This window comes from Oxyura jamaicensis, chromosome 11 (genome assembly GCF_011077185.1).
Source record: "Oxyura jamaicensis isolate SHBP4307 breed ruddy duck chromosome 11, BPBGC_Ojam_1.0, whole genome shotgun sequence".
Lineage (NCBI taxonomy): Eukaryota > Metazoa > Chordata > Aves > Anseriformes > Anatidae > Oxyura > Oxyura jamaicensis.
In genome coordinates, this window is record NC_048903.1 from 2,131,186 (window position 1) to 2,199,683 (window position 68,498).

The following is a 68,498-nucleotide window of genomic DNA, read 5'->3' on the forward strand; positions in this document are numbered from 1 at the left end:
TCCGTGGAGGGGGGGGTTGTTGTTTTGGTTTTTATTATTTTTTTTTCCCTTCTATTTAATGCTAAAAAGGGAGCTCACGGTCCTGGCCTGCAGCTCATAGGCACCCGCATCCCTGCTGCACCGCCATCACCTGCCCAGCACCTTTCTCCTGGGACCCTTCACGGGTGTGCTTTTGGCTGTGGTGTCCTCACGCAGTGCTGCCCGTCCTCCTCCTGTATTAACATACTGGCTTTACGGGAGCAGAGTCTCAGTTTCCTAGGGAAAATGGCTTTTTTTTTATGAGCAGGTTATGAGGTGGGTGACCACGCAGAACACGAACGCTGGTGAGAGCTGCTCCATTTCCCAGAGGGGGCAGCTGGGGCCAAAGGGGGTCCTTTGGGGCCGGGGGGGGGGGGGGCGGGGGGGGGAAGGATGGCCATGGGGTTGGTGCCAGGGGCAGTCGTTTTCCCCTGGTGTGGCGTGGGGAAGGGCTCATCCCCATCACCAGGGGGAAGGGGCAGAGCCCCACACCCGAGGACCCTCAGGCAGTCACCTGCAGGGCCATAAAAGTCTGCAGCCAGGGTGGGCTTCTGCCTCTAGCTGTGCCTGTACCCAAAGTGAGGGCCTTTGGGGTCTGTTGAAGGTACCTGTGATGCTTCTGCAGAGCAAAAGGGATTGTGCACCTGATTTCTGATGGAGGAGCTGCTCGAGCATCGTTCCCTGCAGAAAGGGAAGGCACGGCGCAAAGCAGGTGAACACGAAGCAGCGGGGTGGCATGGCTTCTGGGGGGTTCCTCCTGCCGTGCCGGGGATCTGGGTATCAGTGCAGCAGGGAGGTGTTAAAGCAGGAGGAGCATCTCCTGGAATAAAGAAGCTGGGGCTCCCAGCAGTCACCCCGCACCAAAACGGGTGACCAGCAAGGTGGGAGACCATGGAACAGACACCTCCATGCTGCTGAACCCCCCTAGGGTTGCAGATGCCCCCCTGGGACGGGCAGGAGGAATCGGGGCAGCTGGCTCGGGGCGCACAGCACCCAGCAGAGCTCCCGCGGGGCAGAGGAGGAAGCAGGAGCCCATTTGCATGGCCTCGCCCTGCCCCAACCAAACCCGCAGCGCGCCTCGTGCCTGCTCCCTAATTTATGGCAGGGAGGGGACGGTGAGGGGGAGTTGGGGAGGGGGAAGCAACCGTGGCCATTATGCATGCAAATACAGCGCTTTCTGGTTCTCCCGTGTTTCCCTCCGCGCGCCCCCGTGTATATTCCCACCGCCGATGAGCTGGTCCTTATCCCCGCTGGTTGCTGTCACACAGGTGCTAGGGGGCCGGGTGAGGAGTAGGGCAGCTCGGGCTGTCCCACCCCTGTGCCAGGTGTCCCCATCCCCGTGCCTACCCCCTTTTCCCCAGGGCCACGTTTGGGATGGAGAACACAGCCGACACTTCACCTCTCCCCAGTCCCATAGACCCGGGTGGGTTTTCCCTCTGCTATTTTCTATTTGTCCCCGGGAGGAGCTGCCCTCCTGGTGTCCCCCCCAAGTGAGGGAGCCCCGCTGTGAAATCGGGGTGCACCCAAGCCCCCCATCGCGTGGCACCGCCGGGCCGGGACCTCAGCTTCCATCTCGCCCTGTTGGAGGGGTGAGATTTGCCCGTCCCTGCACATCAGGAGCAAACCTGCCGAGCAGCCTGGCTGCGGGCACAGCTTGTCCAGGATGCGGCCATGGGAGAGCAGCATCCGACCGCCCGTGTCTCCTGCAGCCAGGCTCCGTAATGAGCCCGTCCTTTGTGCGCCGAGCGGGAAGGGAAGCAGCAGCCCTCTGGGCTGACCCCAGACAATTGTTTTCAGCAAAGAGGGCTGTGGAGGCAATTAATGGTGTTTAAGCGAAAGAAATAAAACAGCAATGCTGTATCTAGAAACTCTTCTGAGGCCCAGAGCCTTGACAGAAAGATCTATTGCTTTAGCATTGCTGTCAGAATAAATGACCCTCCTGAGAGAAGTATTTTTGAGGCTCTTTCTGCCCCACTGGACATAATTTAAGAAATGCATTACCACTAGAAATCACTAATTTTAGCCAGCAGATGAGTTGCAAAGGGTCATATTTTTCCTCGTGCGTTCCAAGGACAGTGGATATGTTATTAGAGAGCCGTAACGCAAACAGTAGCTCCTGATTAGAAGCGACCATCAGCAGCGCTGCTCCAATTAGGCCCAGGCATCACATTCCCCTGCACGCACAGGGAGTTTGCAAACCTCCTCCTGCTCTGCCGGGAGCCGAGGGACGGGCTGGGAAGAGGCTGTCTGTCCGTCCGTCTGTCCGTCCGGGGCTGCTGTGAAGTTTCTTGGCAAGAGCTAGGTCCTCGAGTCAAGCTGCCAGCGAGCCCCAGCCCTGCTGGCACGGGGCCGCCTCCGCTCGGAGGGCATTTTTGGGCTCATGACCCCGCCGGGAAGCTGCCCCGTGCCAGTTCCCGATGATGAGGACGCTCACCCCCCCCAGGGGACCGAACCGAGACCACCGCATTCATTTGACGGAGACCACCAAGCAGCCATCTGAGATCAATTAGCTTGTCGTTACTCGTCCCCAGCAGATCTGAACTGGTGACCTGCGAGTGAAAGTCCATGTGTCCGTCCCCCAGCGCCGTCCAACTCTCTAACGAGAGGAGCTTCCTCCGCCAACAAAGCCAAAGCCGTCGTGCTCTGGCTGCCCATCGCTGCTCCCATCAGCTCAGACCCAAAGGCAGGATTTTGCCTGGTTTTCCATAGAGGTGGGAGCCTCTGGGACAGCGGCCTGGTGACCAGAGGAGGATGGCCCCTGTTAGTGGTAATTTATAACAAAACCAGGTCTTGAAATGCCGTTTTTGTTTTTCATTTGGATACCAGCACCTGGTTGTTTTGTTATTGTAAACGGTTATTCATAGCCGGTTAGTAGTGGAAATTATGGCTTTATTTACTGAGGGCAATAAATATGTAATCCTGAGGCGGTATTTATTGGGCCATGTGTATTGAGAGTTCATTATTTATATGAGGGTATTTAACACGGAAGAAGATACAGCCTTTTTTAATTAAAGGAGTGTGAACTTAACTGAAGCCTTTGCTGCCTGGTAGGGCTGTAATTACTGCAGATGATTCAATTCTTTGCTTAAATCTCAAAGATCCACAACCTCCTTCCCCATGTAAATCTGTGTTCTTGCATATCTGCTCTCCGGCAGCATACGGGGAACAAAGGCAAAGAGCATTAACCCCAACCCTGAATTACTGCGGGACGAGCCGGCGGGCTCAGCTCTGCCTGCGAGAGCTGCTCCCAACCCGCAGAGCTCCTGAAACGTCTCTGGCCTTAAATCCTCTCATCCACGGGTGGCTGCAGGGCCACTGTCAGCAGCACAGCTCGGATTTTGCCTTACGGTTCCCTGTTTCAGCGTGGTTTGGGGCCAATGTTGGCCTCTCAGCGGCTATTTTAATTACTTCGCAAATGGCAGTGGACAGTGTCAGAAGGAGCTGGTTCGGTGTTAGTTGTGTATGGTAGAAAGCCAGAGAGTCCTGGCTCTTAAGAACGTGCCTCAACCTAAACTGTGCTGATATAAAGAGAGGTTTTTGGGAAATTGCCACAGCTTGGGAAATAGTTGGTCTTTATTTTTTATTTTTTTTAGCTGTTTGAAAATCCTGGAGTTAATCAGAACTGTGCTCTTTCTGATTAAAACTCTTTGAATGCTTTCTTTGCTGTACTTTTAAATTCCCAGTGAATCAATGTCTCCATGGAATCGTCCAATTGACGTAAATTTGCTCCACCTAAAATAAATTGCCAGTTTGAGGAAGCGATAGGAAATTGTTAATTCATCATTGCCCAGCTTCCCCCGGTATACATTTCTCCTAATCAAAATGCAACCTGATGCTCAGTCCAAGGAAAGCATGTCAGAGTCCATCACACGCCACAGGCTTCCAAAACTTTTCTAAATCTGATAGCAAGAGAGCGCCATACGTCTTCGCCGTTAATAAGTGCGGTGGGAAGATGAATGCAAGGCTCAGCTTTCCCCGCAGTCGCAGCAACCTGTAACTGATGTCCTTTCCACGAGATTCATGAGCTGATGGAGCAGTGTGGAGGGACGTTTCCATGCACTGGGCTACAGTCTCAGGTTTCAGTGTTTAAATGAGGGAAAAAAATAATAAAAAAATCAAGTCTTTCAGCCCTGATTCAGAACAAATTTGAAGCACAAGCTCGCATCTCATTCATGTGCGGAATAAAAGTCTTCCTGAACTGGGGGCCGTGCTGGTGATCAGCGGTCATTGGAAACATTGGCAATTTAAACAGAGCATCTGCTCTTGATCTGTCCTTGCTGTCCTTACAAGCTGTGACAAAGCCGTGCTTGACAAGCCCTCCCCTGGGGGCTAGGGCAGGACATTTGTGAGAAAATCCCACGAGGGTAATGAAAGCTTGGCCGAAGGATCAGGCTGCAGTTTGTTCTGCTGCTGTTGAAGTACCCCCGAGTTACATGCAAAGTGTGTGCACCTTCTGCAAGAAGGGAAACGTGGCCCTCGGGCTCCCGAGCCCCCAGCACCTGGAGCAGCGTCTGGCCCGGTGACTGCGCTGTCCGTGTCCCTGGTGTTGTCCCTGGGGACCTGTGCCTGCCCCCAGGCGCTGGGCACTACCTCTAAGTGGGCATGCCGCAGGGGGTGCTTGCCCTGGCAGAGGCTTCGTGCACCTAAAATGAGAATTAGAGAATCCAAAAGACAATTAAGGAATTTAAATAGTTTGAGTACGTTAGTGGAAAAATGTGAGAAAGCAGCGGAGGGGCGATGCTCTCTGGGAGGGTCCAAGACTTTGTGAAAGACAGGGGTGAAACAAGGAGAGGTCAGAGCTGGGGCTGCACGGAGAGGAGCTCGCTGCCCGGCGGTTTCACGGACCCGCAGTGTTCTCCAGCCTCTGTTCTCAGGATGTTGGGTGGGTTTGTTGTTTTTTTAAATCATCTTTTGTGTTTTCTGAAGTCCCTGAGCAGAAAGTAGGATGAACATTTAAAAAAAGAGCGAGCATTTTGTCTGAGGAGACAAAGTGCTGAATTTGAGCCTCCTTTTCACCTTCCAGCACGGTCATGTGTTCCTCGGCTACATGTGTTTTCTTACAGAGAGAAGCGTAATCAGCTTTGCATCCTGCATCGCCACGAGCACTTCCTCTTCAGTTCAAAGGCGGCGCAGAGGATTTGAATCGAGAGACCCGACTTCATGTCCATATTCATGCACACCTCTGCTTTGCTTGTGCTTTAAGTGCAGCTCCTTCTGCCTAATAACCGGGGCTTGGCGAGCCTGTTTTCTCACTTTTGGGTGGTGGCAGCTTTGCTTTCCTTGGAGAAAAGTTCTTGTTTGTCGTTAAATACCGGTGTTTGGGCAACAAAGCGGAGGAGGCTGCAGTTTTCACACCAAGAGTCGAGCAGCCTACCTCTGCACTCGGGACTGCAGCGATCCACCCCTCGGTTTTGCCTACATAAGCATAAAAAAGGTGGATTGCAGGTGGCTTCAGAGAGAAAAAAAAAAAAAAAAAAAAAAGAAAGAAAGAAAGAAACACAACGTGCAGAGCTGACTTTCAAAGCACTTTGCATGCTGTTTGCATCAAACCGTGCACAGGCAGCAGGAGTGAGCAGCAAGCGCAGCCACCATGTGCTGCTCCTGGGGTTTTTGGGAGATGTTTGCTGGCTTCGATGCCAGGATTGCTAAATGCACTGCAAGTGACAAACGCTGGGAGACGGACCCGCGGGAGGCCACCGCTGGGACTTTCTGTTCTCTGGGTGGGGACAGCAGTGGCGTGTGGCTTTGACACCAAGCTCTGCTTACCTAAAGAGCAGGCTGACTCAACCAGCTTTAATTTCATTGAGCTCAAAAGTCATTGCTGAGCGTTTTGGGGTCAGTAGCTAATTGAATTTCAGATGCTGAGGGATTTTTGCAGTGAGTAGAAAGTGGGGGCTTTTCCCAGCTTCGTGGTTTTGGGGGAAATTCGGTTCTGGGAGACGCTTTCTGATATCTGCAGCTTCTTCTATGGGGGAAAAAAAATCTCCAGCCATGCACAGGGGAGAAAACCTGCTGAAATTCAGCCTTTTGCTGCCAAGATGTACAGTGCAGTGGGTAAGGACACACCTCGAAACAGAGAGTAGGACCTTAGGGCTCTGCTCTGAAGTGCTTTATTGGCAGCTCTTACCAGTAAGTCCGGAGAGCTTGACTCGCTCTCTTCTTCTAGGAACAATTTCCCTGGCCATTGCCTCACAGCTGAGTGGTGCCCAGGCTGTGGCTTTCAGCAGAGAAAGAGAGCTGCAAATAGCAGTTAGGTAAGCTTGTTTTCCCCTTTGTAAGATTCTGCAAGCTTACTGTGGAGGTGATGAAGGACTGCGCGGCCCGGGGGCAGATCTGTCAGGAAGGTAATCCCCGACTGCTGCTGTGGGTTGCCCTTGTTCAGTCTGGCTGAGAGAGGAGCCAAAGAAGCAGATCCCCTGAATCCCTGCCTGGCTTTTGCTGTAGGCAGAAGGCTGAACCGAGCGGCCACGCTTCACCTCCTTGACCCTAAAGCCGTAGCGCACAAGACGCACGTGGTTTTCATCCTGGGAAATGAAGGTTGCTGCAGCTTCCTACCAGATAAAGACAAAATAAAGGGCGCAACTCAGAAATGGCAGCAGACTCCTTACCCGAGCAGAAAGAGCCATTAAGATACCAGGGTGGAAAAGGAGCGTGTTGCCAAACTGAGTGAGAGCAGATGTGATAGAGGCCAGGATCCAGCGCTCTGGGAAATCAATCTGCAGAGAGCTCAAGGAGACCGGATCCTGAACGAATTGTGGCTGTTTCCCATCTAGAGGGAAACAAAAGAAAAACAGGTGAACAGTTTGGTGCTACTGAGAAAATTATGGTAAATAGGAAGGATGTGAAACCAAGCCTGAAAGAGAGCAGGGTGGGAGAAACACAACGCCTCTGGATCTCAAAAGATCTGTGAAGCTCAAAACTGATATTCATAGATTTGTTGGCACAAGATAACATCAAGGAAGCTGCTGTTAAGAGCAAAAGAGAAGTGGTGAGGAACCAAGCCGTTCCCAGGGCCACAAGCTGCCCACCAGACTTCCTTGGCTGGGCAGCAGTAGGACGTTCGCGGTTCAATCTTCTGACACTCTCAAGAGGCTTCCTCCCTTTCCCAAAGGATTTCACTGCGGGCTTCTGCAATGAAAATGTGACTTGGAGAGAGAAGGAACAGGAACTGCAAACGAACAGGAATTCCTGTTTTATGAAGCTGTTAGACATCCAGTGAAGACCAGCCAGGTTGGAAGTGCAGGGAAGGAGTTGAAAAGTAGATGATGAAAATGGGGAGGAAGAACTGTGACCAGATTTTTTCCTCCAAAAGATGGAGTTAGAGCAGACTGCTAGATAAAAGGGATGTCTGTAACCTTGCATCTGACAGACAACAGAGTGGAAATCCCCTGGCTGGAGAAAAGAAGAAAGAGAGGATGAGGTAGCTGTAAGGAGAGCCTAGGACACTGGGCTCAGATAAACCCTAGAGCAGAAGCAGCAGCCAAAAAAAAGGAACCCCATCAATCAGTGGCTGTGAAAATGTGTGTGTGAACTTTTCTGAAATTCCCAGGGAGAAGAATGATTCGGGTTGAGAAGCGATGAATGCAGAACTCTCAGTACTGGTGTCGTCAGCCCTACTCGAGCTGGGTTTTTGGATAAGCATGGGCCAAGGCGTGTAGCCCCCGTGCGCCTCCACTTCATCACGTCTTTTGGGTGGGGGTAGAAATATCACCACAGTTAAAGCAGGGAGCAATGGATCACTTCAACAGTTACAAAATCCTTCTTCAGAGGGAAATGCATTGTTCATTGCTAGCGTGCTTAGATGATTGTGTGTAGAGAGTTTGGCCATGTCACCTTGTTCACTTCTTGGCTCCTTGCCGCGGCAGGGATGGTTGCGCTCCATCTGCTTCTAACCACCTCCCGCGATGGAAGCCAATTTCTCCCAGGGTATCCATCCCAGGCCTCAAGTACCTTTACAGCTAAAGGTACTAGGGAGGTACCTCCTCCCTAATCTCGATCCTGCTGCTGTGACTTGAAGCCTTATCTGCTGTGGAGCGGTGGTTTCTGCAGGGACAAGCGGTGTCTGCGCTTTTCTGAGTGGGCACGCATGGATCAGGAGTGTCGGGTGGTTTTCATTGTCAGAAGCAGTCTGACTGCTTACAGCCTTGCCAAAGCTATTTAGGCTAAAGCTTTTCCACGCCAGGCAGTTCCCTCAAGCTGTTTTCCACCCCCCTTTTTTTTTTTTTTTTTTTTTCCCCCCTCTTTGCTTTTTTTTTTTTTTTTTTAAATGCAGCCAAAAATCTCAGCTGTTTCTGAGAGCGAGGTTATGGCTGAATGGGAGAACCTTGGTGGTGGGGCTATTTTTAGAAGCCTTGAGAGCTCTGGAAGAGGGATCTGGAAAGTGGGAGCGGGGCTGGGACTCAGAGATCTGCCGGCCAGGTACAGCGACAGCTCTCCGTGGCAGACACGGGTCAGAGACTGTCGGGTTTGTACCGAGATGCTTCCCGTGAGAGGTGCCAGGAGCCGTTCTCCTTGTCCTGAAAGGACTTTCTGTCCTAAAAGCCTCACCCTGCCACAGCTCAGCTTGATGCTGGCTTCATAGCGAAGCAAGGTGTGGGAGCTTACTATGCCTGTGTGCTTTTTTCCCCCCTCTCCATCCTCCTACACCGCAAATCGCTGAGTCTGCAGGTCAAATTCAAGCAAATTTGAGAGTGGGAGGGAAAGAGGGTTTCAGAGAAATTCCTGTGAAAAGCTTAAACCTAGGTGCCGTGGGAGAATGGAGGTGCAAATCCTAAGGAAAGCAGCCTGCCTTTGTTTTCACGCTCCCCAGAGCAGCTTGTCTTTGTGTAGGATAACATTGTCATTTGCTAACGCTCCTGTGACGGGATCCAACTTTGTATTTGAGCTCTATTTTTCCTTCTTTGGCTTTCATTTTTTTTTTCTCCCCCAACAGCTAAGACTGCTCACAATCCAGGATCTCCGATGAAACCAGATCTGCCTTCGATACACATTAATCATGTCTGGATTATGGGGTTTGAGCAGCCACTGGAATTTCTTTCTAGTGAAACTGTGGAAGTGACCTTTGCTTCTCCCCATGCCGTGGGTCAGTCTCGAGCTTTGCTGGATGTCTCCAAACGCTGCAGCTGCTGTCGGAGGCCACAGAGGTGACCAAGAGGTGAAGAACAACCTCTCGCTGCTCTGCTGCCTCGTTTCCTTCACTGCTGGCTCAGAGATGTCTCGCTGGTCTCCTTCCTGGGCAGGGGGAGCAGAGCACAAATATGCGGCAGAGAAATTACAGTGCTAAAGACTCAGAGGGGAAAATCCACATCTAATAGGAAAATCCTAGGGTAGAGAGTGCCGAGGAATCTGTCTTGGGCCGTGAAGAAGGCAGAGGGGTAGCTGTAAATACAGCCTTCAACCTGGGACATGCAATCAAATCTGCACAGGGAAATTCTTGGGCCCTTACGAAGCCGAAGGGAAGTTTGCGAGGCTTCGCTCGGGCTCAGGGCGCGCCCGCTTGGATCGAGCCAGGGGAACCGGGGCCATCCTCATTTCTAGGCAGTAAAAACAAATAGCTGGGGCAGTGGAGGAGAAGCCTGAAAACAAAGTTACTATCAACACCCTTGACTCTTTGAAATCCCTTCCAAATTCTCAAAGGATAAGATCAATGCGAACAAAAACAATAACAGCGCTGTATTAAAAGAAGGTGAAAAGGCAGCTCCCTCAGCAGCACACACCCAAGAAATGGGTTTTGCTTTGCTTTTTCTGAGCTGGCAGGAGGCAGGCGGGGTTAGGTAGAGCCCCAGAGCAGCAGCCAGGTATTTAAATTCTTTTTTTAACTTTCTTTGCAGACTCCATAATGAAAGCAGCGGTCTGCGTCCCCCTGTGCCAGAGTGCTCCAAACCTGCCTGCGATGGAATGTGCTGATAAAGAGGAAAATTTCCTTGCGGACTTGGTCTGAGACGCAAATTTAAATATTGCTAATTTTCAGTATCAGCCTCAGCAAGAGAAATCACCGCCCTGGGATCCATCTGTAAATGGTGGCAGCTCTTCCTGCCCTGGAAAGTCTGCTTAGACAACGTACTGCGTGGCTTCAAATCCCGGTCTCTGTGAAGCACTGATTTCTCCAAAATCATGGAGACAGCCTGTGATCCACTTCTTACAATACGATGTGGCTGCCTGTCGTGTCAGGTGTAATGGAAACACGTTTTTGTGAGGTAATTAGTGTGCAATAAGTCAGCAGAGCTCAGCTCAGTTCTGAAATGCCACTTCCCCCTTGCAAATGAAATTCATTCTTTAATAAAAAGATTTGTCTAGTAACCTGGTGGTTTGAAGGCTGGTGTTTTTGCTGCCTTTTATGAGGCAAATTTATAGCTGGTCACACTTTGAAAGGCAGAGAAAGCAAGAAGACTGAATGACAGTGGAAAACTTTAACGCAGCTACGTTTAGGGTAACTTCCTGAAAAGAGAGTAGGGGGTTTAAACTAAACTCTCATTAAGATTAATGTAAATTGTGCCGATAAACTTCTCTGGAGTGGTGTCAGACAACACACACAGAACTTTGAAAGAGGAGGTTTTTTTGTGCATTGTTTCTCACTAACAAAACATTTTCAGCTTCAGCGCTTCTGTGGCAAATCTCTCCTACCATGCAGTTTACCAGGATCTGTATTTCAGCAGGGCAAGGTCTTAAATCTTAGATTAGAGCTGGGAGTTCATTTCTGCTTTGACCATAGAAAAAAAAAATATAAAGAAAAAGGCTTTGTGAATGCAATGGCTTTCCACCACTGGATCTGTGAAAGCAGAGATGTTCAGCACAAAGCTTACAAGAGTACCCTCGCTGGAATCCGAAGAGTCACTTGGACATTATCTGTGCTGAGACTGAATCACCTCTAACAGTTGCACTGTTTATAAACCAAATGTATTGCAGATTATAACTCTGAGCTCACTCAGTGATAAACATTCACATGAGAAGCAAGAATGGGACTTTGAGTCAGTCCCTATTTAGCTTTCTCCCCCACCATCTCCATTTCAGCCCTGAAATAGCTATCCCTACAAGGGTTTGTCATCCACGCCTTGAGTTTGCACAAGCCCGGTGCTGCTCAGGCAGGAGGAGGAAGGGATGGCTGCAGGACCAGGTGCTCGTGCTGTCCTGCACACAAGCTGTTCTTCCATCAGCCACAAGCTTGGCGTCAAGCAGTTTTTAACAGCTCCGTGCAGGCTAGCAGAAAAACAACAACAAAAAAACCCTGAAGATAGAAAGAGAAGACAAGCAAATGTAATTAACCCAGGGAGATGGATTTAGCTTTAGCTTATCAGACAGAGATTTGGCTGGTGGAGGCTTCTAGAGCACACACGTTTTCTTTTTTCTTCTTCTTCTTCTTTTTTTTTTTTTTTTTTTTTACTGTTTTTTAGACTCACTACTTGTGACCACGTAGTGTCACTGGGACTTCCATGTGGAAGAAAACCTCAGATGTCCTGTGTGTGCAACTTTTCATCCCCTCCGTGCTGCCAGACTGCTGCAGCTGGGTCGTGCTGGCCCCAAGGAACTGAAACTGTCTGCACCGTCCATTCTCATGCTGCTTTCTGGAAGCACTCAAGATCTAAATATCTGCAGGGACTTCGCGGACAGTGACAAGATTACAGATATTGTCCAACATCTATGTCTTGGGCTTAAATGTTCTTTAAAATGCCTGCAAGGCTGCTGAAGTTGTGAGTGGATTAAGAAATCCAATGTGATGAGACACTGTTGCGGATAGAAGCACAGTAGATAATACACGGGACAAGCCATGCCTGAGCAACACACGACTGAGTGCCGTCAGTACGGTGTGCACGGCGATAGCAGCATCTTCAGAAGTAATTTCACGAAGGCAGTTTTTAAACACTTCCTTTTATGTATGTGGGCTTGGGTGAGTCATGCCTTGAGCTCAGTTAAACTTTCTCCTCGTTGCTCAACATCGCAGATAATGACAGTGTCTGGCTATTTACATAGAGATTTCGGTATCTTCATCTGGGGATGTCGAGTTGTTTGGTAGGAGGGGAATGGAGGAATAAGAGGTGAAGAGAGATGCCCATAGTCACTTAGCAGGCTGTAAGCAGAGTGGGACAAGGCAATCAGTCCTGCCCTCTGCTCACCAGACCATGGAGACGCAGACTTCGCATAATACTTTTCACATTGTGATGCAATTGGTAAAATGGAAAAAGGGTTTTAACCTGAAAGCTGCATAGCTCCTCTGCCAAAACACACATAGATTGCACAGGATCCTAGAAAAGTATGTCTGCTTCACTCATCATCACTATTCCTATTAACCAGTACAGAAGTCAAGTAGCCTTCCGGGATAATCTGTTTTAGTTCTCCAACTGATTGTGTAGTTCAGCCCCCATTGCCTCATCGGAGGATTAATTGGTTCTGATGTTCTCAAATTTCATTTCATGTTGGTTTCCAGAAAAATGCTCGTATTCCCCTGATTAATTGAAAAATTTAAACAGATTTTCAATTCATTATGACGTTGTGTTTTCCTAAGACGGTGCCAAGCTCGAAAAAATCAGAGGCTGCCTTTGCTGCATCAGACGCATGTACCTGGTGTGACGCTGTATTTCTGCCGTCACACACATCTCCCACCTTTTTGTGGTTAGTTGTTGGTATGAGAATGTCAGAGAAGTGTATTCAGGTGGATGTCACAGGCTGTGCATCCCATGCTAGATACGAGACATGTATCAAAGGGTGTTTCTTTGTGAAGCACACCATTCAACTCTCTCTGCTCAAAAGCAGAAATTGTGGAACAGCTCAGGTTGGAAGGGACCCTAAAGGTTATCTATCCCCAGAAATAGGCCAGGCTGCAGGATCAGGCCCTCGAAAGCATCCAGACTGCTAGGCCAAGAAAAGTGGCCAAGATGGTGGGGTTTTTTACTGACTTTCCGTTCAGGCTTGCCTATGAAGTCTTAGGTCCCTTGTTGCACTGTGGTCACGTCCCAGGTGGAAGCAGAGGTGTCAGCCCAGCTGCTCCTGCACTGGGGTCGTGGTGAGTAGGGTGCTTCAGAGAGGGAAGGGTCTCCTGCACCCTGGCCGAGTACTCCAAATGCTTGGGAGCGACAAGGGCTCATGAGGAGTCACGTTCCTGCAAGGGAAAGGCCCGTTCAATTACTTCAAGTAGCACCTGCAGGCATCTTTTAGGAAAAAGGTTCCAGGTTTGGTATCTGGATTGGACAGATGCATCCCTCCTGGAGCCTGGTTTAGAGAAAAGAGAGATCAGGTGCTGCTTCCCCGCTCATACCTGCCGTGCTTAGCATTTTTGAACCGGTAGGCTTCCCACTCAGAATGCAACATTAGGTTTTGTTTAGCTGTTGTGGTATGGCTCTTGTCTCTCTCTCTGGGCTATGTAAGATGTTTAGGTATTAACTTTGTACTTAGCCAAGTCCTGAAAAGCTGTATATCGTTGCATTTACCTACATACATTTCCATGTACCGTGCTTCCACAGACACGAATTGACTTTAGATCGTGGCCCTCAGCACTGCCTATATGCCTCATTAGGGTTAGTCTGGGAGACATGAGATAAGATAGATCCATATGCTGATTTATGCAGGCTAGGCATGAAAGGCTGCTCTGTAGATGAATTAGAAACCTTCAGGATGGTTTCTGCTTGTCTCTGTGGTTCCAAGAACTGATCAGCAATACCCCAGGTTGCTGGTGGGAAGACTTCAGTGAGGATATCCCAGTTGGGAACATTGGCTGTAGTTGAAGAGAAACAAAAATCAGTCTGGAGCAAAGAGAGCTATCGATTCATCTGCTCTTTTTCTCCCTGTCTCCCCCTGAATTTTGTGTAACACATAAGCATAGACCTTGCGCAAGGGGATTACATTTCACACTTAATGCGCATAATTATATCTTGCAAACAGTTTATTAATGGATATATAATCATAGAGTAGCTTGTATATACATAACACTGGTGTTTGATGATGATGCAGCTGCCATAGATCAATGGATACACAGGAGTCTTGCTTATTAGTGTCTCACATGCACAAAGTCTAGAGAGTAATTCAACATCGGTACCACACAGTTGTTCATCAAATACTGCTACGTAGGGGAAACCAGAAAGTTTAAAGACATGGTAGAGAAGGGTTGTAGTAAGATCAGTACATACGAGACCTGCCACTTGAAGAAAATTCCCTTTCTCAGAAACGTCCCCTCTGTAATACCTTTAAGAGGTATTCTTCCCTAACTATCCATGCACTGCAAACACTTCAGGTCTTATTTTGAAAAGGGACATCTTCTGAGAAATCGCTCTGAAAGTAGCATGTCTACGAGTCTGACCATTTCTATTTTCTGAAGGTGACTCACCCTGAGGCCCAACGAGCAGGCTAAGTTCTCAGCTTGTGTATCAACAGCACAAGGATCTACAGGCCAAGGTAAGACTACTAACACTTGAGCAGCCTGAGCTGCGCTGAAAGGGTTTGCAGCAATGTTGTTGAGACCAATAACGCACAAGGTAATGCACAAGGAAGGAGATTCTAGCTTGTTTTGGCGCATAGACGATACAGCACTAAAAAGTAAAAGCAAAAAACAGCGCGGTGAGCTGCAGAATGCCCATGAGTTTGTATCCCATCTCCAACGCGATAACCTCAGCTTTCCCTCCCGTGTCCCCCAGCTACCACCTGCGAAGCTGCTTCTGTTCTGCATGGATGTTGTATGTCTGGCCAGGCGCCAGCAGCTGTGGCCAAGCAGGGTAAATAACTATCGAAATTCTGCTGGAGCCTTTCGTGCAGTGAAGGCATTCATCTGTGTGCCTCTCCTGTATCTGTCTGGGAATTAAAAAATAAATAAATTAGGAACTTTTCTACCTTTAAGACCTGAGTTGCCTTAGTAATTGCTTGGGGCTGCATGGGGTAGTGAGGGGAAGAGCTGGGCAATTTTGTAAGCTTCCCGTGAAGCTTTTTTTTTTTTTTTTTTTTTTTTTTTTTCCAGTTATATCTCTTATTATGTAAAGGAATCAGATCTCTTCACCAAGGAGGAATTCTTCAGAGTTCATTTTTTCAAGTCATCTTAGCCTAGAGAAACTGGATAAATTCAGAAGAATAATATGAGGCTGTGTGACTGTTTTCTATCTCACCTCTCACCCCTTCCTGCTAGTCTATTTCTGCACCAGACCAAGGGAGGCAACAGACAGAGGCAGTGACTGCTCTGGTACAGACTTTCCAATAATATTGACTCACTTTATTTAAAACAAAACCTTTGCAGGGGACAGATGAAAACTCCAGGATGACAAATGCCAAACAAAAGGCTGTGGGGAGGAAAGCAAATTTATGTTGTTTCCAAACAAAGTCTTGAAAAATGTGGACCAAGAAAAAAAGAAAAGGGAAAAAGAAAATACCGTACAACTTGTTAAGTGATCACGATTCCTGTTTCTTATTTTAGGGTTTTACAAACATTCATCTTGCTTTTGACCTTCATAACTTTTTTTTTTTTTTTTAATGTTGTTTGGAAAAAGGCATGTTCAGTTGGTGTTGGGGGGGCAGGAGCTGTGCAATGTACTAGCGAGTAATGAAAGATTACTAGAGGTTAAGGAAGCAGATTTCTACCTTATGAACTTGGCAGCTCTCCTGCAGGTCTACGCATTTGGTATTGATCTTGCTGTAAGATGAATAGATATGGATTTTTTTTAAAAAAAAAATATTTTGGGGGGACCTCTAAATATGCCTGACATTCATGAGAATTTTGCTTAAGGGTTGGTATTAATCTATATTAATCAAGACAATACATAACATTTCTATGTTTTCGGTCTCTGTGCAGCTTCTTTTCAGATTAGGTTATTATTGAAGAAATGTTTTTAAACAGTTCTTTTAGTGCTTTTAACTTCTGAATGTACATTGCATATCTGCATTACAGTAACAAAGTGAAAATGGGAAGATACAGCTTTAACACATCTGGAGTTATTGCTTAAATCTGCAGGTTCCACTGATCACAAATGTATTAAACTTCCTGAAGAATATTTTCTACATTTAGAAAAAAAAAACTTCATTTTTTAAAATGAAGTCTGTATACAAATAGTTAAGGAATACAGACGCTTCCCTCATTTTTTGTTAATTTGCTAGTACTTGATTCACATCATGCCTTCTGGCTAACCTTAGTATTGCCCTCTTTCAATTTGCATGAGTACGTGTAAAGTTAAGCTTGTAATGCTGAGAGATTAGAAAACCTCATTTCTTTATCAAAAGATCTAATATGCGCTAATATTTTTATGCTGGCAATAGGCACTGTACTATCCAATTGTTCTTTGGCGTGTGCACCTACCCTTACGACACTGCTAAAAAGCAAGGAAGGATTGTAGGAAAAAAGTGATCATTAGGATATGGATGGAATAAGAAGGTTTAGGGACAGGTGATGCACGTCCGGCCAGGCTCCCTGATTGAATCAGGTCCTGCAGAACGCCTGTTTGAGAGGAAGACGAGTTAAGTTGCAGTCTCATTGCTGTGTTTTTGACATGTATGTGAGGTGAAATGCTGAGCTTTTTGCTCTAGGTCGATGCCAGGATTTCAAAGGCACTGAGCATCCCTGCTGCGGGCTGTCGAGCAGTGGGCACCTCCTCTCTTCCCCAGGCAGGCCCCTCGCCCATGTCCATGCCCTGCTCAGGCAGCGCTCGTTCCTGTAGCTCTTGCACAGGCAAGGGGGCTGATGCAGCCCCTGCAATTCTGTGTTTTGTAAATCAGCAGGGAAGCAGGAAGGGGTTTGTTTCCTTTGGCAGTGGTGCGGTACAGCCTTGGGGCCACCTTTTTGGCCAAGCCAGGTGCCAACGGGCCCTTGCGCTGGCTGTTGGGCTCTCAGCGGCCATGAGGGGGGCCCCCTCATGGGGTGAGGTTGAGGGGTACCCCCTCCACACTCACACCCTCGGGGCTGTGACACGGCCACCTCTCCCTTCTCCTGACCCAAATGGGACAGCAGGCCCAGGGCACAGCCCTGCTTGGCACTCCCTGGCTTGTATCAGGAACAGCGCAGCCAGCAGGACCAGGGAGGTGATCGTCCCCCTGTGCTCTGGTGAGGCCACACCTCGAGTGCTGTGCTCAGCTTTGGGCCTCTCACTACAAGAAGGACGTCGAGGCCCTGGAGCATGTCCAGAGAAGGGCTATGAAGCTGGTGAGGGGCCTGGAGCACAAGTCCTATGGGAAGCAGCCGAGGGCACCGGGGGTGTTTGGTCTGGAGGAGGCTCAGGGCAGAGCTCGTTGCTCTCCGCACCTACCTGAAGGGAAGCTGTGGGGAGCTGGGGTCGGCCTCTGCTCACAGGTAACCAGGGACAGGACCGGAGGGAATGGCCTCACGTTGCGCCAGGGGAGGTTCGGGTTGGCAATGAGGAGACATTTCTGCTCAGAAAGAGCAGTCAGGCGTTGGGATGGGTTGCCCAGGGAGGTGGTGGAGTCACCGTCCCCGGGGGTGCTCAAGGTTGGACGCGGTGCTTGGGGACAGGGCTCAGTGGGTGATGGTGGTCGTTGGACCAGGTGATCCTGGAGGGCTTTTCCAACCCTCATGATCCCAGGATTCCTGGTGTCCCTGAGGGGACAGCACCCACCATGGGGTTGAGGGGGACTTAGGAGGGCTGAGGGGGCTGAAGGGCACTGAGGGTGCCATCCCGCCCTCCCTCAGCAGCTCTGATGCTGCTCCCCTCGAAGCAGGAAGCCGGAAACCATGTCAAGGAGCCGCGTTAGCGAAAAGAAGGGGAGCGAGGCGGCTCCCCTCACCCTCGGGGTGTGTGTGTGTGTGGGGGGGGGCGACACCCCCCCCTCCCTGCGCGCGTCCCCTTTCCCGCCTCAGCGGCGGCGCGCGAGCCCCCGAGGCGCAGCAGCAGCACCAGCAGCAGGAGCGGCACCAGCAGCAGGAGCGGCACCAGCAGCAGGAGCAGCACCAGCAGCAGCCGGAGCAGCAGCGCAAGCGCAGTGGCGGCGGCGGAGTTGTGAATGGCGCGGCTGTGCCCGGCCGGAGTTGGCGGGGCGGGGAGGAAGTCGGAGGGGAGGGGGCGGGGGCGGGCGGCGGCTGTGCGCGCGCGGCGGGGGGAGGAGGAGGAGGAGGAGGAGAAGAAGGGGGGGGGGGGCGCCGGCTGGGGGCTAACAAAGGGCGAGGCGTAGCGCCGGGGCTGGGACAGGGAGGTGGAGGAGGAGGGACGGAGGGAGGAGGAGAAGGTGGTGGTGGAGGAGGAGGAGGAGGAGGAGGAGGGAGGAAGGGCAGCCGGCGGCCCCACCACCATGCCGCGGGTCGTCCCCGACCAGCGGAGCAAGTTCGAGAACGAGGAGTTCTTCAGGAAGCTGAGCCGCGAGTGCGAGGTGAGGCAGAGGAGCGAGGAAGGCTGCGGGGGAGGCTGGCCTCACCGAGGGGAAACTTTCCTCATGGGGACCGGGGGAGGGGGGGGGGGAGGTAGCGCAGTCTGTGCGCCGCGCTGCCCCTTATCTTACCGCCGGTGCCCCCCCCTGATTGAGCGCCCTGTGCCCCGCAGATTAAATACACCGGCTTCAGGGACCGGCCCCACGAGGAGAGGCAGGCCCGCTTCCAAAACGCCTGCCGGGACGGCCGCTCCGAGATCGTAAGTGGGGCCGGGGGGTCCCGGGGGGCGTTTGGGGGCGTCCCTGAGGTGCTGTGGGGAGTCCCCGGGGTGGGCTTGGGGTCCCCTCGGGGCGCTGTGGGGGTCCCCCGGGCTGGGACCGCGGCGGTGCCTCCCCGAAAAGTTTCGGGAGAGCTCCGAGGAGGAGGAGGAGAGGAGGAAGGCGCCGAAGCAATTAAGCCCAAAGGCTCCTTGCTGGGTGTGGCGGCGGGGACGGGGCTCTGGCTGCTCCTCGGCCGGCCCTTTGCCCGAAAGTTGTGCTTTGGTTGCTTTTTTCCCCCCCCTTTTCTCCTCTAAATAACAAACGCTGCGGCGCGGGCTTCGCAGCAGAGCGAGGATTCCCCTCAGGGGACGCAGGCGAGGAGCCCGTGGAGCCTTCACTTTCAGATTTTAATTCTTATTCTCTGAGGAAACGGTAATTTTCGGAGCTGAAATCGTCCATAGGCGCTGGCCAAAAGTCTCCGAATGAGCTGCGTGATGTGTCCGTGAGCTCAAGCAAACGCTCTTCAAAATCAGGCTCTGGAAGTGGCAACTTGAGCCGCGTTTTCCCTCATTCATTAGGGTTAGTGCGGGCTCTGCTCAATTAAAGCGTGAGACGGAGTGCGGCTCGCAGCAGTCGAGAAGTGACTGGCTATTTCCTGGTTTGCTTTCTGCTCTATGTTCCTTCTGTAAGATCGGCGTGGGGTAGCGTCTCTGTGAGGCTGTTAACTCTTAACTGCTCTCAAAATGCAGAAGTAACCTCTTTTTTCGTTTAAAAAATAGCAAGAAAAGAAGGTAAAAGTTCCCTTCCCGCAGAAGTTACCGCTACTTTCACCTAGTTTGGTTTTATGGCCATTCTGTCATTTGCCTCAGCGTGGGTTGTAGGATCGATTAGGTTGGACAAGACCTCAGTGCTCACCTAGGTATCACTAGTCAGCTCACAATGAAGTCCTTTATGCACAATGTACCAAAATATAATTGAATACTAATTACCATAACCGATCCTGTTTATTTGCATTTCTGTGTAGAAGGATATCCTTACCTTTTACTAAGTAACTTCATTTTACCTAGATCTTACCATCTGTGGGTTCAGAACCTGTAATACTATTTTCTGAGAGGCCTCCCGTTGTCGGTCTCCTTTATTTTAGTACGTTTTTACATTCATTTTTCATTGTTTGCTCCCTCTAAAAAGTCACCAGGGAAACAATGCGTAGGTAAGGAAAACAAAAGTCTGCAAGCATTTGAAGTTCCTGAACAGGTGAAAGTGCAGGGTATACCTGATTCCTTCCCTTAGAAAACAAACAAACAAAGGACATTTAGCTTGTAACTAGCTTTGTGAAGCCACATACGCAGTTATTTCTACAAATGGGAAATCGCTGTAGGTTCACCTTTGTACTTCTAAGCCTGCTGTCTTTCCCTGCCAGAACTTCATCCCTTGGAAGCCACCAGCAATGTCTGTTCTACATATTTTTTCATCTACTTAATTATAAAACAGCCTCTACATTTCTTGATCTGAAACATCTGGTTTTGTTCTGTGAACAGGGCACAAGCAGTCGGGTTTATTTGGAAACGTAGTGTGTGTAATGACTGATGTTAAAAAGAGCTATCAGTTGTACTTTTTTTTTCTGGTCTTGAATGTTTTTCCAGACATCAAGGATTTATTCTTTTATCTCCAAAGGGAGCCTTTGCAAATGACCTTACATATTTTTAAGCAGACAAAAAAAAACGGGGGGGCAGAGAACAGCTTAAGGATTTAACGTAGAACTGGCAATAGGTTGCTGGTTACTTCGATTACATAGCTCTTGATTGAGCAAGGAAAATAATGACCAGTATTAATGGAAGAAGTAACTGTGGAATACCAAGTTTGCTGTTTCACTGGTGTTAAATTGCTTTGAAACTTGAAAATAACTTTCCATTTGCAAGTTGTTTTCGGAGGCTTCTTAGGTGTGCTTAGTTGGAAGGCACTTGCTTGTGTTTACGTTGTCTAGATGTAGGTCAGATCACCCTGGTGCTACCTGATAAGCTTTATAGCATTTCAGGCAGAGCTTTAAAAGGCTCTGTATAGCAAACTACAATTTCGCTAATTTCAAGTTTATTATCAAAGTAGTAATGTGATGATGATAATTGCTATTTTATTCCTTACCTTAAGGAAAATTTTGGGTCCAGGGTAGTTCTCTGTGGTTACTAGTGAGACTGTTCGTCAATTTTTAAGTATTGACCAATGATTTTCACACATGGTATTTTAATCGGGTGGTTTTATCTTTACAAAGGGAGAAAGCAGGCTTCAGAAATCAAGAGAGTAAGTTTTCCACGCAGCTTTCAAAGAGCTGGTGGTCTAAATGTTGCCTGCATGACTCCATGAGGATGTGGGAATTTGTCTACTTTCATTTTCTTTTCTCTTTTTTTTTTTTTTGCTAATATTATTCCTATGCTTTTTCACGGTCCTCCAGCACAAGCTTAGATGCAGGGGGTGGGAAGGATCGGGTGCTTCTCTGCCTCACTCAGTTTCCCAGAAAGCAAGGGAAGTTCTGGCTCGGTTATCTCGGGACCCACGGGTGCTGGAGGGCTGCAGAGGTTGCGCTCCTGGGCACCTGGCATGAATTGAGGAGTGCAAAAGACGTATTTGCTAAAGATGCTGGGAGATGGGAAGGTAGTTTGTATGTAGGTAGCGTAGTAACTTAGAGTAGCAAAGGGGGTAAGAGGAGCAAGCTGGATGCTAATCATCTGCAGCCCCTGGCAGTTTTGGTGCTTCTTGTGCAAGTGTATTCTTGATGAAGCTTCTGTTACCTTGATTGAAATGTCTCAGGGTATCATACTGCAAAGAAATGTTCACACACCACTACGGTATCCCTTCAGTACGAGCAAGACTGATTCTTCTATTTTAATGATGTCAAGAATGGATTTAGCAGGAGATTAAAAAATATAAAAATAAAAAAATAGCCTGGGATGGAACTTGCTTGCAGAGTATTGGTCTCCCTTGGTTGGGGGGAGGAAAGTCAAGACAAAGCACTTCTACTTTCAAAATGGGAGGTATTAATCCTGTGACAGTTTTGCAGTACATGACCGGAACTATCTTAAATAACATGTAGAGCTATTGTGTCATAGGCAGCAGCACGGTTATATTTATACCGTGGAGCTGCTCTATTCTGGCTTGCTTGAAAGGAATCTGCTTGTCAGGAATATCCAACTATTCAGGTAGTATCTGTGTAGCTTAGCTTTTAAGGAAAAAAAAATATTCTGGATTAATGACCATTTAAATCTAAGTGATCATGGTAATCAATACAGTGTGATTTGATTGCAACAAAACATGTCTGACCCTGAGATTTTGAGCAGAGTGTTCCAGTATTCGCATGCTTGCAGGACACACTGTAGTGTATCAGAGAAGGGAGACACTGTGAATCAGATTGGGGAGAAAAAAAAAACAAAAAACAAAAAACACAGATTTTTGCTTCCACAACTAGAAGTTGGCACGCTGTTAGCTGCTTGGAGCTGATAAGATGTACAAATAAATACAGAGTTCCTAAAGAAAACTGAATCTTATTTTCATTTGAAGCAATCGGAAATATTTACTTGAGAGCAGTGCATGCTCTTTCCAATACGGTTAAGTTAGTCCCTCTAATGACTTTACAAAGGGCTGCAGCTGAGAGGAATTCCTGTTCCAACGTGCTCTCCCTGATGCAGCGCCCTGGATCTCACCGCTTTCTTAATGTGACAGCAGGACTTTGTCTTGGGAAGTTTAACAGAGCTGTATTGACGCTTGCCTTCAGACACCGCAATAGGAATATCTGCTTTTCAGGTCAGATAACTGTTCGTTGAGGTGCAAGTGTATTCTGAGAAGAAACGACTCCTTTCCTTGCAAAAAAAAAAAAAAAGTTGCCCCTGGTAACAGGTCTCTGGAGTTCATCTTCCTCCAGAACGACTTCTTTTTAGGGATATGCAAGCTCTTTAAAAAGCATGGGCAATTTTTAATGTTTTAGATACTAAGTTGGTGTAGGGTATCCAGACAGAACTGAAATGACAGATTCTAATGTCAGCAAAACTGATTTGAAAGAAGTATTGATTCCATGTTGTATTTTATATCCGAAGCAGCCAATGGCAAATGTTGTCAAAATGGAATCAGATGTTTGTAACTTAATACTTAAGAAAAATGATGAGTGCATGTTTTTGACTTTAAGTATTCTCTATGCTGCCTGGCTTAAGACATAAACTGATGTAAAAATAAATGACTGCCTGCATAATTTATGTAATGTCTTGCTCCCTGATCCTGTTTGTATTGATTTTTCTAAAAGGCTTTTGTGGCCACAGGAACCAATCTGTCTCTCCAGTTTTTTCCGGCCAGCTGGCAGGGGGAGCAGCGACAGACACCGACCCGGGAGTATGTCGACTTTGAAAGAGAAGGAGGCAAGGTAAGAAGGAAATTGCTGCAACTGAAAGAAATGTTTATGCTGTGCTTGTGGTCTGATTAGTATGGGCCGCGTGTATGATGCGGAATTACTAATAATTCCCATCTTGGTGCATGTAGGTAGTCTGCGAGTGCAACTGCAAGCCAGTACAATACTGGTATAAATATTAACATTGTTTTAAAACATATTAATATTTTTGGAGGGAAGCACGTGGTTGGTCCTGATGGCTCTTCATTATTTTGAAGAACAGAACTTTCTTTGGTCATGCTACGTTAAAATTTTGGGAGCAGCTTAAATTGTTAATGGTGTGCTTCTAGAATGGTACAGAAATCGGATGCTGACCGCCCAGTTGTGGTGGGCTAACGAACACTTTCTTCCTGAATTCATTACTTCACTGGGTCTTAGGTTGCCAGTTGACACAGCAAGCAGTCAACATGCTGTTGAGTGGAATGAGTCTTTTTTTTCCCTCTCACTTTCACCGTAAGTGGTAATACAGGATAAGCATTGCTTTCAAAATTGATTTGTGACATTTTATTTCCTTCTGAGGTGGTTGTCCCGTGGACTGACACTGAAAGCAGGAGTTCCTTAATGACAGTGATATTACTGTGAAGCTGTATTAGAACTAAAGCCAGAAACCTTGCTTAGTCTGGTCAGTTAAAATGAAGTTACTGAAATCACTTATAACTGGTTTTGTTTTACAGGAAAAACATACCTCTAAAAATGTAGATGCTGTCTCTTACCTATGTGGCTCTAGATGCCTTGGAACTGATCCAAAAATCACTGAAGTCAATAGGAGACTTTCTGCTGACCTCAGTAGGTTTGGACCAGCACTTAAGGCCCCTCGGCCTTTTAGGTTCAGGCTAATTTCTCTATAGCTCTTTTACTTTAAAGGTTTTAATAGACTATAAAGTTCTGGCTTCTGCCTAAAAGTTTTTGCCCAATCCTGTAATGAGTAGCAGCTAACGTTACCAGATCTAACAGGCTGGAGGAAATATTTGAAGCGTGTTCAGGGTTAATGATATATTGCATCTTTTAAATGCTGCTAGGTAGGAAGATAAATATTTCCTATGGTGGGGAAAACCTGGTTGGAAGAAAAAAATTCCTGAGGGCAGATATGGTATTTGGAATTCAACTTAACGAGTTTTTTTGGAAAAAAAAATTGTTTTCCGTTCAGTCCTGTGAGGCTTACAGAAGTTTGACAAACCGGGAGAGAAGGAGTGAGGTTGGCTATGCTGGGCACTGACTGCTTTGCTAAGGAAGCTGAATCGAATCTGGCTCTTACTGAAAAATATTGATTCTGGCTCACAATTGAATGAGGAATTTTTCTTGTAATGTGTAAGAAGACTGAGGTCTTTCTTCTTGCCAGTTCAAAAATAATTTTATTTACTCCTATATATTTTTTAACTTTATTTTCTCTGAATGAATTCTTAAAGTACTGAACTATTTCCTTGTGTTGTCTTAATCAGGTAAGAACCGGGCAGATAAGCTGCGTATTAGAATAGAGCAGGAGTCTCGTTCATGTGTGCCACTCCCTGTTTTATGTCTGTTTACAGTAAATTCTAGAGTGCTTCACTGGATTGTTCAGAGTCTTTCATCCAAAAAGAGGCTGGAGGTGGACACACTAATAAATGGGATTAGCATTACCATTCCAGGACAAGCAAATCATAAATTTGCCATTGTAATCAGGCTTTACTATTGTAAATCACGTGTGAACGCAGGCTGTGCACAAAATTAAACTTGCCTGAAAGTAAGCCACTCCCATAAATTCAGAAGAGGAGCAAGCAGAACGGGAGAGAGCTGCTTACGTTATCAGCAGAAACAGTTAAGTGTTTTATCAGTTGAATGGTCTGAGATTTTTTTGTTCTCTGTAGATTTCTGTAGCCTGGCTTTATTAAGAATTTCTTTCATAGGCTTCGGCAGTCTCTTAACGCCATGTGATTTCTGTAGCTCTGTGCAACATTGCTTTATGAGCTTTGATTCTCGAGGCAGTGCATAATGTGTGTTTGTTCATCACTGGACTTAAGCCAGCAAGGCATGTTTTTAATTATATGAATAAAAAAAGGCTATGGGGGGAGCTGTCAGTTAATTATTATTTTAGGCATTAGTTTGAGATGTAGAATGCAGATAAACTTACCAACGCTAGAATATTTTTATTCTGGAATTCTGCTTCACTGTTTGGCCAAGCAAGTGATGGCCCAAAATAGTTTATCCAGAGTTTGAGCGTGCCGCTGTTGTGCCCAAGCAGCTTTGTACATATTGATGAAGTTACCAGCGTGGCATCTGCTGGGATTGCCGTCTTAAATGACTGAATTTTAGTACGAGAAACACCTTTGTGAATCCACGTGAAAAGTAAGGACTCCGTAAATATTTCCTCTCTAGGCTTGAGGTTTTTCAGCCTGGTGTTTCTTAACACAGGGATTTTTCCTATGCTTTATTTGACTTTAAATGTAACGTTTCTGATGTTCATGCTGGGTGGGTAGGCCACTAGTGGATACCCAGTCTTCATTAATTCAAAAATAGAACAGCAGAGTGTTTACCTGAGTTTAAAATGAGTAGAAATACTGAGCTTAACCTTTTAATATCGTGTGTTCTCTTCATTTATTAGCAAAAGTAATTGTGTATTTGAGCATCTTTTTAGGTTTGTCCTAGCAAAAGAATACAGAGCTGTAAAAATTTCTCCCTAGACTTCTGGACTGTGGGAATCGTAGGATGCTATTTTGTTACAGCCTTCTTTGGGTGGGGAGTGTCAAACTGAGAGCGTGTCACCTGTCTGGATACCTGAATTGTACTGAGGCTTCCTGGTCCTGTGTGTTGTCAGGTAGTGTCCAATTCTTTCTTTTTTTTTTCCTTTAAGAACACATAAATAAATGGTTTTAAGAAACACAGAGGCAGGTGGTGTAGTAGCATCATCTGTTGTCTGAAATGCCATTGTCCCCTTGTTTTGTTAAGATCTGTGAGATTAATATTTTTCATCATTCATTTTGTATTCCTTTTACATTAAAATACCCGTTTTTTCTTCCATTTTTCCAAGTCTTATAGCTCTGGCCTTTCTTGCCTCAAAGCGCATTAGTTCTCAGATGTTCTTTTATTGTTTAAATATCAGTTACTGTGCTGATGAAGTGTGTGAAGTTGTTCTACTTCCCCTCCCCTTTCTAATACTCTTCTCCATCTCATTTCTAATGCAGCTGAACTTCCTGTCTGCTGCTCAGCAGCAGCTGCTCATAAACCAGAATCCTCAGCACAGGCTTATTTTAGTGCCATACACGACGAGCTCCACGATTCCGGAGCGCAGCGCGCCAGACAGGCTTGAAATCGATTTGGGGTACCTGGTACACCACATGTGAGGTGTAGTTGGGCTTTCTACTCCCTAGGCCATTCACTCTGTTTCAGCCATAAGTAAAGAATACTGGACTTCAGTTTTCTTCCTGACGGTGCTGAGCTTCTCCTTGTGGTATTTTTCTGTCCTAAGCAGGAAATCTATGTAGCTTGAAGTTGATTTTAATTGCTTGGATGAATCATAAAAACCTGGGATTTCTGTCACACTGCAGACACCACAGCAGTTACAGAAATATAATGAGTAAGAGAGGTGGTATATTTGAGTAAAAACTAAATTTAAATGGCAGTCAACAGTGCTTGTTTTGCACTTGCCCCCTTCTCTCACTGGAATTAGTTATGTGGCTTGATGAATAGCGCTTGTCCCCACAGCAACTTTTTCTTCTGACGTCAGCAATAAACTTTGGCGGGTGATTGGGATGACATATTGACCGCTTTGTTTCTTGAGAAAATGCAATTTCTAGTCAAACACAGGATCGTGGTGTACCCAGCAGGATTTGCTTGGAAAATGAAAGCTTAATTTATGAGAAATGCCTGAGTACCTCTGCTAACCTGCATTGAATCAGAGGTTTCTTTGGTCCACACCTCTATTTGAAGAATTTAGCTGAAATCTTACTTCATTCAAACCAAGTTGGAGTAGCAGCTTTTTTGGTACACTTTTGAACAAATAAGAGAATCTAACTTTCAGTTTCAGCTCTCAGTTTTTACACCGCTGTAGTGCCAAAGAGCTGCATTCCTTACGTTGCTCTATTCTCAGCCCACCAGTAGCCGGGACTTCTGTGTTTTTGCCATCTAAAATGTTCTCACTGCTGGTGGAGTTACTGTATGTGTTCCCTGGAAGAAAGGAGCTTTGACTTTTTTTCTGAAGTGTCGATGCACTAAATGCTAAGGAACAAAGGGAAAAAGTGTGTGCTAGAGCCATCATACTAATTAAAGTTCAAGTTGTAGTGTGCCACCACCTCAGGCATGAGAGATGTCAGCAAGACTTTGTCATTTTGCTTGTCTGTAGTAAATTAATGCTCCTCCGAATTATTGTGCAGGTGTCTGTCTCAGGTACTGGCCAGTCCTCCAGTCCTGAAGATGGGTGTCATCTAACCAAAGTTCAGGGAGCCATTTCTGTGTGGGGGCATGTAAGGTGTGACAGGTAAAAATGTAGCAAATGCCAGCATTTAAGCGGTCCTGTGCACATCCGTGTGGCTCATCTTAGTATGTGAGGCCATCTGGTGAGGACGCTCAGCTTCCCAGGAGCTGTCCTGCAGGACTGCAGAACAGCCTTGCTGCTTCACAGATGGAAGCTCAGGAGCTGAGGATCCTTGTGTGGCTTTGTACAGTCCCTGACTGATCTTTAGGCTAGCTCCTAATGCCTCAGTGGATTAGGATAGCAATATTTTAGGGTCAAATATTGAGCCTGAACAATGAACAAAATATTGAGCCTGAGCTGCTGCCGATCTCTCCCTTTGTTTTAGCAGAATAATGCAGGATTACTCTTCTGTCTTATTTTCAAATTAGCTCAGGAACACTGAGCAGAGGACATCTGAGCAGAGCCCTGACGAAGCCCCCATTGCTGATGCTCACTTCTGGCTCTCAAGCTCCTTCTGTAGGCATTGAACAAGAAAGTCGGTGTGTGTTTGTTCTGACAGCAGTTACATGGGGTTGGTCTTGTAACCACTTCATATTCAGCCTGACAAAACAGCTTGCTCATTTATTTGCTTATTTATTAGGATTGTGTGACAGGGGTCCTGCAAAGGCTTAGTGGATAAGAAGAATCTACTTCCTAACAGTCCCCTTGATCAATTTTCATAGAGGATTATCTGTATGGTCTGCGTAAATATTTCTGGTAGATGCTTGTGTTTTTAGATTTTATGATGGCGTGTTTAAGATCTCTTATTTTAGCAGACGCTGCTCAGGTTCCTCTCTTTCTCCCTCCCCAGATATGTCACTTTCTTTGTCTATGTGTCTATAGCCTTTCTCTTTAGCAGAGAGTGAAACTTCCTCGTTTTATCTAGATACTTTGAGGTGGTGTTCTTTATGACCTGCTGTTAAATAGAGCAGAGCTACCAAATTGAGGCTCCTTTTGAAGCTGGGTAGTCACAGCATCTGTATTTGCTCTTTATTTTCCTTCAAAATTAGGAGATGGCTCTATCTGCATCCAGTTTATCTGCTGTTGACAGTTAAGAGCTTGTTTTTTGGGGGAAAGAGAAATCTTTAGAGCTCCTAGCTTGTTAGGTACATATTGTCCTGTGCTGGCAGGCAGCCACAGGCTGAGGTTTGGACAGTTGTTCCTGAAGACTGATTTATCCTAGGGTGCTCTCCTCCATTAGAGCATGAGTCACAGCGGGCATCTCTCATGTGACAAGTAAGCACAGCCTTTTCCCCTTAATCCTTTCTCTCCCCCTGTCCTCCAAATACTTCTGTCACCGCACACAGCCTTGTTCATCCTTTCTGGTACATGACACTCTTTTGCCATTTTGAAGCAATGCTTGTGAACCACACTTGAAGCATGTTTGTGCCATTTGTGGTGCCTGCCTATCAGCTCTTTCTGTAGGTCCCAAGTCCTTAAGATCTGCCATCAGTAAACCTTTTTTTGATTAGCTTTTATTGCATGTTGTAGAAGCAGTTATTCAGTCATACTTTATATATAACCTCAAGCTTTTTCCAGAGGTCTAAATGCATCCATTAGAGTTGTATAGACAAGACATCCAAATTACTCATACCATCCTCCTAGAGCTTCCCAGAAGAGAAACAAAACCGGGGCAAGTTAGTGAGCTAAATTTTGCATTTGGGAACCGGTGATGATACATAAGGACAGATGAGTGTAGCGTGGATGAAAGCAGTACTTAAGATCCCTGCAGGATAGACATTGGAAGAAATCCAGACATTTGGATTGTTGAATCCTCTTGTTTGCATATCAGTCTCCACTTACTAAACAAAGCTGTTAACGTTATGCTTCTCTGCTCTTCTTTTAAATGAATGAGAAAAAGACGAGCATCGCTGTTGAAGATGTCTGTTTCTTTGTGAAAAATCACTTGATACCTCAGCCTCAAAGAAATACTCACTAAGATGATTAAACACTAGCTGCAAGAAACTCTCATTTTTTGCAAAGTTACTGAAGTGTTTCTTCGAGCTTTATTGTCCTAAGCACAAGTAACAAAATGAGCTAATTAGCTTGCTTAATTGCATATTTGATGTTTAGCAAGTTGGCCTGGTGAAATATGTACTGTGACAATAATATAGATAAAATAAGGACTCTTTCTCATGAAAGGTTGTCGTTCCAAGCACGTGAGTATTAATGAGCAGGTCATATTCTGGGGAATAGTTGATCTGCAGATGTTTTTCCCATATATTTTCTGTGTCACGTTAATATCTAGGCTTGTACATCAAATCCAAATTGTAGCTATTTGAGGAGTCCGTGCAGAAATCCTGCATTCTTTTTGTATTGAAGATACTATGCTTAAACTGTTGCAGGCCGCAGCTCTACCGTGTGGGACTTCTTGCAGCTTGTTTTATCTGTTCATATGGCATAAACGCAGAGCACAAAATCCATGGAAAGTGTAATGAAAAGTTCTTAAATCTGTCCATAATTTTTCAAGTGAGGGTTGTGAAACATGAATTTTCTATTGAAATAGAGTGACTGAGGACAAAATGTCTGTCACAGATTTCAAATAAAGGCCTGAAATCTAGGGAAGAAAGCAGCTACAGGAGAGTAAGTGGGAGCCTTTATGTCATAGCATCATAGAATCATGATTTCCTCATGAAATCTTCATAGTGACTGAGGAGCAGCAAATGTTGATGAAACAGATTGGAGGTGATGAGAAGAAATTTTAGCTTACTTCCAGCCAGTGTATTCCTTTAAAAAATGGAAGGGGGTGGGGGGGAAAGGAAAGCCCACGTTCTTTGGTAGAGGCAATATTGGGCTGTTTTTTAGTTTTCTTTATGGAAAACTAATATAAGCCTAGAGAATGCTTAAGAATGGGAAAGCTCGAGCAGGAAAGCGTCTAGACAAAATAAAACAACTATGGTAGTGTATTTTTCTCATGCTGCTAAAGAGCGTTTGGGGATTTCTTCTTAAAGCCTGCGTGCTTCTCTGGTTATTATTATTATTTTTGGATGTTGAGGGCAACTACTTCCCCTTGGGTATGGGAGCAGTGGGCAATCATCTTGTATCCGGATGCTTCCAACGAGGGGAGGCAGAGCACAGTACCCTGCAATGCGACTGTAAAACCTGGTAGCCTGGTGGGTTTCCATCAAGGAAAACTTGGGTGTTTAGTTACAGCAGACCAGAAAGCTGGTGTTTCTAATCACTTCAGAAGGGCTTGCAACAAACTTTGTGGAACACACAGGATGGCACTTTCTTAACAAAGCAGTCAGAGAAGCAGTAGGAATTTTTTTTAGCTCTGTTCTGTTATCTGGAACTTGAGGCTCAGGCTTTTGAGGAAGTATAATTCATGTCAGCTTTTTTTTTTTTTTTTTTTTGCAAACCTAAAGAATCAGTAGGTGGCCTACAGGGAGCAAAAATAAATAGTGCATAAGGGTTTGAATCAGTTCCCCTCTCCCAAGGACCATGTTGGTTCTGTTCTGTCCATTCTTGGTCTTGTGCTTGGTCTTGGTCTTGCGTTTTGACTTACCAAAGGTATGGTTACGTTATTCACCACCTTTATAACTGAATTTTATAGATTTTGTAAGGATTTTGCTGTTTGGAGAACTTGCTATTAAGAATACATCTGCAAATGTTACTTTGCTCAAGGAAATTCCAAGCCATTGCTAACGATGATTCTCTGCAGAAGGTGATAATTTTCTACAGAATAGCTCTGACACTATAAAATTTTATTGGGTGATGAGAGCTAAGTAGTTACAGTATGCAAAAAACAAAAATGACTAGCTTGCATTATTTTAAGGCTCGATGCTGTACTACTTGTTGAATAAATATTCATGCATTAGTCCTTGACTGCACTTCGTACTGTATGTGCCTGATTTCTCTGAAAGAACCTGATTCTGTTACGCTTGTGGTTAGGAAAGTACAGCAAAATGAAAAAAATGTTAAAAATGAATCTAACTTTTTTTTTTACATTTGTAACATCTATTTTCTTTATTCTTTTTTTCTTCACCTACCAGTTTATGTGCCTATCTTTCCTTTTTCTTTTTTTGTCTTCTTCCCTTTGGAAGCGATGAATATTTCTCAAGCCAATTTTGGGGGTAGGAGAAAGGCCAGATAGTAAGTGTCGTCATTGTTACTGCGTTGTGATACTTGGATTAGTTTCAGGGAAGAAAAAAAGGCCAAGGATTTCAAGTGCTATGGATGCTCCAGCTCCTTCAGAACAGCTTTGAAGGATAAGGACCAAAGGACAATCTCACTCAACACAAGAAGGTCTTATGTCTTGTCTGTCAAATAGCCTCGCTCTTCTCACTTTGCATGTTAGCTTTAGCTGGAAAGGATCAGACGTAGTACCTCTTACTTGAGTTCAAGTTCTTTTTTTGTGGGTGTGCCAGTTCTTCTATTGTATAATTATTTTAAAAAGGGGACATCTGGTCTGTCTTTGTGCTTTTTTCTTTTCTTTCCCCAGTACGTTCTGGTTTAATGCAGTTTATTTGTACAGCTTGTGGGACTTTTTCAGTTTTTCCAGACTTGGATCCTGCTTAAGGGGGAGGCTATCAAAGTGCTCAGGAACAAAATGAAGGCAGAAAGGGCAATTTTTCTTTCCCCTCTCTTGCTCAGGTCAGTTCCCAGGTGGTTTCTATTAGTTGCTTGCCCATATTGTCAAAATCAGGTATTTTTCTGGTTGAGTACACTCTCATTACACATTTCAAATTCTCAGTTTAAAAACACAGGTTTAAGAGACTGTTTATTTGCACACAAGTGGCATGATGTAAATAACGTGTTTTAGATAAACCTCTCTTTCTAAACCCTCTTTGGAGTTTCTAGCTATAACCGGCTTTTGTTATACTGTTTTCTGAAAGCTTGAAAAGAACTAATTTCCCAACCAATTTTGAAATTTGTGTCTGGAAAATATATTCTGTCAACGTGGCAGAGAACAGTGTGTGTCCCTGTTAGTGAACTGGTTTTGTGAGCAGCAGAGTTTCCCAGTTACGTGTATGCATTCTTGGAGAAACAAAACAGCAGTGGTCTCCTTGCAATATTTTGCTGCAACAACATTCTTGTTAAATGTTGCCATTAAAAAATGGGACTTTTTAAATACATGCCCTTCTGGGAAAGGAGATGTAAAATCCAGTTGTCTTTCTCTAAATGTAGATTCTAGCCATAAAGATGTAAGGATGAAAGACCCTGTAAATTTTCACAGGGGAAAACCCCACCACGTATTTGCCTTTCAGATTATCCCCATGTTCTGCTCCTTGCATTTTTGCTGATTCTGAGTTCCAGCTCCATGGTTGGTTTTGCCTACTCGAAGGCACACACAGAGTCTGAGCATGAAACACATAATGTTGGGAAGCATGAGGCTTTTTTGCAGCAACACTGCAAAAACCAAGCCACCTGCTTTTTGCTTTGTATTAGGGTGGTTTTGGGGGGCAGTTTTGGTCAAGTGTTGTGTGTATTTCCTGCTGGGTCCAGCAACTACAATATTTTGGAAAGATGAGCTGTGTCTGCAGATATTTGTTATTAAACAAGTATCATTTCTGTACAATAGCATGCTGGATTTTTCTGTGCTAAGCTTTAAGCATAAGTACTGACCAGTGATCTTAATCCAGGGAAAAAATGCTGAGGTCTCCACAGATTTTAATCACACTTGTTCTGACATCATTAATGATTCATGCCTGTTTTTAGTTACAACTTGTTATTTAGTTAGCTGAAATAGTAACCTGCATCGTTTAACGAAGTGTTGATCTGCTTTGGAAACAGAGTCATGGTTCCATAGTTTAGCTAATTACCCAAAACAAAAAAGAAGATAATTTTTATAGAAGTGACTTGAAGTGACTTGTAAATTCTAGCTCCCCAATAAAGTGAAAAAATATTTTTCTACTTTTATTTTTTTAACTTAGAGAAACCAAACCAAAAATCGTCACTGTAGCATTTCAGTGCTATAGAAAGCGTGTTGAGAGAGGCTTTGTCACAGCTCTGACACTGCTCCCGAGATGGTTTTAGCAGGCGTCCATACCTGAATTTCTTTACCTGAATTTTATTGTAAAAATGGATGGTTTTATGCTTGTAATTGTATCTAGACAGGCATTTCCCCAAACTTGAGTTTTGTTTGTGATGAAATCCAGGTGATTTATGTATGCATACGTTAGAATAGACCCAAGTGCATCCTGCTAGGCAACTGGGCTTTGCTCTGAAACTGGAAATTGCAGCGAGCGTTTTCTGAGCTGGTTTTGCAGCTCTGAATCTGAGTGCCTGCTTTCCTCAGGGAGCACGCTAAGGGAATGCTGTTGCTTGTTGTCCAAACACATCTGCTGTAGCTGGACAGCTAAAATAGGTACTTGGGGTGTTCTTCAGTGGAACTTAATGAGGGTTTTTTGAGTTTTTTTTTCTCGATTGCGAAATGCCTCAAGCTAATATTTCAGGTTGCGTCTTGAATCATCTTTGACATTAGCATGTGTAAATTCATGAGTTTCTGGGGGGGGGGGGAATATATTTATGAGTCTAAAACTTGTGCTAAAACAATCCCACAACCAACACCACCAAAAAAAAAAGTTGTGTTCTTCTGAATCCTGAACTTAGCATGAACAATATTTCGGTAACTGTCAAACTAAATTAAATGTTGCCCTAAAAGGGGAAATACAGGGGGTTAGGATTGTAACAACAACTTTAACTGCTTATGTGCAACACAGCCATGCAAATAATAAATGAATTAGCCCTGTGCTCAGCTATTTTTACTTTTTTCTTTTTGCTGTTAAAACTCTCGTAACAGACGGTTAGCAATCCATGGGATAGTTTGTAGTTCAGCAAATTCTTTTCTTCAAGATAATTTGTTCCTGACAGTTGATGTATTTGTATTTCTACTGTTTTTTGTTCTTAAAAAAAAAAAGTGAAAGGCTGCATTTAGAAATCTATTTTTTTTCTAAGCATAACAGTCTAGATTGGGACTCAGCAAGCACAGTGGTTTGAATATTTCTGTTTTGCTTAAGGAGCTGACCTTTGTCACAGCTGATGAAATAGGGTTGCTGTATTTCATTTTGAATGTTAAGAATTTCTGGAAAGATTCTAAAAACTAATGTCAGGGATAGCTTTCTTGCTTTTTGCCTGTTCTTATGATGTGTGCAGGTAACACAGAGGGAAGAGGAAAGCTAGGAAGTTGAAAAGGGCTTTTTCCCGAGAATATTTCATGCCCTACTGTAGACGGATCATCCCCAGTCTTACCAGCCTCTTCCCAGGTTCCTTACCCAGCCAGAAGCTACAAGAGAAATACCCTCACATGCACGATGAGGATGAGGAAGAACCGAGCCATTGGAGCAGGCTGCAGGTGGAGAGGTGGTGGTGGTGTGCGGGGTGTCCTGCACCCACCACCCTGCCCCAGGGTCCCTCATCAACATCTGTGCGTGAGCTGCCGAAGGCCTGTGGTGACTTGGGTGCCACCCTTGAGGGACCTACGGGCTATATTCATCGTGAAAGCCACAGCTCGGTCGTCCACATACGGCTCTTTAGGAAAGAGTCGTGTTTTGTCAGGAAGTATCACTTCCTTTGTGTTTTTACAGAACGGTGTGAAGTCTGAGCTCAAACAGAACCTCGGTTTTGTAGGGTGGAAGCCGTTCCAAGATGTAGCTTTCCAAGTAACTTGAAAACGTTTTCCATGTATGTTTAAAGGCACAATAATGGTACGCTTTGAAGTGTGATAGATGTAAGGATTGATACAAATTTGTTGGATTTTATGAGCTCTTCCAGTTTGTAGTGATGCGTCTATAGTTCTCAGATTAAAAGCACCAGAAAGTGCCGTTTTCCTGGTGACTTTAAATGGGATTTTTTTCCCTCTGTTTCTATTTACTGTTTTGGCCCCAGTTATAATGCTGTCACAAGGGTTCTGTTCCAGAAGGAACTGATGCTCTGACACTTGCTGTAAACTGCATTCTTGACTTGGTTATTTTTCGTTAGTTTCTTTTATTTATTGATCACTCATGTTCTAAGTCTGAAGCCCTGTTTGGCTTCTCCTGCAACTTCAGATGTTCTCAAGCAATTTAGCTCCTAAATTGGAACTGTTCTTTTTCCCTAAATAAATAGCTAAGGATTTTAGTGTAGATGTTCTGTTGCAAAACTTCAGATGCTTTTTTTTTCTTGCCTTTCATCAGCTGCTGCTTCTCTCCTGCCCTGCTCCCTTTCTGAAGCCCTCTGATCAGGATGCTCACGTGAGAGTCATGGTGTCTGGGGAGGGCAGGCTGACTCAACAGCCACACCAAATTGGTACGGCAAGACCACAGCCTTTTATTTATGAAAACGTCTGCGTACTCCTCTGAGACTTCTGTTCAAGGGAAAAGATGAATGTATGATTTCCTCTTTGACTAGGTAGTCTTTTACTCAGCAGTGTCCAGAGGTGGTGGTGGTGTGAGAAGCTGAACCGATGAGGTTAGCCTTAACCCATTTAACATCTTCCGTACTCAGAGTGAATGTTTACAGCTGTTTCTTTCTTAGTGGTCCGTGTTTCATACGTGAAGTCACCGGGGAGACTGCTGTTTAAATATTTCAAAGCAGGGTATGATTCAGGGGAAGGATCAGGACTGGAGCGTACGTACGTGGCTCGTGTGAGTGGTTATGAATGGGCAGCCGTGTGATGAGGCAGAGGGTGAGTCAGGACCCAGTGGCTTCTGAAAGAATGCCTTTTGCTCCAGCCTGCTGGGAAAATGAAAGCAGAAGGGAGGGGACGGCACCACTTGGCTGGGGACTGGTGTTTCCTGGGGTGGTGAAGTCTGTCCAGGCAGTGGTACGGCTGTTGCAGTGTGCTGATTCATTAGTCAGTGGGTGGTGAGAACCGAGGGCTGTCTGGGGAGGAAATGGCTGGGGTGCTTTAGGGAGAAGGAACATTTTCTGTAACTGCAGGATGTGTGGATGGAGCGTTCAGATAGCGTATCTGCATCGCATCAGTTAAATACCCTGGTGTTGTGAGATAAGGATTTACTAGAGGACAAAAATAGGATGTGAAACTGAGGTTTTACGTCTTGTGCTCAACTCAACTGTTCTTAATGACAAGAAAAAAGCTGTTTGTCTGCATCACTTTATTCAAATCAAGTTTGGCTTTTACGGTATGAACGAGTGGTGTTACTTCAGCCAAGCCCTTGCTTTTTTTTTTTTCTTGGAACAGCAAAGTTAACTCTCGGTTGCAGTTGGAGGAGAAGGTTACTAATTCAAATTCAGGTGAAGAAAAATAACGTAGAACACTTAAAAGAGCACGAAGTGGAAGGTGAGATGCTGCATACTGAAAGTGTGGCGCAGAGGTCTGGTGAGTTGAGCAAGCACAAGCACAGCTCAGCTACATTTTGCCTAATGGATTTGTGCAGCATCTTCTCAAGTTCATGTGTGTTTGTGGTGTTGCTCGTCTTTGAGCGAGGTAATCTGCCCTGAGATAAGCGTGTCTACTCCTCCTGGCTTTTTGGGCAGCAAACAAGAGTGTTTGAACTTTGAGAGCCAACCTGTTCCCAACATCAAAGTAACACGTCTGCTTTTCTCTTTTAAAAAAAAAAAAAAAAATCTAATGCCATGGTGGTTTATAGTGGGAGTTGTAAGTGGAAAATGTAGCTTGAAGTTAAATGAAATTTTTGAGTAACAGCCACCAGAACAAAAATTCAGCTGCTTTAAGCTAGTTAAAAGTGCAGATTTCAATATGTGACAGTTTACCTAGGTCTCCAAATCTAGCAGTCCGAGTCTTACAAGCCTGGCTCCTAAATGCTCTTATTGAAAGCACCAGATGGGTCGGGAATGGTTTATAAGATTACATAAATGCAGTTAATGTGGGGTTAGCAACAAAGCCTTGAAAGAGTTATTCTAGCAAAGTCATTGTTTTATCTGGTTTTAATCTAAGTTTTATAGTTGAGTAATATTAAGGGGGGAATCAGGGTCTTTATAGAAATCAGGTGGCTTTTTCCCTTTGCCATCTTGCTGTGGTTATCATCAGGCCATTTTCAGAACTGAGCTCTGAAAGTTCTTAAAATGTAACTTCGTGCTGGATTTTGAGGTGTGCTAACATCACACGATCATAGACAAGGGCAGTAATTTATTGATGTTCTGTTAAGTTTGGAAATGGAGAGGGAACCAGCATGGCTTTATCTGAAAAGAAGGAAATGTGTGGTTAAACGGTTTTGGCTTCAGTCTTAGGTGGTTTCCATTCCCCAGAAAGAAGAGAGGGGGGAAAGGAGTCTAAATTCCTTTCTCTACAATAAAGGAAAAAAGCGCCAGTTTGTTTCGTTGTGTGTTGTAATGAGAGAGTTCATGCGCAGGCATATGCAGCTTTCAGTGTGAATTACACTCAATTTGAATGATTATATGGTAACTTCCAGCTCAAATGGCTCGCGAAGAAATTCACCCTGTCAGAAGTGAAAAACGTTCATTAGCTGGGTTTTGATGCTAGTAGAAACGAAGACCCGCTGAACCCAGTGGTGTAAAGCTTTAAGGGCTCTGATTGAGGAGCAAGGGCAGAGTACCTTACACTTTATCTCAAAAGGTCAGGCTGCATGCCCATGGCTGGCGAGCTGCTTCATCAGCTGCTGCTTGGTGTGCCTTGAGCAGATAGCAGGCATCAGGAATCACATCCCTTCTGTCAGCTCCTTCTCCTCGTGCCCCCTTGACTTCTGAAAACTTCCAGCAGTGCTAGGGCTTCAGGTGATGCTCAAGGTACTGGCTTTGAGGCACTGAGCCCTCACAGCTGCACCCGAGCTACCTCTGCTTGCTACCCAGAGCTCCCATGGACCACACGAGCAGCTGCAGGGTAGTTGGACCACACTGCTGGAACATGGCAGGCAGTGACAGCCTGATATTCCTAGTCAAAGAAATGAGCAAACAAAACAAAATATATCTCTTCTGGACAACTTGCAGAGCTGTTGTCATCTCTGGGAATTCTGATGTGATTTTTTTTGATTTCCTGGGTTTCTGCTTTGGGCCAAATGTTTGGGGAAGCTAAGTGAAAGGTAAACCCTAAACAAAGATCAGCAAAATATATTTTTTTTAATGTAAAAACAAGTACTGTTGGAGTACAGGTTGTCAGGTCTGTAAAGACCTGTAGCTGGGTTTATGGTGCTTTTTTCTCATTGAATTATCCTGCATTCTTAGAGGAGGATGGCTCTTGATTTTAGTGGCCTCTCTAGCTCTGTCTTCCACTTCTAAACCAATTAAACGCATCGCTTGGATGACGTGCGTACCATCTTGGTATTTCTTGCGGGATGAATGAGCCAAGGCTGTGCTGAAAGGGAGCGATGTTGTATTTAGCATGTACGAAATGATTGATCTTGAAAGGAGGGCTGCAGGAGGTGGTTTCCTGGCAGTCCACATCTTATTCACGCTGGTTCTGCCTCCCCAGCTCCCAGGGCCTCGCCTGGCGTGTCCGCGTGCTGCCCTGCAGCAGCGATGGGTGGGACGGCTGGACCGAGAGCACAGGGACAGAAAACCAGTGCACATTCTTCGTGGAGAGCCTGCAGAAGGAGCTGATACGGAGATGATGTGCTTGAAGTCACCTTTGTTCCTTCATTATTGCACTACTGCATGTTGTACTAAATAAAATATCTAGAGCGTGCTTCATGCTGAAGTGTGACGAGTTGTAAAAATTAAGCTCAATGAGCAAATGTGCATTTTATTTGGTGAATAATGTTGCTTGTTTGCCATTTGGATTTGTGTTATTTGTCTGTTGCTTTTCTTCTTCCTTTCACGTTGTTAAGTGCTTAATTTTACCCGGACCCCCTCTGCAGGAGGAAGGCAGGCTTCCCATCCTGCTGCACCTCCTGGCCTGCCCTTTTTCTGCTCGAGTGCCCTTAGCTGCTGAGCGTGGAGCTGAGCGGGCAGGCACAGCCAGGGTGCTTTGAAGTGCACCGTAGCACTAAACATCAATTACAGTCTGCTGATGAGGGTTTGCCAGAGGATGAATTCAGAGCGATTAGAGGAGACACTGTGTGAAATTTCCCCTGGTGAGCCGGGCTGCTCCTGAAGACTGGCATTTTGAATGTCTCGGCAGCCTTACATCTGGAACGGGTGCTGGCCTGCGCGTAGGGTTTGCCTCCCTGGCAATACGGCATAGACAAACTTCTGTTCTGCAAGTGGTTTGGCTTGCCAAGTAGGCTGAAATAACTACTAGAGGATGATTTTTTTTTTTTCTTCATGACTTGGGTAATTTTGCTGCATGAGGTTTTTTTTAAGACAGATCTCATTAACTGTAGGGTGTCAAACTTGTTTAGTGCTGTGTATGCTTCTTGTTCAGTTTCTTTGTGGAGATTAATCTTGGCCTTTAGAAGGGGGAAATGCTTCTGTTTTAAATCACTGTATCATCCACCCTTATCTAGCTGTAGGGCCTCAAGCTCCTGCGTAATTCCTTGCTGATGTTCGAGGCACAGATTGATGCAGGAGATGGGTTTTGATCATCTGGCGTAGCTTCTTTTGAAAAGACTTTCACAAATGCTAAAGAAGACAAGGGACGACTTTATTTTCAGTGTGGTGTGTATGTGTGTTTTGCTACATTCTGGTTTGTGAATTGAGGAGGACTAAAACTGGCACTTACTCTTTGTTGAAAGAACTCACGGGGTAGAATGCAGTGCTTTTGGGGAGGAGGAAAGTGTTCCTTTAACCATTTAAATGCTGTGTGAAGGATCTTCCAGTCTGGCAGCATGCCACTTTCCCAGTGATGCGATGGTAAGCTGACAAGAAAAACAGTTACTTTAACTCAAAGTGGTAACAGAGTTCTAACCAAATCCTTGTGCACGCCAGTTTATAAAATGAGAACACGTCTCAAATTTATTCCATCGAGTACAGCAGGCAAAAGTTACAGCATTCGCTTGATTAAAATGAGTTCTTGGAAAGGAGGCAGGAGAAGCTGTTAAGTGGAGTCTCATGTTACCAGCTGGCCTGGATGTTCTTCTAAGAATACATATAGAAGCTTCCCGCATCGCTATTTTCATTGCGCAGGCATGTGTTTAATGCCTTCAAACTTACAGCGTGTGCTTTGCTTTTATTTCAGGTGTACTTGAAGGCACCTATGATTCTCAATGGTGTCTGTGTAATCTGGAAAGGCTGGATAGACTTACAGAGACTGGATGGTATGGGCTGCCTGGAATTTGACGAAGAGAGAGCACAGGTAAGACAGCACACCCGGGCTGCTCTGCCTCAGACATTTCTTCTCCTGGAAGACATCACGTCAGGTAGCAGTCACACGTGGTAATTTGCTTGCTTTCTGCCTTCTCTTTGAGTACAATTCCAAGGAATATTCACAGTGCAGAAGTTCAGAAATGTGGTTATAGCTAAACCAGTGTTTTAATTAGAGCAAAACATTAGGGGTAGGAATCTTACAGCTTACAGCTGTAGCTTACAGCTTTGTGGAGTGGCTTAGCACTATCACTGTGCTACGGAGTAGTAAATCTTAAAGTATTGGGAAAGCTATTACTGTAACTTGAAGCAATTTAACTGGCAAGTGTTTTCCAGTTAAATACTTTTTTTTTTTCTAAGTAGCTTTTTTGTTTTATTACACGGTGTCGTTGTGAGGAGAGGAGAACAGGGACTCAGAATGAGCGGGGCAGGGATGTTAGAGCTCTTTCATCTGCTTTCTGTAACAGTGGGAAGCTGCTTTAAGGTATGGCAGCTTTTGAAAAACCTGCTTCCTATCTACCTGCTTCCTACCACTGAAGTGACTTTTAGCAGCTGAATCTTTGGACATGCACAAGAAGAAAGCAAACACAGGAAATAACTTTAAGTCTGTAAAACATATAAAAGCTTCACTTGCCCAGCTGTAGGAATCCTTAATTTATGTAGACTTAAGACAGACATTATTTGCTTTTTAAATGAAGCTTGGTAACAAAGTTACTTAACTGATATTAAAAGCTGCTGCTCCATTTTGTGTGGGCTTCCACAAAGATCATGATATACCTCAACCTGTCTTTGCACTTGACAGTAAGTTGGATACAACATCAGTTTACCAGGCTTGTGACTTAGAATCTATACTTTATGGTGAACTCAGTAGTTCACTTTGTAGTTTGAGAGTTTAGAAGTGTTAGAATTACCTAAAAGCGTGGCTTAAAGTACTTCTAAATACAAATTACCTTTACTTCCTCTTTGTGCACCCATCCCCTTTCATTCTGATCCATGGGGATACATTTACATAATCAAAATTGCAAGGTCAATAATTGCAGAAACACCTGCACTTAAAGTAGTCTTAGTTGTTTCACTTGCAAGCATTGGTTCACATGGCAGAAGAGTTTGGGAGCATGATTTGGATTTGTTCTGGATGGAACTGAACAGAAGGACATCCTTCAGGACCGCATCTCATGCACTTTGACCTCAAATGGGTCACGCTAGGAAGTAAAGTCCAAAGCAAAACTTTTTATAGTGAGCACAGCGTGGATGTCAGGTCCTCTCCTGGCAAGCTGCTCCACATTTATTGCAGCTGTTAGCTGTAGCCTTTTCTCTGTGAAGGGAATAATCTAGGCAAAAATGTGTGTATGATATGTTCACTCATAACTCCAGTTGAATTATCCTTAGAATAATGATTTTGACATGAGCACATGAACCTGGGTGATGTCAAAATGCTTCTGACCAACTGTGCTTTAGCTGTTTCTTTTGGGGGTTTGTAGCTCTCCAGGGGCTGCTTCTGGCAGTTGTGCACTGGAGCTGCTTTAAATAAGGATGTATTTTCTGTTTCTGCTGTGTGCATCTCATTCTCAGCTGTCCTCAGGGCTTCCCTCTTAGTCATTCTGAAGCCACAGTTAGTCACTACTTAAACAGGGTCCCTGTAATTCCAATTAAATGCAAAGAGCACTTCTCTATTGCAGATGTGCAGAACTGGAGGCCATATTAATTAATTAGTTTCCATTCAAGAGTTAGAAGTATGTAAATCAGATTTTACATGGAGATGTGTAGTTGCAAGCTTTGCGGTGCCTTGCCTCTCCCAGACTTCAGAAACCAACTAAAAGCATTAGTGAGATCGTGTTATTGTGACTCTGTCCTGGCTTAAATACAAGTATTTTGTATCAAAACAGTGTCTTTCAAATAGTCACAGCCCTGTGTGCTTTCCTCAGGATGTCTAGAGTAGATGGTAGGACTGTTCTCAGATTAGCATGCCGCTTTCTGTTAATCTGGGGGAGAAGCTGCAGAACCAAGCTTTCCCTCGAGTGCTGCTATTAGCAATGGCACTCGCTTCTTCCAAGGCTGGGTGTCAGCATTTGAGACAGCTACATCTCTGTTGCAGCAGTGTTTTCTTTAAAAAGAGAGTAACTGCTATAGGCTGTATGGATTAGAACTCCTTTTGATTGTATGGCTTACACAGCAAGGTCAGATGCAGACCTCTGAGGATTGTGCAAGAAAAATCCCATGTTTCTTGGTCAATGCCTGTCATGTCTGAACTGAGAGCAGACCGACAGGGACACGTGTTCAGGAGGAGGTAGCATCACCCTTCTCCAGAACTGGATAGCTCCTGAAAAACGTGGGCACCCTTCCAGCAAGGAAGGGTGGTCAAGTGACCTGCGGGTTCAGTGCTTCTCATCTAATTTCATGACGTGTTTTTGCATGCTCTTGGATTATTTTAGTTTCCTGACATGCATGCTTGGTTTCAACTACACTTAAGAGTTCTTATTGTTGTCTTCAGAGGGTATTTGTGCACTGAGCATATGGTTTATTTATTTTTTTACATTCCCTCACCAAAAAAAGCATGCACACTCTCAGATGTCAATGCTTTCTTGTGTTTCAAGTTCAGGGTGCTGAGCTGGAGGTATTGCACAGGGTATCTGCAGAGGTACACTTGCACTCAGTTACAAGTGTGTAATCTATTTTCAATTTGTACTTCTTAGCAGTTAACTGGTTCTTAGCATAACTAGGTAAGGTTATGTTAAGTGCAAGTCAGAGGAAAAAAATACTGAAAATGTAAAAGATGTAAAAACTTCAGTTGTTTTTCTACACGTTTCCCCAAGGGTTGCAATGCTAACAATCTTTTACGTTCTTTGGTTTCCCTTTTCCTGTATCTTGCCATTTGCTTCCTCCTAAAACTGTTTTAATACTGCTAGTGGCAATTGATCTAACTGTCGACGTTGATCCCAAAATAACAGTGGTGTCAGAACTGGTTCAAGTGCTTCATGATACGTGGCATAGTATCTGTGGTGCCCGTTGTTTTGTCACGTGAGGTCCTACCGGTGTTCATCACCCCGCACCCTTGCTGGTTTTGGGTAAGCTTGCCTTACACAAATCTAATGCTCTTGCATTTTCCTGTCTCTTAGCACTACTTAATAACCAGTGCTGGATCAGCTACAATTCTTCCTTGCTGCCACAGTTCTGAAATGATACTATCCTTCAGCAGGTCAAAAAATACCTCAGGAAGGAAAGCTGCATGTCTAACAAAGTACTTCAAATGTAACTTTTAAGCTAGTGCTCTTTCTGTTTAATCCATTCATGTATTCCTGCTATGCAACCTTACCTTTCGTTGGTGGAGGCCCTGATTCACAGCTGCTTTTTGAGGCTTCAGTGGGCTAATGCACGTAAAGCTCCATGTAGGTGCTTGGGTATCTTCCCCACCTGGGTCTGAAACTTCCTTGAATTTGGTATTTGTGTGGAGCCTCACTAAAAGACTGTTTACGTCCTCAGTACTTTTGTATCTCTTCTGTAATATCACATTCTTGCTATGTAGTTTCTGTGGTTATAAATTATTGTCCTTAGAAAGGCTTTTCCTACCAGACTCTGGTGATTGCTAGGTGGGGATATGGGTAAGTCTCTTGATTTTATTTTTCTGATTTGGGGGCTGTTTTTCTCTGTTCTCACGTTGATATGGTTCATACTTGCATATTCATTTTATTAGTAGATTTGTAGCAGGAGCATTTTTACTGAATAAAACTAATATATATAGGCTTCATACTGCAAAATTTTCCAGGCTGCAGTTACTAGATTTGGGTGACATTTGAAAAAGGTTCGTTAAACTGGTGTTGTACAAGATTCTGAGACATTTAACTTCTCTCATAACACATCACCAAGACCAGAGCGGATTTTTTTTTTACTTAACAGTGAAGCATCAGAATGTGACTTCTTCCCCTTTCTTAGACTTTAGTAAACCAGTTTTTCAGTTGTCAGCATGCTCACATGCTGATTCTTCTCTGAAATTCTAACTTAGTATTTTTTTGGTAACAAACATTTTAAAAAATATCCTGGTTGAGGCTGCGTTAGCTTCTTATTAATCTTCAAATGATGGTAAAATTGCAGAAATCTTGTATGGAAAAATCCTTTTTCATTTAAATCTACCTCCCCCCCCAAAAAAGTAATAATGGCATTTTATGTAGTTCTGTAAATTGGAAACAAGGCAACCTGTCTGCAGTCATCAGAGACACAAACCTGCCTATTTTATCTCTATCCTTCTGTGTCATGAAGAGCAAGCTTTGCGCTGTCTGACATTGGTTGTTACGTGTTGCATAAGCATTAAGATGTAGCTATAAAGGACTGAATTCTACTTTTAAAACTAGTAGTGTCAAACCTACCTTATGGGGAGCTTTAAACATTGCCTTTCAGCGTAGCTTTCTGGGGAGCTGGCTGTGTGGTTACTGACTGACAGCTGTTTGTATTTAACTGTGTTAGGCCACGAGGGGCACTCATTCACAACGCTTCACAAAGTAGCTTCAGGGTGCATGATTGTGCCGTTGGCAAAAAAAGCAATTTAACATTCTCTCAGACTAGAGATGTTTTATCTGAAATTAAAAAATTCATGCACTTAATCCCCTGGTGTATTAATACTTTGAGTTCTCACAATGTTTTTGTCCTCTCCCAGTCAAGGTTAGGGTTTTTTATTTTTTTTAAGAGAATTGTAGACTTAAAAATAACATTTCTGTGTATGTGGGAGTGATGAGCAGAGTTAGCAATAATTATAGGTGGAAAGTTAAGAGGGAGCAAAGACAATACAGTTTATCACTTACGGTTTTGTTGATCCTTTGAGCATTAATTAAACATATTCCCATGCAAAAGCTGCTGTTAAAAATAAACAATAGGGTTGCTGTAGGCTTCCTGTGTGTTGTATGTGCATACATACAAATTAGTGAAAGAATAACTTCTGCTTTGCATTTTGCATCTAAACCTGAATAATTTAAAGGCTATGTAAGGATTATGAAGTATGTTTGTACTGGCGCACCTTCAGCAGCTTTTGATAAAATGAAAGATTAAATTGGTCTGTAACTTGGGTAATACCTTTTTCTTTTTTTCAAAGGAAGATAATTAAATTGCCATTATGTATGTCATGATGCCAGTGAACTCTGTCTCAATATACCTGTGAATACTGTCTTCAAAATGACTTTTATAAGGAGGATGAAATGTATTGCCTCTTTCATATAACTTCTGAGAATTTCTAGCTTTCAGATGATTAAACAGTATTTTAAACTACTGTCGAAAAGCAGTTCTCATTTGAAAATGCATTTAAGTAGTAGCTGTGTTTCAGCTTTGGTTCCCCCTGCCATAGTGATGAAGGTAGGTAATAATTCATTAACCTATATGAGCAATTTTTGAACTCATCTGTGTTCTAGCAGGTTCTGTAGGGGACACTAGTCTTGGCTGCTGTCAAATGATTCCCAATATTCAAACAAAATGTAGTCTGGTAGTTAGGGTTGCTTTTTGTGTCACTCTGTGTCATCTGTTTTGGTAGCAGGAGGATGCATTGGCACAGCAAGCCTTTGAAGAAGCTCGGAGAAGAACTCGTGAATTCGAGGATAGAGACAGGTCTCATCGGGAGGAAATGGAGGTGAGGGTTTCACAGCTGCTGTCAGTAACTGGTTAGTACTTTCCCAAAACTTTAGATTGTTTGCATTGATTTGTCTGTGTACAATGTTGTGCATTTTGTTTGTTGTTCAATTTTTGTCATGTAAAAATCGCAAAATGTGTTGCTTTAAACTCTCCTAAGGAGGAGTTCCAAACGTTCAAAGTTGACAAGAAATCTTCAATTTCGAACATTTTATTCCTTTCTGTAGATGATCTGTGGGGTTTTTTTTTGGTGGGTACTTAAGCTGTGAGGTTACACTTGTTCACAGAGCTGCCATCTCTCTGTCAAAGGATGCTTTGATGGCAGTTACAGGCATCGTTGCCTCCCATGCATTTCCTATGGGTGCAGAAAAGGCTTGGGGAGCTGCTGGCAGATAACTTTGTAGCTAGCTGGCTGTTCCATGTTGCGGAAAACGTGACCAATTGACTTAATCAGATGCCAGTCAAACTCCAGTTTCCTCTCGCTTTGTTCTTACTGGTGCGGAGTCATACTCCACTCTTTCCTTTCACTGGTATAGTTCCCACTACCTTGTGCTTTGCTTCTTTAGGGCCCTGGAGTCTTCAATATTTCTTTTTTTCCTCAATGAGAGCAGAAATTACTGGGATCTAGAAAAGAGGAGCCAGAAACAGGAATGGAAACCAGCTGCTCTAAGATGTCAGTAAGGCAGGAGGTGGAAGAGGATGAGTAGTACATAAGGAGAGCTTCCAAGGCAAGTTAAGGCAGCCTGTCAGTCAAGCAGAGGATAGGATAAGACAGAAGGAGCTCAAATTTATTTCCTTTGCTAACTTTCCTTCTTACTCCCTGCTTTATCAGTATAGTCTGACCTTAATCAAACATGACCAATTTGCTGCACCTCAGGGTTTTAGAAAGCTTTGTCGTTGTTATACTGCTAAACTGCTTTTCTTCTGGCATCTTCACTGATAATTGAGGTGGTTGGGCAGGCTTTCCTTCCTTCCACCTGAGAATGGAAGGCATTGAGCATGACAACGAGAGGGAAGAGAGATGCAGAGAAGAATACCCATCACTTTGAAGAGGTGGCCAGTGTTCTTTTGCAAATGCTGATGTGGCTAGGTCAGATGTCAGCTGTTGCAAAACTAAAATCGTTGCCTTTAAAGCTTCTCTGCCACTGGATCCTTGTAAAAGCAAGACTATCTGGATCATTTTGTCTCCAGTCACATCATAGTTGGAACCTGCTTGTAAATTGAGTTCAGAAGGAAGTTAATCTTAAAGCTCTTCGTGCAGATCTGAGGCAGCCTGCCTTAATTTTAACAACACAGTAGGAACTTTAAGACCAGCTTTACATGTTTGACCTTAATTTATGCATCAAGTTTTGCTTGATTCAGTTTCCCCTACCATGCCCTTCTTACCTATTCCTATTACTCTGCTTGCTGAATGCTGAAGCTTTAAAATACCAAAAGAATAACTTTTGCAGTTCTGTAGGACTTGTTCTTTCCTCCAAGCGTAGAAACCCCTTATTTGCAGCTAAGATACATAGAAACTTTCAATTGACAATGAGATTGAGGTAATACCAAGCATCTGGGGTTTCACAGAAGACATCAAAGCTTGTGACACTGAGATACAAAAAAAACATCCCTGGCCAGCTGCAGGAACTGGACTCAATAACTTCTGAAAATACTCTTGCTTTTAATAACATAGCAGCCAGTTGTTAATGATGTCCTTATTAGCTTCCAGTACCCATTTTCTATTAAAACAAGAACAGCCGTTGTTCATCTCTGAAGCCCTGGCATGGATCACCTACAGAAAGGGAGAAAATGAAAAATAAATGATTTGAAATGTGCTTAAGCAGGAAAAAAAAATGAATTGCCAAATTAACTTCAAATTTATTTGATACCAAATAGAGATTTTTAAAAATTGCAATACATTTTGTTACATGTGTTTTATTTTATTTTACTGTGCATGTTTAATATGTTTAACCAAGCAATCTTTCCTCAGTTACTTGTAGGTCTACGACTTCTTTTTATATTTACATTTTCTTATTTGTATGTTTGGGGGAAGACTTCCTGGCTACATACCTAGAATGTTTACAGACAAGGTTTTTCACTCTGGGTGTCAAAACTGCATAAAAATTGGGATCTGGGGGTTGGGGAATAGACTTGCAATGCATTCCTCAGGAGGAATCAGGTTTCCAAATCATTGTTTCGGTGACTTTTTTTGCAGTTGTATTCTAATGCAGCTTTTAAGCAGAATGAAAAAATGTGCATTGCTGTGTTTGTCTTATTTATGGCCTCTAAATTTTCCAGTGCTTACAGTCTTGGTCAGCTCAGAAGTATGGTTTAACAGTTACAAAATGTTAGTCCAAACTGTATTGTGGACTGTTTGTGTAATTTCAGTAGTTCAAACTGTATCTCTGGTTGCACTACAGAGATGGTACTTGAAGATTTTTAGAGAGCGGTTAGAAAAGGTAGTTCTAAGTATTACAAGTGCATTTTCGTTACACTACATACAGGTGGAGTTCCCCACAGCATAGACTTCTTGATGTTATCTGCACATCTCATTGTTACTAAAATTTCATTTTTCCTGCTAAGCACGGCATGGACAGTGAAACTTGGAATTGCCAGACTTGGGCTGGGATTGCATCAGCATTAGGGATTGCTTGAGGAATTGCAACACTGTCTCTATAAAAGCAGAGTTTTGACTGTAGAATTAGAGCTGAAATGCCTTTAATAGAGACCAGATTCTGGTGCAGTGGGGGAGGGAAGGAGAATCCTGCAGTATTCCACCCACTCCTACCCAAAACAGAGGCGCCAGCTCTTTGGAAACATTCATCTGTCCAAAGCCTGGCAGCATATGAAAATGATCAGACTCAATTCTTTATTTATACAGCTTTCTGTGTAGAAAAGATTCCCTATCTGAAGTCTGTTTGTAGACTTTTAAAGCAAAGTGGTATATTCTTGCCTAGGAGCAATCCCAGCGAAAGTTCCTGAACAGTTTAAAACAGTTGTGTGGGGCAGTTGGAGATTTATATGGTTATGCTTTGAAGGGGAAAAATAGCAAATGCAGTAACACTAAATAATGAAAATTAGAATACTAATCATTCCTAAGTGTCCTCTCTTTATTTTATAAAAGGAAAAAAAATATCTTTATAGTGCTGTGAAGCCAACAGAACAAAGTTTGCACTCCTTTCAGCAAATACTGTACCTTTATATCGATGACTTCAGTACAACAGATCCTTACTTTAATGAATGTATCCTTTGCATTTGAGGACAGAATTAGTAGTGGCTGCCAGGTTATGCTTGATTTTTTTTTTTTTCCCAAAAGTGATCATACTTTGGTCCAGTTATAGCATTTATCCTAACGTTAGTAGGATGTATTACTCTTGGATGTGAATGAATTTAGGAATTTTGCCTTAAGGTTATAAGCAAAATGTGTTTAAAATGAGTTGAAATGGGTCCTGTTACACTTGTGACATGTTTCAGTTCTGAATCTGAGATGGTTTTGGTTTTTGTCAGCTTATGTAGGTTGGTCACATCGGATACCACAAATCCTGCCTCATTGCATTCAGAACTCCTTTGTTTCAAAGATGCTTCTGAAGTCAGAGAGTGTTTTTAATTACTGCCTTCAAAATTAATAATGTATTCTAATGACTTTCACTTTTTACAAAAACGTTGGCATGCTGAGAGAGTAAGGATTTAATAATACACATGAAGGAAGACCTTATCCCCAGGTAAAGCCTACTGTAAGAAATAAATAACCCAAGTTTCATAAGCTTGGGAGCACCAAGCTACTTGGCAAACTCACACTGTTCAGTGACTTCACACCAGCTGAAGGCCAAGTTCTCACTCCATAAGCAAGCACCACACCATGGTGAACTTGGTCCAGGGCCATCCTTTTAGCCCTGTATTTGGGAACTGATGCCATTAAGTAGATATACAAACTTGAAATACTTGTACTTAGTTTGGCAGAGGGAAGCAGACAGAAGAGACTGAAGAGACAGCAGGGATGGCAGCGAGGCAGATGATGATTTTCATTGTCTCTTTATCCCTTTTTCTTGGACAAGAGAGTCAATACCAGTGTTCCCTTCTGTTTGGTGTGGTTTCGGTATGAATGACCAGAGTGCAGCGTCACAATAAGAAATGCCTGCTGGAAGTTACCGTGAGGTTGCTGTCTAGAAATGCTTGAGTCTTCCAGAAAAAAACTTTTTGCTTTTTATTCAGCATTCTGACCATAGTAACATGAAGCAAAATGTGTCCAGAATGACTTTGAGATTTAAGCAGCCCCCATTTGGTGAAGTTGGGATACCTGGAAAGTAACAGCCCGTGGTCAGTCCAGGAGGAGCAGCCCTCAGGTGCCTCCTGACAGCTGGAGCAAAAAGTATCAAGCCATGGATTTTCAGCAATGAATAAAGAGTAGAGGGTATCCTGTCTGTTGTTATATTTTCAGGTACTTCTTATGTTTAGGTAGGGCAAACGATAGCTTTAAAACAGAAACAAAAAGTTATTTGAGTGCAGCGTGCCCCACTCTTTCTCTTCTGCTGAGCTGAATGTGTTCTACAGCTTGTTTTATTTGGGGGTGGGTTGGATCTGTTGTCAGTTTTCCGATGTAATTGGTTCAACAGGCATTTTTGAAATGTAATATTTTTCTATTTTGTGTTCATTTCCCATCTTAACTGCCATGCTTTTTGTTTTAGCAACAATGTAGAGAGGCAGAGTGATCCGCTCTTCCCTGAAACAGCGTAGTCTAGCAATTTGTCTGTTTGTGGTCTTGTGCTAAATATAAATAACATTAATGGCGAAGCAGAGCCATTTTAGGAAACTGCATGAAATTCTCATTTAAAAAACCTTCACGTTTTGCTGGGGAAAAAATATGTTTTGAAACTTTTTGTTGTGTCTTCCACTAGAAAACCCTCTCAATACAAAGCACTATTTTTTTTTTTAAAGCAAACAGTTCACAATTGAAACAAAATCTAGTAGTAGGCCTCGTTGTTGTCCAAGCTTCTAGGCAGTGAAGTTCTTCTCCCTGCTCAAAGGAGAAGAAGCAAGATGAAACTACCAGTGTAAACAAATGCCCTAATTGTAGTTATTTTGTTAGGGTCCAACTTGCTTCAGTAGAAAATACAGTATTCCAGTCAGTTTTCTTTTTTCCTATTTGTTCCTCATCAAACTGAATTGAGTTTTTTTCCTCAAAAATTAATCTGGAATGAACTTAAGTACTACTAATTGTGTACTCTCCAAAATGACGTCATTTAGTCTAAACTTTAACAAAGCTTTTTGGGTGTGAAAGCAACCCAAACTGTTACTGGGTAACAGTGGGTAGCGCAGACTTGGTGTATGCGTGTGTGTATGTATATGCATGTGTGAATATAGAGGAAATTTTATTGATATTCAAGATGCTTGCAACGCAACTGAGGGGGAAAAAAAGCATTAAAGCGTGTGTGTGAATATACGTTGCGTGGAAGGGTCCTCTGATGTGCATGCAGTACCAGTAGGCTGGTAACGTTATGACTAGATCGTTTCTCAAGAACTTCTAAACAGCTGAGATTTCTGTAAAAGTGCTAGGGAATGCATATATTGGAAAAAACAATTTGTGCTGTACAGAATCAATGCTGGATATAGTATGGAGGAGATCAATTTTGCAAATCAGGGAATAGTGTAATATAAGCATCTTCCTTCAGTCAATGAAGGTTAGAAAGGGGCTGAGCAACGGAGGAATACTGTCTGGAGGCAATCAATATTAATTATAAATTTATAACCTTTATACCAGCCTTCAAACAGTACTTTCTAAAAGGAAGCATTTTAAGCTTTTTTTCAAGTTCTCAAACAAAAGTTAAAATTTAACTAGGCTGTACTTGCAGCTCTTAAGAGCTTACTCTGTTCACGTGCTTTTTTTCAGTCCAGTTACCAAATGGAGTACTAAAATCAGTAGCATCGTCATAGATTTTAAACAAAGATAAAACAGTTGCAAGGACTTCAGGCAAGTGAATTTGGAATTCATTATTAAACTCTGTGTACTTGGTCTGGTCGTGCTCTGCAGCCCTGTAGTAGTTGGTGAGAGCAGGCTCAGCATGTAACACAACCGCCGTGCGCTTTTAGGTTCTAGGAAGTAGATCTCTGGAAGATTGAAATGAAGTCTTGACTGAGGTAGGTGCTAAATTATTTTAATCTTTGTCAAGAAAACTGTATTTTTCCCTTCTGTGAGCAGAAAAAGCAATGAAAATTGATACAAGAATAAAAAAGCGCATTGAGTATAGAGTTTGTAACAGTAATCGTTCTCTAAGGACTTCAAATGTCCACATCTCTTTACCAAATTTGAAAGATAATTTTCCATTATTGGAGTAATTTAAGTGGTGCTTGACATAGTTAAGAAAGATCAAGATGACTACTTCATCCCAGGTTTAGGTGGAAAGGAGGGCAAATGTAAAACGTGTGCTAGGGCTGGCAAACAAAGCAACTGCTGATGCTGGATGCTGATGCTGTGAAGTCTCTAAGTATTTTTCTCTCTGCTTCTGGTTCTTTGTTTGGGTGTTGGTTTTCTTTCTTTTTTTCCTTTTGGTCCTGCGGTTGTATGCTTTTTAGAGAAGTATCTGCAATGTGTTCTCAAAATTTTTTTAAAATCCTTTTCAGGAGGTTAACAGACCTTCTAAGAGAATCCAAATGTTCACTGTTTAGTTTTTCATAATGTAGCCTGATTTTTTCACTTATTTAGTAAATTATAGATGACGGATGCCAAGGCACATAATGCATCTGCGCCGTCTGCTTCAGCAGGATGGAGCTGCCAGAATGCAATTAAAGAATTGCAGTGGGGTTGTACATGGAATGGCTTTATTTAGGCTACTCTTTGTGGCAGCTCTTCTTCAAATTCTCTCTCAATTCCTTCCTCCCTTACCCTTCACCAGTGTCCCATTATCTTTTCCTGCTGAACCCCTGGTAAAGGGAGGTGGTTTCTCAGGTATGTCCCAGAGCTGTGCCCCAAAACCTTCAGAGTCAGGATGCCCGAGGGAGGGAGAACCTTGTGGGTATGGATTGTTCTTATCAGTGACTCCCACCCAACACGTGCTTGACAAGTCATATCTGAGGATTTGCAGAGGGCTTGCTGCAGGGTCTCAGGCTGACAGAGGGGAGTGAACGATACTAGGCATGGAGGAATTGAGAGCTGGTGCAAACAGGATTAATAGGAGTATTCAGTTGCCTTGTTCCATTACTTTCACGAGTAGGGTGTAGTTACAGGCTCAAAGCCAGCTTAAGCAGTTCTGTTGGCAGTGTTCAAAGCGTGACCAACAACAGGAGGAGGAGGTGTCCGACTGCCTTGGCTGCTGGAGGAACCGCTGGTGTGCCTTCCTCCTGAGTTGCCATTGCTCTTAGTTTTACCCAAGTGACCCATTGTAAATGCTCCAGCGTGATCCTTGTCCAAAAGACTCACACTGTAAGCTGATGTTTTGATGACTTCAAGCTATCTAATTTAATGAGAAGAAAACATAAAATACAGTTCCTACTACATCATACTCCTGAAATGACTTTTAGCCCATGCTTAGGCTTGGGAAGAGCTCAGAGATGCAGGGTTGAAGAGAGTGTAGGTACAAGAGTATCACCATGGGTATTTCTTGCCATTGTTTACCATCAACTCAAACTGCTCTTGTTAATAACTTTTACCTTGTTTATTAGTATGTTATTCCCCCTGTGATATCAGCAGATGAATTTAGCGTAAATAAATCTAGAATAGCATACTATAGGAGGCTTTGAAACATGTTTTTTTTGCCAAACAAGTTCCTGCAATTCTTGCAGTCAGTCGTCATGCTGTCTCCTACTTTAGAGGTTTTAAATGGCTCGTGGCCAGTCGTAATTCCTTCCGTATTGCAGAAGATTTGCATGGCTTTATGCGCTGAAAGCTGAGCGCGAAGTATTTTGGGGTATTGGAACTCCCTGTGTGTCCATTGTCTTAACCATTCAACTACAGGATATTTGGAAGGAAACTGGCAGAACTGGTTAAAATGCATTCATTTTCAGGAAAATCCCAACTGCCGTGGGGTCCGTGTAGTATTTACAAGTTTATCCTGCAAATAGTTGTGACCCTTTCAGCTGAGTAACGTTCAGAGTAGTCTTCCTTCAAACTTAAAATCAGTATTTGACTGAAAATTGAAATAAGCTGAGATAAGATGAATAACTACTGTTTTCTCATGACTCATTGTGCATGACTCATGGCAGCGTACTCCATTTCCTCGTGGCAAAGATAGATGCATCTTTTTTTAATTGAAACAAGTCTCAGTCTTTGAGGAGCTGAGCTCATTATTCATAGAGAGCAATTCTCCTGCTTCTGCAGGGCTTCATAAGTTATGCATTTCAAAAATTACAGCGAATGCTGCAATTCAGAGGATTGATTAGACCCAAAATGAGAGACTACTGCAGATTGCCATTTTTATGTCCGTAAAAAGAACCGTCAGCGTCTTTGACAGACTGAAGTGACCTACCAGATACTGCCATGCTGGTGGTTGTGTTCCTGATGCAGGTGGGTGTTAAGAATCTGGGGGCATTTGGTATGAAAGCTGTATTTTGCCCTTAGTCCGTGGCCAGAAACATCACCTAATTCCTGATGCTCTACAGCGTGCTTGCTGTGTACGTGGTGATTCCTCTTCATCTTCATGAGTATTTCTCATTTTTACATAGGTGGTGCTTTTAGCACGTAAAGCACTCTTGTAGTCATTCCTACTGTGCCCACGTGCCTTGATGGGACGGTGTCTGGCAGAACAAGCATGTTCCACGTGCATTCCTGTACAGTGGTATAGCACAAGTAGATGAGGGCTTCTGAGACAGAGCTGTCATTCCAACACACAGGAGTTGCACATGTAAATCGCCACTTACTGAAATGCAAAATTACACCTTTATCCACATGTGCTACTCTAAGACATTGTAATGACTGCTTTCAGTACATTTGAGGGTAATTTGTCATGCCTTTTGCATATCACATGAAAGGGCAAATCTGGTAGTTGTTTGCAGAAGCCACTACTGAACCCTTCAAGTAGCAGCGATCACATGAATCATGTGGATTCTTTCATATGGTTTGGAAGGAAAGACCCCTTTAGGCAAAGCATAAATGCAACCATATGCCCTTACCTTGGAGTCTTCGCTGAATTTTGACAATAAAATTGCCGTGTTTATGATTACTTTGCTGAAGGAGGAGCTCTGTTGCTTTTAAGGCAGAGATACAGCAGCAATTAACTTGCGATCTTTTTCTAGTAAGTGTAAAATATGCTTAAATATAAAATTGATAACTAAATAGATGAATATAACTAAGATAGTGGTAACGTAAAGACTGCATGCCTTTATTTCTTAGAAGAAACGGGAGGCAGTTAAAACAAGAAGAAATCTTGGCACGATCTGGTCAGTGGGAGAAATGTATGCAAAGTGGAACTGTTATTCTTTTGTTAATTTTAGTACAGCTCTTAAGTTAGTGCGGAAGCATCTGTTTGGACTTGCAGAACAACCACTTTGTGTTCAGAAAAATCATTACATCCCAGTTTTAGTTTTCTGTCGAAGACAGTAAAACCGAAGCATGGTGTTCATCGTTAACTTTGCCTGTCCATATCACTGAAAAAGCTGGATGATTTGGGTTTTGAAAATAACACGAAAATCACAATTCAATGCGGTTTCCTACAATTCTGCGTTTCTGCTAAGAAGGCAGTTTTCAAAAGTTGCTTGAGTGGCTGGAAGGAGTGTGCTCATTAGCATTTAAAATCTCGAGCGCTGTACGTGATTGCACCTGCTTGTGCTACAGTGATCCCTCCGATTACTGAGAAGTCTGTGGGTTTGTGCACCAACAGGGATGGCAGTGGTTGTTTTTGGTGTTCTTCTGCGTGTAGACAAAAGGTTGCTTCCTTCAGTCAGGGTATAGCCTGCATCAGTGGAACAGGGTGAGAAGATCTAACCCCTGGACATCTAAAATCCAACAGCAGTCCTATTTATGTACTGGATACGTAAACATACCAGGTACTGGTTGTGATATTGAAAATAGTGACTGTGTTTCCAAATCAGCAATGGCAACCAAGAGGGTGCAGGAGGGAGCATCCTCTCTGGAAGCATGCTGACAAGTAGAGGGATTCATTGAATGGACTTGGTGCCCATCAGAATGAGATCATTGCACGGGAAAGGCAAACGTAACTTGAAATCGGTATTTAAATAGCAGAAGGAAGCAAGACTCCTTGTGGGTGAAGCTAGCCAACTGTGCTGGCAGTGTAAAATTAGCCAGATGAGAGGAACGGTAGGTAAGGGAGGAAGAAACGGGCAGGGAAAGCAGCAGAAAATGGTGCTGGCAGGTCAGGCCAGAGGGTTTGGGAGCTGGCAGACGTGGCTCGCTTGCAGTTGAGCATGGGAGGGAAGCAGCAGCGTGCTGTGAACTGGGCTAACCGCCGCTGCGGCGGGAGGGCTTCCTCTGTGTCAGTAAATGTGACTCAGAAGAGCCCAGGGAGCATCTCGGAGCAGCCGGCGTGTCACTGTTAGTCACTGCTTAGCTGAAACGCCCGTATTGTTTGGTGGCATCGTGTGAACCTGATAATTGCCTAAGCCGTGCATATCCCGGTACAGCTGCCCGCACTGAGTCTGTCCTGCCTCTTCCACCAAAGCACAAAGAGCTTTCTGAAGGAGGGAAGGGTCATCTTTTTTGTTTGTTTTGGGTTGTTTCTTTTTTGTTGTTCTTGGTGGTTGTTTTTTCAGCTTTTTTTTTTTTTTTTTAAGAGTGCTATTTTGAAGCCCTGAATGCGGCAGGTCGCTGCAGCTGTTGAAACTCAGAGCTATGCCAAATAATGCTTCTGCAGCATGACTCCCCCGGCTGAAAGCCTGGGACTGGTGGGGCTGCAGTGGTACTTAGAGGCCGAGGTGGCAGCTGTGCACCCTGTAAATTAAACCAAGGTGTCCGCGATAACATGTCTTAAAAGTACAGCTCGCGTATATTGAACGTTCCCAGAATAGACGTACTGCTTTAAAATTGAAGTATATGAATGGGTTTTAAATATTTACCTGCGTTTGTGTGCGCGACTTGAAAGCAGCCTGCATGTGTACAGGGGAGAAAAATCAAAATGCTCGGGTGATGAACCCGAACCAGAGGAGGAAGGTACTGTTCAGTTGCAGAAGAGATGACGCGCAAGGTCTCTGTGGCTGGGGGCAGCTTGGCCCCTCTTTTTTGTGTTCTGCTGCAGACCTTAGTGGCTGACAGTTAAATGCCCGCTGCTTTAGAGGAAATGCAGCACACTTGGGATGAGAAGTGTGTGTCTGGGGCTTGTTAGTGCTGGAAGAAGCAGGCATACTAGGTACACACATCTGTTTTTCAGGTAAAGTATGTGTCTTTTACAAGGACTGATGTTAATACTGACCATCCTTGATTTCCTCTTTAAATTGCCATAAATTCAAGCTGCTTAATAGAATCATTTACTTAAAGGAGAACTTTTATCGCTTTTTTTTATACATGGGCTCAGTAATAAGTACCAAAGATTTCTCAAGTTTTGTGTTACTGCTAACTTCACAGGTGTACTAAGGGAAGAAATGCTGCAGTAAAACTCAGACTCTTAAGAACTGTTAAAATGTTTATCTATAAATTAAATGGTACTGTTGTGTTGTTATAAGCCTCTTTGTTCCAGGAAAAGCTAAAGTAAATATTGACTGCATGAATATCGAGAGGGGAGGTTTATTTGGGAATGATGTAACGTTCTCTGCCATCTTGGCATTGTAGCTTTTCCCCAAAAAGTCTCAATACTGAGAATGCTCACAGGAAAGGTTAACAGAAGGGAATTTCACACCAAAGAACATGTGTTTCAGATGAAGAGACACAAAACCCCATTGCCTTACTGTGCTGAGATAAGCCTCAGCCTGGCTGCGGGAGGGTTTCTGAGGTTGGGAGCAGGGCAGAGCTGAAGCTCTGAGCCCCTTTGCAGAGGGGGGATGGTGTGGGTCTGCTCCTCAGGGAGCTCTGCCCTTTGGGGGACTGTTAAATTGAGGGGGGAAAGAATGATTCTATTGTTAACAATGGATGAATTGGATACCACTTCAAATTTGGGGTTTCTGATTTAAAATTGTTTATTGTCATGTGCTTGATAATTAAGAAATGAACTAAACTGATAACTTTGAAATCACTTCTTGGTGCTAAAAGGTGTGTTTTTTAATACAGGCAAGAAGACAACAAGACCCTAGTCCTGGATCAAACCTAGGAAGTGGTGATGATCTCAAACTACGTTAATCAACAGCAGCAGGCGTGCCATGGGTCTGCACGCATTGCTTCTACTTGGCAAAGGATTTAATAAAAGACCAGAAACTGTGATAACTGGGTATACTATGGTCTGTTTCCTGACCTGCGGCAGTCAAAATCACCATGAACTGCCATGGTTTGCACTATGTTTATGTTACGATACCTGCATTTCCCATTTTAAGCATGTAGCCAGTGGCAATTTGAAATTTTGTTTTTCTATGCAAACTTATTTTTGTTGGCACTATTTTAGTGAAATGGAAACTTATGCAGCTATAAAAACATTTTTTCTCAATGTAATAAAAATTGTCACTTAAAAATAGGTCAAGATATTACAGATTAAAAACTTTTTTTTTTTTTTGTAAACTGCTGGAAGCCAATGCATTCCAAGCTTAATTTTTTAATATGGGCTTTTGGAGTTTTGATTGTCTTTATTGTGCTCCTGCTTTATTTTAGATATGCATTCTTATCTTTCTTTCAGTTTTCTTTTTTTCTAAATTTGTAAGACCACCTAAAAACTGCTGACATTATTTTTGCATTATTTCCAAGCTTAAACCCAGTGGATCAGTGCTGTTGGAATCGTGTTTCAAACTCCGGGTTTGTAAATGTTACAGTTGCAGTATTCTTTTAACTGCTAACAATCCATTGGTTCCACTTTTTAAATGATAAAATCGTAAAATGTATATTTTCATGCATTAATGCATTCTGACCCGATATCTGTCTTAGATTTTATTCTGTATTAAGTGAGTTTGGGCGGTTGTTATACCCCTGTATATAGTACCTTACTGAAACTCATAGGAAGTCGCAGGCTGGCTTCTGTTTTATTCAGGGATTTTTTTAAATAGTTCTTAAAAAAGGGATACTGCAACTCTACGATCAGATTCAACAGCATGTTAAACTGGGAATAAAAGTGATCAGCTGCCAAGGTGATATGTATTAAATCATGTTTAAGATAGCTGCTTTAAGTATATTTTATATCTTACGCTTTTTGTAAAGTTGTGCTGAATGGTGAAAAGTTGAGATGAGGTGGTGCGCAGAAAATCTCATGCTGTGCAAAGGACGCTTCTGTCAAATCTTATGCAAATTAAGACTACATTGCAGTAAATATTGCATTTTCTAACAGGGTAAAATTTGGGGTGAGTTGATTTGTGTGAATTATTCCTGTTTTGTTTGGGGTGGTGGCAAATGGATTTGTTCCAAATTTTTCATTGCATCTGATATTTGAGGAAAACTGATCGGAAATGTGGTGTCATCTGGCATTGTCAAAATGTGGTGCTTCCTGTACAGCCTGATTAATTAAAATGTCATGTGGATACCTTTTTAAAATAAGTGATTTAATCTCAGTGTTTTAAAAATGATTTTGAAGGTCAAAACTGTATGATAAAAATACTTAAATCTTTATGAAATTCTGTAATGAAAATAACTACATTCCTCGGTAATGGCAAAATGATGTAAAAGAGGTCTTGCAAAAATGTAAGCAGATGTCCTTGTGAAGGAGAATCTTTCTATGCTAATGATATGAGTATTTAACATTCACTTAATCACGTCAGTAACTGTAAATTGTGAGAATGTCATCAAATAGAAATATTTTGATACTTCAATTTAAATGTGATTCACCTAAAAGATAACCTTTTTCACTCCGTGGCCACGTATTCTTCTTGCTTTCCTACCCCCAAAGAAATTTTTCTAAAGTTTCTGCAATGAGTTATTTTAAGGGACACACGCACGCATCTGCACGCATCCCTAGCCTTGGATCTTCTCTGCCATCTGTGTATTTTTGATGGAATAGTCTGAAGATTTATTTTAAAAGGTTTTCCTAACGGTTCAGTGGTTCTAAACCATAAATACACAGGAAATTATGCTATCAGATATTAACGTCGCTATCTTTGTGTAAATACTGAACTTTCCCTATCATCATTTAGCATTCTGCTGCTTACGATATCTTAATGCTGGCATTAAGATCACAAGCCTTTACCCTCTGCTGGTTAGTGCAGACTTTTTAAAGTGCATTTTAAGTTATTGATGCAATTTGATATTTTTCATAATTTCTATTTAAACTGAAGTTGCATCATCTTTCTCGAATTCATCTCCTGTAAGAGTTGCCTTAAGCTACAGGATTGCTTTTGCTACTTTTTGTGTTGTATGTTTAACTTTCATAATAAACTTCTGTGTAGTGAAAACAAGTTGCTGTAAAGTCATTTCTGACATCCTGGTAGTTCAAGCTGACCCATTACATGTTGGTGGGAGAGGAGCAGGATGCTGATGCTTCCATCCCACCCCTGACCAGGCCTTGATGGCCATGCTTGAGGCAATAGTGACATCCAGTGGTCACCTGAACCAACCCCAACACACGTTGTCCAGTGTTGATTCAACCCACAGGGTTGTGCGCGCACAAAGCATTGTTCACCTTCACATTTTCATAACAGCCATTAAACCTTTGGTTTGTCTCCACGTCCAAAGAGCACAACTACAAAAGGTAGTTTGCATGTTGAAATTGAGAAAATGAGGAAATGTGGTGAGGCGCTGTGGGTAAGATACGGATGTTACGTGCTACACCTGAAAGCCTCTTCTGAGGCTGCTGAAATTTTAGATGGTGTAACTTCAAGCAGCTAGTGCTGACTGACAACGCTGCTAATGTACTGAAGTCATGTGCAGGGGTTTGTACAGGTTTTTTGTTGTTGTTTTGTTTTTTTTAGTAACCAGGCCTGAAGACTGCTTTAGAAGTGTTTCCATGCAGAAGGGCGAAGTATGATCTTCATGCTTTTAAAAGCTGATTTTAAGTGGATCTGAGTAGTGCCTAACAAAAACTGTCTGTTGTCTGTGGTTCTTCAGAAGATATCCTGTAGTTTGGAAGGGTGGCAGCTCTGAAAACAAAAACAGATGCTAGGCAGCATTACTTTGTCTTGCTGAAGCTTCCAATAGCTGCTCTGACAGGAAGGGCATGCAGTAGCTTACTAACAACGCATCTTTAAAGAGCCATTTATAAAGCCTTTGGATAACCTGACAGTTTACCTGCAAGTTCATGAAATGATCCACTTTTCTGCCCAAGGTACATCATGAGGGGATGGCTACTTTATTCTTAAAGCCTTTACTTGTGTGGAGGCACATGAAGGGTAGAGGTGGTTTGTCCCCTTGTTCCTGTCACAGTGAGCTTGCTTTGCAAATGGCATGAGTAGCAGAGGGAATCTGAATGGCCTCCAGCATGAGGCACCTACAGCCAAAGGTGCTCTTTTTTTTTTTTTTTCTTTTTTTTTTTTTTTTTTTAAGTCATTGACATCTTTTCCCTGGGGATGTCTGTGCTCAGTTTGGGAGTGAAGTCCCTGGAAACACTGGAGCTTTTTGGAATGGAGAAAGATGCCCGTGACCTGCAAGGCAACCGGAGCAAGTGAAGCCTGGTAAATTTTGACTTTCTTTTTAACCTCTTGCAGTTACATGGCTCCCTCCTCACATAAGAGAATCCAGAATGTTAAGTTTAGACCATTTTACTTTAGGTTTTCAAAACCTGAATGAATGGGTTTCCTGGTCTCTTTAATGACATGACAACTATCAGCTGTCCTGGCCTGGGTTCTTGGCTCCCCATTTTCTAGCAAGCAATGATGAAAATGAGATGGCTGGTGAAAACAGCAGCTTTTCTGTTTTGCGGTGGTTTGTCTAATGAGAAGCCTTGGTTAGGTAAGGGCTGGGAAGTTAAGTGAAGGAGACGTGGTTTCAGAGAAGTCCAAAATGTCATGGCTTGACAGGACTGATATCTTAGCCCACCATTAGTTCAGGCCACCACTTTATTACAGATGCATTTAGGAATCCGTCCTGTCTGCACCAAAATAGGACTGATTTATTTAAAGTACGTTAGTTTGCTAGCGCATTTCCAATGCAAATGAGCGAATTACAAGAGTGGCTTCGAGGATGAGAATTACAGCGAGAAGTTACAGCAGAGTTGTACATTTGCATAGACAACATTTCTCATAACTCATTTGCCTTGCATCCTGTCTGCACGCTGCAACAACATGTAAATCCCAGTGCATGCATATTCATCAGCTGCTGCACAGCTCACAGCTGCTTAGGCTCACGGTTTAAGTAACTTTATTAAACATCTTAGTTACAGATTGAGATAAGTGAGTTTCCAGAATTGCCTCAGGCTCATTTCTTAAAGCTCACGAGTGGAAAAAATAAATAATAATACCGTAAAGAAGCCGTTTGCTAACTCGGTCACTGCTGTGATCCCCCAGTAGGTGGCCGTGGAAAACCCAGACATCTGCAAAAAGGGAAGAAGCTGAAAATGGGAATGTTTCTTGCTCAGTCTGGTCCACAGCTTGTCAAAGCTGGTGAGACAGACTACTGCCAAGTCATTGCTGGTGCCCTTAACTCTCCTGGTTAGTGGCTGTGCTTTCCAGTCTGTTAGACTTGATGGTGCTGTCTTGGGGGAAAGTGGGTTTCTGATGCTTCATAGGCACCGTTTTCCCATTTTTCACAGGAACTGGACACTTAAGCCGCTTTCCCCCTTTTTCCCCTTGCTCTTGCGGAACAGGTGATGACTTTTCTCCCTCTCTTCTGGGTTCCGACCGCATTTCTTAGCTTTTTCTCTGCTACTGTTCCACTGAGTTAGCTTGAGAAATGAAAAATGTTGCAGAGCTGGAGAAAGGCTTTTCCTAGAAGCTCTTCTCTCTTTTCCAGCTGTCAGGGGCTCGTCTGCTGAGAGAGGCCGTCCCTGTGGGCCTTGCCTCCTCGGACTGTTCCAGCTACAACTCCGCTGCTTTTGCTGTTCACAATGTGCAAAACTCCAGCAAAGTGTAGGCCTGGAGAAGCAAGAGGCAAAGAATAACTTCCAGGCTGCAAGTTGGACCGCTCATGGCCTTCGTAGCTACTGATGTGCAAATATTGCTGCAGCACGTAGCTCGGGTGATGCTCCAGTGACTGCTGGGGTGTTTCGGGGCTTTGGTCCTTGGTGGCAGTGCCACAGATGATGGCTCCTCACACTGTGCTCCTCGGGGAGGTCTCAGCCTTGAGGAGCTGAGGTTAATGTGGGAGGAAGCAAGGCGGCTCAGGGCAGAGGCCTTGTGAGGGTGGATTGAAGTACAGAGGCTGGCGGCTGGCTGCCCTCCGGCCTCTCCAGGAAGGGAAGTGAGATGGTGGCCAAGCGCCTCAGGTGAGAAGAGACAATGGCAGGCGGGCCCACAGCCGCTCCTTCCCAATGCTGTCTAGCTCTGCGCCTTTCACGGGCCCGGCCCAGCAGGCAGTGCTGTTTCCCTTCGTTTTGGGTTGGCCAGAATGGTTGTGGCCTTGGCTTGAGGAAAAGAAGGGGGTACATGGCTCTGAGGGCTCATAATTAGCGCAGTTTAACACACACTGTTTGTGGATGCCTTTGCTGTGCCTGCTTTTCTGTCACAGACATCACCAAGCCTCCATTTAGCAAGTGAAGGAAATTAACAGGCAGAGGACTGTTGGGTGGACACCTGCGACCAGCCGTGGCAAAAAGGAGAGCAGGCAGAGGAACAGTTACACCAGGCCAGCAACAGGTCTGGGTGCACAGCAGTGAATTTGTTCTAGCCTACAGATTTTGGAAGCAGGAGGGATATCCCTCCTGTAGCACGGATTTTGGTGCCAAACCAACCCATGTCCTGCCTGAGCCCTCTCTGGGACCTGCCTGCTTCCTCTGTCTTTGGCTGCAGATTGTGATTTCGAGCTCCTGTCCTCGTCTTCTTGCTGCTGCAGAGTTGAGCCCTTTTCAGCACGGCTCTCTGTCTCTTTGCAGAGCTATGTGGAGATCTTTTTTTATAATCATGGATAAATGCTCCCAGGATCTTTCCGCAAAGGGAAATATATATGGCCTTCTCCTCATGGAGGTGCATTGGGTTGACAAAGCTCTGCTTGTTTGGAGGGTTGTAGCATGTGGTGGGGGTCATGGGGCAGAGGGAGCAGGCAGCAAAGCCTCCCTGGTTCTCACAGTGAATCTTTTTGTTTGCTTTTAGGTTTATGGTCGTAATTCTTGAGTGTGTTCTGCCATAGAGGGCTTTCAACCTGCAGTAAGTCCATGCTCCCATCCATACTTGGGGAGCATGATCTCTGCCATCCCATGGACACCCATGGGCCTGTCATTGAGCTCCTCCTGTTTCACGTGTAAAATGTGCCCGAAGCTCACGTAATTCAGCTTTGCTCATTTATGAACGTGTTGTCAAGACTTACTGCTGGGTTTCCTCACTTGACTATCATTTTAACTCAAATGTGCAACACCCAGTTAGTATTTCACACGGTTTTGGCACTACAGGCTACGGTTTCTTGGCAGTTGAGCAGGAAAGGTCATCCTCAGCTTGATGGAGGTCTGCAGGTTTCCTTCCTCATCATTTGGACTTGGCAGCTGGACTTTGTAGCTCCCTTCCAACTGAACTACTCTATTTATTCATTGTGCTTTCTTCCACAGTATTTGTAGATGCCTCTTCTAAAATCCTGCCCATGCTGATGTTGAAACTGTCCCCAAACAAGGGCCTTAGTCTTTTTCAGCTGGGGAAATTGGTTTGGTAAAGACCTTCACAGGGATGAGGGGACAGCAGTAAGGAGGTGTTGCTGCTCTCCACCTGCCCTGGCTCGGGCAGGTTGGGGTTTTGGTTTTAGGATCAGGGGTCTCTCACTTGTGTCTGCATGGAGTTGCCTGGGTGGGGGTGACCTGGTGATGCCCTGATGGCTGTAAGCTCGGGGAGTAGCGGGGCAGTTGGCAGGGGGAGCGCTGAATTGCTGTCAGGTTGCAAGCAAAGCCACAGGGGTGACTAACTTCTGTCTCATCAGAAGATGGTTCTACAGAAACAAGCGGGTCCATCCAGAAGCACCAGACTAACCATCACCTCTGTGGCGGGACGGCTGCCGAGCATCTCGGTTCCCAGAATGAGGTGTCGCTTACCCAGAAAGGGCCCAGAGGTCCCCTCCCACTCCATCGCCTGCTCTGCAGCACCCTGCACCGCTCTGGTGGCCATTGCAATGGGGCACAGCTGCCACAGAGCTGCTGGGGAGCCTGTGCTGCTTCACCCCACAAGAAGGGGAGGATGTCTGGGGAGGCTCAGCCCTGCACAGGGGCCAGCCACGAACTGCAGTTCCAGGTTGCTTGCTCCTCACCACCTTTCTGAGCATCCTTTGTCCCTCTTGGCCAGCTGCTTGGTACAGAGCCACTGCTGCTGCTGAGGAGCTCTCGGGACCCCTTGTCCCCTTCTTGCCGGGGGTGGGTGCTCCCACACTAAGGACAGATCCTCTTTTTGGTTCTGCTTTCAGTTCTGCTCTGCACAGTGCAGCTAGCTCGTGGCCACCGGGATGCGGTCTCAGTGGGCCCATGGGGCGCGTGACTCCCTCAAACCACCCATCCCCATGAAGGTGCATCCGTCACCCACTTCTTCAAACCTTTGTGGCATTTTGCCATCTGTGTCTGTCCAGGCAGGACGAGGCTGCATGGTCCTGTTGTGCTCCTGCCCTGGCTGGGGGTGAGCATCTCCGGACTTGGCCTGCAGCACAACTGAGTGCTGAAGAAACCCCCACTTTTAGGGTTAGCTTGGAAAAGCTGATGATAACAGTGTTGGATGGGCCCATCCTGGGCTGGAAGGTTCTTCTGGGGTGGGCATGGACCCACATTCAAAACCATTACCTTGCCCAAAAAGGAATAATGGAGCATTGCCTTCCTTGAACTGTCCCACCAGCCACAGTATCATGCTGAATAATGCAGGAAGAACCAAATTATCACCTCAAAACATCAGAACCCCCAGCAGCATCTCAATGTGCTGTGCCTTGCATTGCCCCTGAGGCTGAGCTGCCTCTGGGATAAAAGAGAAGTGGGGCACATCTGGTCCTAATGAAGCCAGAACCAATTCAGATCCCACCCTGTGTGAATCACGGATTCAAATACATCTGGAAGGGCTGAGGGCTGTGAAATGCACGGAGTCATGTGGGCAAGGATGGGGACAGCCCAGGTTTGGGTGGCCACCCAAAGGATGCTGGGGGCCACCAAGGTCCCTGATGCAGCCAAGCTTGTCGGCCCCTGCCCACCTTAGGAGGGTTCCTGGGTGATAGAAAACCTCCTGTGCTCAGTGCCAGGATGGGAAAACCACAGCCAGGGGTCCCAGGGAGGGTCAGCAGACGCTGTTTTGAAACATTTTGAGCTGTAAAAGCAAAGTTTTTCAGCAGGAAATGCACCTTAAAACAACAACAACAATAATAATAAAGAAAATACAGAGCTCTATAGCAGAAATCTTTCTCTCAGCCCAAATACCACTGCCACCTTTGGGGGCTGGTTTCCAAAGCGTTTTGCTGGGCAGCTGCAGAGAAGCTCTCCTTGCAGAAGTGATTTGTGTTATCACATCTCATCAGGAGAGGGCAGCTCGCCTTCACCATCAACATCCCTCGCATGAAGCGAACGATCCCTGGTGAGCTTTTGGTCCCTCCTGCTGCCCTTGGTGTTTTCCTCTTCCTTGGGCTTGCAAACCCAGTGTGGCATCAGGCAGCCTGATGCTGGGAAAGGTGGTGGTGAGGGCGAAGTGGCCCTGGGTTTTTGGTCTGGCTGTGGGTTCTGTTGTTGGCGCCCATTTTTATTTTTATTTTTACTTTTATTTTTATTTTATTGGATCCAGCTGTGGCTCGGGGCAGGTGCCCACATCTCGCAGCATCGCCGTGCCGGTGGCCTCGTTGCTCCTTTCTTCCTGAATGAGTCACGCATGAGCTCGTCTTGCTAACCTGCTTTGTGCTACTTACTAATTTCTACCTAAGCCTTTGTTCCCCACCCTTTTGTGTTTCAACCGGAAAAACGAGATTTGGGGTTGGTGGTTTTTATTTTTTGTTTGTTCTTGTTTTTCCCTGGGTTTACCAGCACGGTGTCATTCAGGGCTCGTGTTTTGGGCCTGGAGCTGTCTGGGGAGAGCTCAGCAGTGCCCAGCACCAGCCCCAGCTCTGGGGTTGGAGCATTAATTTGGGAAAAAGTGAGAAATTGGCAAATAAAAGTGGACCCTCGTTACAAATTTCTGACATATTTCCCTTGGAGGTTATTGTATTGGCTGCGTGGACAACAAAAAATCAGTGGGGGTTTGTGCTATATGAGAAACAATAAATTTTTGGCCATACCAAAATAAATTCTTCAGTAAATCCCCACCCCAGTATTGATCAGCACAGTCCCATTCAATTACATGAAACATTATTTCGGATGGAAAACCACTCCTTTGGCCCAAACAGCAAGTAAGAAGCTCCGCTTACACCTATCTTGAAAAATCCACAGAAAACGCTCATCCTTTTTAATTCCTGCCCGTTGTGGAACATGAACAAGGTTTTCCTGATGGGTGCAGGCCCTCCTGGCACTCGGGTGGATGTTTTTTTCCAGGGCGGAGGTCTTGCCGCCACTTGCTTCCCCGCTGCATGAAAGCATCTTTTCTTCCCCGGTGGAAAACTCCGGGATTAAGGGCAGCCTCAGGCCCTGGCGGTCCCGGCCGGCGTGAGGTCGGTGGACACGTGGGATCACAGGTATGTTTTTCAAGTAAGTTCTTTTTTTTTATTATTTATTTATTTAAAGATGTGCCCTTGCTTTGAGGAGCTCCGTGCATGCTGTGGCGGCCTCTGCGCAGAAGGGGAAGGTGGATCGGTGCTGGGCCACGCAGCCTGGCCTGCTCCAGAAACACGGCGTCCATGGTCCGCAGTGCCCTCTGGGGCCGTGCTGTCCCATACGCTCCATGCCCCCTCCATCCATGTCCCCTGTCCACCATGTCCACTGCCCTTCATGTCCCCTGCCCTCCATGTCCTCTACCATCCATGTCCCCTGCCCTCTGTGTCCCCTACCCTCAGTATCCCTTGCCCTCTGTGTCCCTCTACCCCGTGTCCCCTGTCCTCCATGTCCCTTGCCCTCCACACCCCCTCCCCTTAATGTTTCCTGCCCTCCACATCTCTTGCCCTCCATGTCCCCTACCCCACGTCCCCTATCCTCCATGTTCTTGGTCCTCCATGTTCTTGGTCCTCCATGTCCCCCTACCCTCCATGTCCCCCTACTCTCCATGTCCCCTGCTCTCCTTGTCCCCTGCTCTCCGTGTCCCCTCCCGCCCTGTCCCCTCCCCTCCATGTCCTCTACCCCCCACGCCCCCTACCCCTGTGTCCCCTCCCCACCAGGCCGTGCCGAGGCGGGTCTCGAACCCGCGTCCTCTCCCTCCTCCTCCCTTCCTCCCCCCTCCCCT

The 68,498-nt window shown here is 44.5% G+C and overlaps 1 protein-coding gene across 3 annotated transcripts; it reads left to right on the top strand.

The window, feature by feature from the left end:
* The first annotated feature begins 18,094 nt into the window (after positions 1-18,094).
* On the top strand, positions 18,095-60,500 carry CBFB (core-binding factor subunit beta). 3 transcript variants are annotated; one of them, XM_035336727.1, is made up of 7 exons: positions 18,095-18,300; positions 18,471-18,557; positions 22,844-22,960; positions 40,384-40,500; positions 46,021-46,116; positions 52,185-52,232; positions 58,243-60,500. In XM_035336727.1, exons 1-6 carry the CDS (start codon positions 18,223-18,225, stop codon positions 52,212-52,214), a joined length of 525 nt encoding a protein of 174 aa, XP_035192618.1. In that variant the 5' UTR covers positions 18,095-18,222; the 3' UTR covers positions 52,215-52,232; positions 58,243-60,500. The 3 variants fall into 3 exon arrangements, with proteins under 3 accessions (XP_035192618.1, XP_035192616.1, XP_035192617.1); XM_035336725.1 differs by lacking the exon at positions 52,185-52,232 and having other exon boundaries at positions 18,102-18,300; XM_035336726.1 differs by lacking the exon at positions 52,185-52,232 and having other exon boundaries at positions 18,107-18,300; positions 46,021-46,147.
* Positions 60,501-68,498: the final 7,998 nt, after the last annotated feature.

What these genes read in the sequence shown, in the direction of transcription:
- CBFB (XM_035336725.1), top strand. Translation starts at nt 18,223, where the DNA reads ATGCCGCGGGTCGTCCCCGACCAGCGGAGCAAGTTCGAGAACGAGGAG. An exon ending in TTGAAAGAGAAGGAGGCAAG is followed by an intron (nt 22,961 to 40,383) that starts GTAAGAAGGAAA and finishes CTTTTATTTCAG; the next exon opens with GTGTACTTGAAGGCACCTAT. An exon ending in TTGACGAAGAGAGAGCACAG is followed by an intron (nt 40,501 to 46,020) that starts GTAAGACAGCAC and finishes CTGTTTTGGTAG; the next exon opens with CAGGAGGATGCATTGGCACA.